Source organism: Amblyomma mixtum, chromosome 5 (assembly GCF_055824585.1).
Source record: "Amblyomma mixtum isolate Tamu chromosome 5, ASM5582458v1, whole genome shotgun sequence".
Taxonomy (NCBI): domain Eukaryota; kingdom Metazoa; phylum Arthropoda; class Arachnida; order Ixodida; family Ixodidae; genus Amblyomma; species Amblyomma mixtum.
This window is the reverse complement of record NC_143016.1, coordinates 127,995,665-128,067,753: the sequence shown is the minus strand read 5'-3', so window position 1 is coordinate 128,067,753 and position 72,089 is coordinate 127,995,665. Positions and strand designations below refer to the sequence as shown.

Here is a 72,089-nt window from a genome sequence, read left to right as displayed (position 1 = left end):
ACCTGAGGGCGGACCTGCCAAAAATGAAACGTGGCACCGCTCCGGGTCGGGGCAAAATTAGAGTCAAATTGTTGCCAACATCCCCGACCCGGCATACCTGTCTTTATTGAATTACATTAACTCAATCTGGCTTGGGGAGTGCCACTCCCCATCGACTGGAAGACCGCCCTGGTCACCTTCATTCCTTAAGCTGGCAAGGCCATCAACACGGGCAACCTCCGCCCCATCTCTCTGACTTCCTGTGTGGGCAAACTCATGGACACGATGGTACGCGAAAGGTTGTCCGAGTTCATGGAATCCAAACACCTGTTCGCAGACACCATGTTCAGGTTTCGCCCACAGAGAACAGCACAGGATGTCCTGCCACAACTCAATCGGGCTGTCCTCGACCCCGTCTACCCCGGCTGCCCTCACAATGACAAGGTCGTATTCGCCTTGGATTTGAAGGGAGCATTCGACAACGTTACCCACAAGATCATTCTCACCCACCTCTCTCAAACTAACTCCGGCAGAAACAATTTTCAATACATTCGGCAATTTGTGACCTACAGACAATCTTCCATTGGAATCCAGGATAAGGAACATGGTCTTTTCCATTTAGGAACCATGGGTACACCACAGGGCGCGGTGCTCTCTACCCTGTTATTCAATCTTGCTATGATGCACCTACGGCCCAGCTGGGCGCTGTCGCCGGTTTGCAGCATGCGCTGTACGCCGATGACATCACCCTGTGGGCGACACAGGGTTGCCTTGGACGAGGCGGCGACCATAGTGCACCTTTATGCTCGCCGCTGCGGCCTCCAATGCTCCACCCAAAAGTCTGAATTTGTGCATATACGCCCCTCACCAAAGTGCACAGCCGAAATTTCGTTGTCTCTTATGACAGGTCCACTCCCTGAAAATATCAAAGTCCGGGTACTGGGGTTCTTTATACATCAAGACAGACGGTCAGAAACAACATTGTCCAAACTCCGTCAGTTGGGGTACCATGTGGTCCGCTTGGTCCGGCGGGTTTCTAACAAACAGGGGGGGGGGGGGGGGTACGATGTAAGGACGCCTTGCGGCTGGCGCATGCATTTGTAACCAGTCGAATTCTTTATTCGACTCCATACCTCCACCTGCGGAAGCAATACGAAGATTCACTCGAAGTCATCCTCCGCAAAATTATTAAGCGGCTCTGGACCTCCCCACGAACACCTCCAACAAGCGCCAACTGGGGCTAGCATGGTGAACATATTTCGGGAGCTCCGGGAAGCCCCTTATGGCCAACCAATGCACATGTCTCTGTTTGTTTATTCGTTGGGGTTTGACGCCCCAAAGCGACTCAAGCTTTGAGGGACGCCGTAATGAATTAGGGCTCCGGAAATTTCGATCACTTGGGTTTCTTTAACGTGCACTGACATCGCACAGTACACATGCCTCTAGAATTTGGCCTGCATCGAAATTCGGCCGCCGCGGCCGGGATCGAACCCGCGTCTTCCGGGCCAGCGGCCGAGCGCCATAAGCACTGAGCCACCGCCTCTCGAAGACATCGTCGGGTCGCCGCCTCCTTGCCCGACTAGACATCCAACGCACCACTCTCATGGAAGAGCGCGTACGTATTCCATTCCAGTGGAGTGGCGCCCTCTACATGCGCCCTCTTCCCGCGAACATGAACCGCGAGGATCATAACGGCCGGCGCCTGGCGCGGGCAGAAGCTCTGGCCCACCACTATGGATCGAAACCTGGCGTATTCTACGTGAATGCCTCCCCCCCCCCCTGGGGATAGTACACGGCAGCAGTAGTCCACCAATCAAAAACAGTGAACGCTCTTTCTGATGCCGTGGCATAACACACGCAGAGGAGTTCACCACTGCGTTGGCTGCATCCGATCCCACTTCAAGAACAATTATATCCGACTCGCGAGGGGCCTGTCGGAACGTCGAGCAGTTCTGGGTACCGTATCTAGCCTACCGCATTCTCCAAGAGAGCGTCTATTCGGGGACCCCGCACACCGGCGTATCTTTTCGGCTCCTGTTCACATGGGCCTTGAGGAAAATGAGCCAGATGACGCCGCCGCCCGCGCGCTCTTTCACCACACATTCTCCTCCGACTCCGAAGATCAGGAACTCAAATTCACTCCAGCTTACTCCTTCAAAAACATTGTTTTACTTTATCAATCTGGCCACGGTCTTTATTCCCGCCCATGTAAAGGTCTCTCGAAGGCGGAGGAGCGGCTTCCTCTTCGCCGGTATACTAATACTTTGCTGTGCACGGGAGCTCTCAAATATTTCGACCCTTATTTCTCGGGCAGCTGTCCGCACTGTGCGGAGAAGTCTTCGGACATCTACCTCATGGTGTGGGCCTGCCCCTCCAACCCTGTTATCCCCCTTCACCCCAACCCGGGAGGACTAGCAGAAGACCCTGCTCGGCTGCTCTGACCTGCAGGCCCAACGGGCCTTGGTCGTGCGAGCCCGGGCGGCGGCCGAGCCACTGGGGTCCCGAAGTAGTGACTTCCACCTAGTACTTGTGAGGGCTGGCACCTTCTGGGTCAGCTCATGCATAACCTCCTGGTCCTGGGTTCGAACCCAGGACCAGCCATACGCAGCCATACGACTACAAAGGAAAGCTATACAGCTTTCTCAGAAACTTCGCAGTTAAAGAAAAATTCGTCCTGGTCCTGGGTTCGAACCCAGGACCAGGACGAATTTTTCTTTAACTGCGAAGTTTCTGAGAAAGCTGTATAGATTTCCTTTGTAGCCGTATGGCTGCGCTCGGGTGGATGCAAATGAGTAATTACTCCCTTATTAGAAATATGATATTGTGCTCCAACTAGCTGGCTGTATTTATCAAATCTTTCTTCTAAACTGTCCGTCTGGATCTTTCCCAGAAGAACGTAAGATAGATTAAGCTCTTGAAATCAGTACCAGGCTACTTCGATGAGTGCGTGAGTTGTCTGGTGTAAAGCAGTATGCGTCTCTTTGGTCAAACAACCGCTGTCGAGGCGTTTGCTGTTCCACTCGTCGAGCCAGTCCAACAGCTTGTACAGGAACTCCAGTTTACGATCGTCCACAGAGGGGAACACCGGATCTTGAAAATGGCCGCGGAAACTCTTCCTCTTGTACGGAGTCTTTACATTCGCGATTTTCCCCCATTTAGCTATGATCTCAATGAAGCTAGCAGTGTGCTCTGGGAAGCTCAGGTTGTGTGTTTTTCCAAGCGCACAAAGTGCGTGAGGTAAGCCATCGATGAAAATCTGTAAAGGAAGCTTGACATTTTGCCTTTCAAGATTGAATGGAAACAGCGCCTTCCATGATAAACTATGACCGTATCTAAGAAGTTGGTCGCACTCAAGGTTGTATACGTTTCTGATGGTGGCGAATGACGCAATCAACATGCGCCGTGGTTGTGCTGTATCATCCTCGACTTCGGGGAAGTAGAAACACAGCTGGTCATTTTTCTGGTTTAGCCAATTGTTCCGAATGAATTTTAGTATGTGGACTGGGTCGATCACAAAAAACAACGGTCTGGAGGAGTCACATGGATGGGGATAAACGACTCCGTTTGTTGGCGGAGATGCAAAGTAAGACATTCACTTTCTCTTTATTAGAGTTGTTGTCACTGACTATGCAGGTATCTCTGTGACCTATTTTCTCCAGCCCAGTCACGACATCCATTATTGACTAGTGCAGAAACACGGCATCAGCTTTGCGAGCAGGGATAATGTGTGCAACTTCCTTAAATTGACAAGTAAGGCTTTGCACCATGAAAACGAATGCACTATTGGCAACCTCTTCATAATTGTGCGCAAGTCCAGCAATATTGCCACCCTTATAATCAAAATAAGGCTTTATATGAATTTCGTCAACCATAAGCGTCACTTGCCGCTGTCTGTCACCGAGCTCGCAGATCCTTTTCGCCATGTAACTGAGAAAGGCTGCACCGCGATGCTCCCGTTGAGGATTGATTCCATATGATGAGCAAACTTATCTGATGGTCATTGGATGCGGCATGGTGGTTGCTCCATAGCTTCGCATGTATTTGTAGGCATGGGGTGATATCATAAAGAGAATGCAACAATACACCATGAAATCTATAGAATAGCGCCTTCGCTCCTTCTTTGCAGACAGAAGCTTCAACTTTTCATTAAGGAATTGGATTGCATGATCATTATCCTCTGACTGCGTTGTAGATATCCGGCCAAGCAGGAAATTGATGGAATCAAAAACCTCTTTCGAGTCCCTACAGCTAGAAGTAACGCTGCTGTCCCAAACCTTGATGCTTTCAAGAAAGTCAGCGAGAGCCCTCTTACGTTTCGCCTGAGGAGGAACGAAAAGGTTGGACCCTAGCCTTGTAACTGGCGTCTTTAGGAAATGAAACGTGATACAGAAATCAGCCTTCACGCAAACTGAGTACTTCACCCAAGGAGCATCGTCTTCAACAATGTGCAATATGAGGCGGTCACTGCTTAATATTGTATGCCAGAACTCAGACTGGCTGGTTCGCATGTGTTCGGCTAAGTCGTTTAGGCTCCGAATTGCATCTTTTTCCTCTTCGGATCTAAACGTCTCAAGGGAGTCTGCAAGAGCTTTTTCAGTCGCCGCTGCCGCAAACCTTCGATAAATAGCTCGGGCAGTTCGAGAATTTTGACGGAACAGCATACGGTCGGAGACGCAAACGGAGCATGGGTGCAGTTATCGTACGGCCCGTAGTATCATCCACACGACAATCCTCCCGAATGATGTCACCTTCAGGGAAGTGCAATTCGCAAACCTGCTTGTGAATAGATAAAAAAAAATTGCCTAACATATTCCAGTGAAGCCACCCTCAAAACTGGATATATAGCCGCTTAAATTCCACTAACAACGCACGTGCACGTGTTTGCTTTGGATTTTTAAGGAACAAAAATAACGACAGCAATCTTACCCTGAAATGTGCCGAAGGAAGGAAGCCCTCTCGGGGAATAGCGCGCAGCCATGCTGTCTTCACGTGGACATGGACACATGGACTTTTGGTCCGGATTTGTAGTTGCCGCTACACCCAGGCACACAGCCCTTGTTTGGCATATTCGCCACTGTCTAAGCATAGCAGCGCACGTTTTCACCACTTGTAGGACACTAGCGTGAACACGAGTAGCACAGGGCCGAATAAGTATTTCCCAAAGCGCCTCACAAGCGAGAAAATCACCACAGGATGGAAGCAGCGCGCGGTACTGCTCCGCCGGCCGGCAAGCCTCAGCATGCTCCGACAGTGACAAATCGCGGCGGCGGCGGCGATCAGCGCGTGGAAGGCAAGGCCACTAGTAGTGACGTGGCACTGACGTCAGCCTGGAGAGCAGAGCCGTGGTGCGCCAGCTGTGCGCCGTGTGACGTCATCTGCTCCTCTCGCATCCGCAGATTGGCATTTCCAGACGTCTGCAAAATGGCTCAACGACTAGCGTAGTGTTGCTTTCGCAACCAAATTGCCGACGATTACGTTACTTCCTAATGCGAAATTTGAGCGCAGCTCACCAACTGTTTCAGCTTTTTGATAGATTGAGGAAAAGAATTCGAGCAAGACATGTGTGTGCAATCACAGACTACTTGTTATTTTTGACACATTTTCATTATTCAAGAAACATTAGAATAAGAGTTCTTCATTGTCATGAAGGAAGTTTTGTGGTCGGAGAAAGAGATGGGTATATCCTAGAGTTGCTGCACCAATGCTTGGTTCTTACAGAGGAGGTCTAGGCAAGCATTTCGCGAAGATGTCACAGCCGTGAGAGGCGTTACAACCCAGAGGAACGGGATGATCTCCCGCATAAGTGGTAACAAATTCCTGTTTGTCTTTATATGTACAGGTGCCGTCAGAAGTGAATGGAAGGCAATATTCACAAAAAAATTTCATCATCGCCCACCAAATTCATGCATCCTTTAACACATATGTGAGGCCTAATTGTGATTGTGCAATTTACACTGTACACCAACATGGACCATTATGCGTTAAATTTCAAGAAATTTTTGTTGACTAAGTCGCCTTCAATTTAATTTTGACGGCGAGTGTACATTAAAGTCGCCACCCACCGTGCCACTCTGGCAGGTTGCAGTTAAAGGTGATCGCGAGAGTTCGCTTACCATTGTCAGGAAGTACAAAGTGCGCAACCTTTTGTAAGCACTAAATACACGGGGTCCCTCCTACGCGCTCTCTTAGATCCAACAACCACTTAATCTCCGACACATGTAAACACACAACGTCTAATACAACTAGAGCTCCAAAAGGGCACCGACGTAATTCGCCAACTACGGGACACTTATATACCTACATCCCAATCTACCTCCACCTAACCTTTAACTTGATGCCGACATCACCTTAAGCGAAGTCCGCCGAGCATTTGTTAGTATTCGCCGCTCTACGGTGCCGGGACTGGATGGCATAACGTACAAGGCCCTACTAAATCTGGATGAAGCCTCCCTCCAGGGACTAACGGAGCTCTTTAATAGCCACTGGCAAGCTGGGACGCTCCCACCAGCCTGGAACGATGCCAGCATGCGATTTATACCCAAACTGGGAAAACTCCTCACCCTCCAAAATTTCCGCCCCATCTCCTTAACGAGCGGTGTCGGTAAGCTCTTCGACCATGTCATTCTCAATCGCCTGCAACCGCTCCTAGAAACAACAGGCTTTCTCTCCAACATTCAATTCGGCTTCCGCCAAACATCTACGTGCAAGACGTACTTATAGTGCTTACCGCCTCTTTTACTCTCAGCGCTGTACAGCCGCTCCGCGAGCCGTACAGGCCCTGGATATTCATAAGGCTTTCGACACTATAAGCATTGACCATATCCTCACGACATTGGCCACAACGGGCTGCCTAACCTGCATATTGGAATATATTCGGGTCTTCCTTCAGGGACGCACGGCAGCACTCCACCTTGGGGATATCGCCTCCGGGCCTTTCCTTCTGCCTAACCGGTGTTGTGACTTTGGGGCATCCCACCGCTATCACCAATGTTGTGCCATAGAGGTGGTCCCGTTGCGCTCGCCACCCGTTTCGTGACTGAGCGTTGCCACCTCTCTTAGCGGTAGCGAAGACTCCGAGTCAGGCGTCGGTGAGACTAAGAAAACGCTTTATACATTATGTACAGGGCATAACATAGTTCAACATCGGCACGGGCGCCGAGAGCTACACAACGCGACAGTTCTCGCACAGCGACGATTAGCGAGACACCAGCACGTCACACCATCCGACTCCACTTGTGAGCAGCACTCGACTCACGGTGGGTCGGTCACTCGGTCACTCCGGTAGTTGTAGCTGCTGCCCAAGCGGCAGCGGTGGGGCTTATATAGCCTGAGGAACGGCGGCCCCTCAGAACTGGCCAATCCAAAGGCAGCACTCGACGGCAGTCCGAAAGGACCAACCAGCGACCGCGCCGGCCATCCGCTTGAAATTTTGCCGCGCGCGGTGACGCCCTGGGGAAAGGGAAACGGGCGCCTCGTAGTCTGGCACCCAGCGACGTGTCCAGGCACGCCGCTCGCCGATGCTTCTCCTTAAGACCCAGCTGACTTACGGCGCAGCATCGTGGCTTGTCAAGGGAGCGTTAGGGCGCGTTGCCTTGCGGCGCAGCACCAGCGCTTGTCAAAGGGACGTTCGCAGCAGAAAGTTTGCGGCCTGCAGATTTGGAATCCGGGCGGGTTTCCCGGCATAACACCGGGGTACCCCACAAGGGGCGGTTCTGTTGCCTTTACTTTTTAACATTGCCGTAGTGCCACTGGCAAAGGCCCTTGCTGCTATCACAGGGCTCCACATAGCCATATACGGAGATGACATAGCCGTCTGGACAACGGGAGGATCCCTTGGAACCGCCCAGGATATCCTGCAATCTGCCATAGGCATCCCCACCGCCTGTTTAGCAAACATAGGCCTCCGTTGGTGTCCAAATAAATTGGACCTCCTGCAGCTGAAACCCCTCCCCAGTGACCCCCCACTGAACTGCACATATAAGGGAATTCAGTGCCCATTGTGCCTCAAATGAAGATTCTTGGCCTTCTCATTAACAATGCACTAGATGCAAACACCACCCTTCAGCTCTCGCAAAGACAGACCAAACAGGTCGCTGCACTAATCAGGCGGGTGGCAGCACGCAATCATGGGCTGTCTGAACGCGAGACCCTCAATATGAAAAATGCACTAATCATCAGCCGCATTACATACCACCTCCCATACCACATACTCGCTCAGCGCCAAACACAACTGGCAGACATACTAATACGCATGGCTGTCACCTCCGCCCTACGTCTTCTACAGACGGTTAGCACAAAACGTGTCCTGGCCACTGGTACCCACAATACATTTATCGAATTATTACAGGCTTAACGCAACAACCAATTAGTCCGTCTCAGTGGCACGGAAACAGGACAATGCCTACTGCGACAGCTACTTCTCACTTCACCTATTCCCACCCCAACAAGTCCTACGCTTTATATCATTTCTCTTCGCACGCAGGATCACATATATCAGAAGCCCCTACCACGCAATATCAAGGCTAGCCTCAATCAGGGTAGGCGGCAGGCACGAGCGAGCTATTACCACAAAACATACAGCAACCCCTCCGATATCCTTTATCCCGACACGGCAGAAAATTCTAGAGCAGGATATTCACGGCATTCGCAGCCTATGAAGACGACACAGTGAGGGCCGCCGCCACTATCCGAACTAATTCGCCTGCAGAGGCGGAAGGAACCGCCGTTGCAATGGCGCTAGCCCACTCCACCATTGACAAAAACATAACCGGAATTTGCACAGATACCCAGGCCACGTACCGCCACTACCTAAAGGGCGTGGCGACGCACACCGTATTCTTGCCTCAGCCACCTCTCTCGAGCGAACGGTTACTCTGTCGTGGATCCCCGGGCATGCCTCGATCCCCGAATGAGCGCGTTCATGCGATTGCCCGAGAACTGTCTTCCCGGACCCCGGATGATCAGGCACCCAACCCTGCGCAAGAGGCCCCATCGGTCAACTCTACATATCATCAAATCACCCCATTCTACAAACTTAGCCGCATGAAACTGCCACTACCCCACAGTACCTTGTCGTGCTTATCCAGCGTCACATGGCGACAATCCAAACAGGCTGCTTTATTTCACCCTACCGTCTCTTATACTTTCACCACATTATTCCTCCTGACTGCAGCGCCTGCGGCGTCCACAGGTCCATACTTTTCCACTACATTTGGAAATGTCCTTCGCCAAAGGCATTACCCCCCTTCCCCAATCCCAGTCATTCTTCCTGGCAGGCTGATTTACGGACCGCTGACCCGCCTGCCAGAAATGGCTGGTGGATCGGGCCTTACGTGAAGCACAAGCCCGTGGACTCCTGACCAGGGGGGAACCACCCTGGAAGACTTTGTCTAATAAAGTTGTTTCCATCATCCAACCCACCGTTGTCAGCGCTAACGCATGCAGCCCACGTTCTCTCCCATCACTCCACGCACCTATATGCGCGATTCAGGCGTTCGCTGACTCAGAGAGCCAGTTATGTTCACTTCATTTCCTTAAAATGGTCGGAGTGTGAAACGTTGTCAACGCCAACGCCAACGAACACAAGGAACACCGACGGCATATTAATAAATAAATTGGTAAATTTGTTTTTGAGGAAAGGAAACGGCAGTATCTCTCTCACATCTCTCGGCGGACACCTGAACCGCTCCACAAGGGAAGGGGGGAAGGTTGGAGCGAGAGAAGAAAGAGAAAAAGAGGGGCCGTAGTGGAGGTCTCCGGAATAATTTCGTCCACCTGGGGATCTTTAACGTGCACTGACATCGCACAGCACGCGGGCGCCTCTTGCGTTTTGCCTCCATCGAAACGCAGCCGCCGCGGTTGGGTTTGAAACCGGGTACTCCGGCTCGGTAGACGAGCGCTTTACCACGGAGCCGCCCCGGCGGGTCGCCATATTGCTTCAGCGTCGCGTTTCTGGCACAGCATTGTCAATGCCTGCCACCCACATCTCTCTCTCTCTCATCACCCCACGTACCTATAAGTTCGATTCAATCGTCCATTGACCCAGGGAGCCAGTTATGCGCACTTCCGTTCCTTAAAATGGCACTACATTGTGAATGCCAACGCATGCAGCACAAACCTGCCACTACCGCCACTAAGCTTAAAGCACAATTGAGGTGTCCACTGTTCCAAGAGGGCAGTTATGCGCCTTTCCTTTGCTTTCGAAGCTACCGCTCCATTGGTTTCATAGCTTAAAGCGTGACTAAGGTGTCCACTGCTGGTTACAACGGACAACGGCGACGGCGACGCCGCGAAACGCAGAAACGGGCGCCAAAGAGCTGCGCTAAAAAAATTACCGAAGACACTGCAAATTCTGTGTTCTCAGCGAAAGTCTTGGGGTAAACCCACTGCCTCTTCCCCGAAGCGCTTGGCGCGGAATCATTGGGCCGCTTCGAAGCAATGCTCACTCATGCGACTGCAACGAGACGTCTGGGGAAGGAGCGGCGGTGCAGCTGCCACCGCCGACGCGCGCGCGCTCGTTCTACCGCTACTGTGCGACGTCATTGTTGCTATGCACAGCTGCGCTCCCCACCGGCGCGCCGGTTGCTAAGGTGGGGAGGAGGTTTCGCCACTGCGCGGAGGAGAGGCCACAGTTGGCACGCTTCAGGTGCACGGACGGACACCGCGAGCATGGAGGGACACACGAGCATGAGGCATTAAAGGCTTTTGTCTTAATATAATGGAAAAGGAAAGCTAGCATGGGCTCGTACCTGGACCTGAGGGCATGGGCTGGTTGAAAATGTAGGAGTAACTGGGTGGTAGTCTAAGTCTAATGTAAGGAAGTGTTAAGGTATCGTTTAAATGTGTGTCACAAGTCGGGATGGCGATCATGGTGTCAGTGTAGTTATGCTCGGAACTGAATATTGGGCGTTCGAAGCGTTGAGGAGAAAGATTTCGACTTTATTGCAAGGCATGAGGCACAAAGACGAGCATACACCCTGGAACACCTTGGAAAAGGGTCTTTAAGGAAAATAAAGTGATGTGATGTGATGTGATACGATTTTCGGTTTTCAATCAACCTCGAAGGCGGTTTTCCATTTTTGTTCCTGATCTTTGTAGTGGCTGTTTTGACGGCATCGGTCTACGTTATTGTATTTCCTTCTTCGCTGCCACCTATTCCTACTCCAGGAGTTGCCGCGGAACCTCCAAAAAAAGCTGCTTTCCCGACCCGCCAGGTGCCAGCCAATCTCTTCTTCCTCCTTTGCACTAAAATTAATGCCATCTCGTCGAAAACCTTTTCCAACGTATACTCTTCGTATTTTCCTGTTCATTTCTCCTGATCTCCAGATTAATTGTTACCACGTCCCTCTCGATCTTTTTTTCCACCGTAGCCCCTCCGCTACTGTGCACACCAGGATCTACAAAGGAGGGGCACAGACCGCACATACACAATTCCCTGCAGTGCACGTTTCACTATACTTGGACTGCGTCAGCACTGAGAACAGAAATCAGTCCTGTCGCTGATATTATAGATTACGCCTTTATTTCTGAGAATACAGGCCAGCACCTCCCGTTCGTCTTTTTGTCGGTTGTATTGTCCTCTGGCTGGTATCCATCATACGCGATGCACCTGCAGCCAACGTCACAGCGAACAGTGAAAGGTAGCTTGAGCGAGTGGCTGCCTCTTTTGCAGCTCCATTGTTGTACCACCCTCAGATGCTGCCACCGAAGTTTGACCTTAGTTGCAGGCGGAGCTACGGGCAAAGGTCATCTTTTGCTAGCGCGGCGTCGCAATCGACGGATCGCAGTGCTGTGTTCTCAGTCTCTTAGCTACATTAAGTATGCCGCAGTTCCCTGCGTTCTCTGTTGGCACGAAATAAACTGGCGTATTAATCTTAACTTTTTGTGTTACGCGTGGTGGAGGCCATGAAAGACGAACCTAACTGGCTAAAGCGTGGCCTTTAAATCCAATCGAGCAACGTCTTGCGCAAGACGTTCCTATCCAGGCTTCTTGCGAGGGGGAAAAAAAGAGCACCTATAGAGGCCGAACCTAACATAATCTGCTCAATGTGGAAACATGTATGCGTAGATGTCCTCGTTGAAACCATTGTTAATGTTAAAAAAATATAAAATATTCAACTATCCTTTTGTCAGAAGAAATTTTCTTCCCTCGTGTTCTTGTTACTTCCTATATATTTCGCAAATTTTTACCTACCGTTCGCGGGAAACGAGACACTCGGTAGACTATATAACACATGTTCTAATTATAGTGCACGTGCACAGAGGTTGCTTTTTCTTTAATATGGCGAGCCTTAGAATATATGTGCGCCTCTCTTAGCCAGCTGCCAGCTGGAAAATATGCCTCCTGAAAACGCTTCAGAATTATAACCAAGCTAAGTTCAAGCCGTGTGTGGGAAGCATGGGCATACTTTATCACACGTAGCACACAACCGTTCATTCCGCCGGACAATAACAGGCGGAAGCCTCAGTTAAACAGCTGTGCCGTATGGGAAAGAGAGAGAAAATAAATTTAAAAATGATCCTCAGCGCTACGTTAGCGGGCACATGACATTTGTATAGCGCGCGCGCGAAACACTTGTTGGTAGTCTCACGAGTTGATGAATTGGCGGCAGCGGCGGCGGTAACTTCTGGCAGGGCGCACAGAATTGTGTTTTAGTTGAAATAGCACTTAATCTGGGCTGCTGATCATGCAAGTCGCGCAAGATAACGTATGTTGCGAGTGGCGCTTTTCTACTTCAAAGTGAGTCATTTTAATTTCCTTATTTACCAGCGTATACTGCGCGGAATATACATGTTTAATGCTGAAATTTCACGTGATGCGAATTGTCTATGCGTGCGGACTATACATGATTTAGTTTTTTAAAATCTGCTGCCAAAGCCGGAGAAGCCATGCGTAAGAGTGAAAACAGCGCGAAAGAAGCCCGAAGGCGAAACGAAGAAGGTACAGGAAAGAGCGCTGAACTGGCAACTGAATTTTATTGAGCGAAACTCGGACAGTATATAGGAAGGCAGTGGCAAAGACAATCAGGTGCAGTCAACATCACATGGTGTAAATAGCCATAAAAGAAACTTAACAGGGTGAACAAGCTAAAAGTCAACTGAATCAAACAAGGGATGATAACAAAAAGAGATAAACTTGATAACTATGAACACTGAAAGTAACAAGGTGTAAAGAGCCATAAAAACGGATAAAACATCAATAGCGGGTAACAAGGATAAAACCGATAAAAACTGACGAAATGAAATTGTGAAATGAATAAAAACTGGCTGAATATGACATCGTAGAGCTAAAAAAAAATTGCACAGACCTTAACAATAAAACGATGAAACCGAAAATACTGAAAGATTGAAACACACATAGTCAGCAATAAAAACTTAGCAATGTAGTTCTAAAAAGGCAAGTTCACTCCCGTACAATGATTCTGACGCGTCACTGACACATTCCAAGCCCTTTCTTTTTATAAAGAAGGCTTCCTTTAACTCCCGGGCTGCGCTGTCTCTACTTCTATCTAGAACGACCGTTTCGCGTAAACGAGGCATGCATTTGCATTCTTTGCAATGAAGCGCGAGATTAGAGCCAGTGCCTTTTTCAAGTGAACGCTCGTGTTCCCTTAAACGTTCGTTCAAGCACCTTCCGGTTTGTCCAATATAAACTTTGTCGCAAGTAAGTGGAGTCTGGTAGATCACCCCTTCCCTACACCTGACGAACATGTTGGCGTGCTTTACGCCACAGGTTTGCTCACTTGGTTTTTCGTTATTAATCCTATTACACAACGTAGCTAGCTTGCAAGGGGCAGAAAAGACTATTGGAATCTTATATTTATTGGCGACGTTTTTCAAATTATGTGCTACACGGTGGGAATACGGGACTACGGCTGGTCTCACCCTCCTATTGCTTTCCTGAGTAACATTTTTCTTCGTGCCTTTAACTTTCTGAAGCAAAGCTTCAGTCACTGCCGATATCACTGAATGCGGAAAACCTGCCTGTAGTAACCGTGCAGCCATGCATGCCTGCCAAAAAAAAAAAAAAAAAACCTAACAGCAACTGCGAAACTTTCCAATGCAAAATAACATTACAAAATTAGCTCCGCTATGCCATGCGTTTCATTATGCAGGCAAGCGCTGTTGGCAGTACATAGAGTAGATGTTAGTGGATCTGTTATCCCAAGCTCAAAACCTCGTTGAATGACACCTCAGTCGTCGTAGACCTTTTTGAAGAACGGCTGCGATCAAGGTGAGTGGTCGAGCGTGCGCAACGACTAAAGTCGAGCCGAGCAGCGGTGAAAGAATTTCACGTAGACGAAAAAACTGAGCGGGTGTGAGCTGCTTCCCTGAAAACCCAAAGAAAATCTGAATTTATTCCTTGAAACAACTCTGAAAACCTCAAATCTGATTTTCCGCCGCAATTCATCCCTGTTGTGTATACACGGAATGCGTACTGTCTAAACAAACGCTTTTTATTTCTGCCGAAATTTGCCACTGCAGGCTGTACACCAGGTGCAGACTATATTGATACGTGGCGGCTAGAAGCAGCAATAGAAACAGCAGAGGTAATCTGCTATGCAAGGGACCGACGGCTTGGAGTAGTCTCACAGCACACAAGCTCGCACTTCAGCGTCGTCTTCGTAACAAAACCACTTCGTCGTCCTCCCAGCGTCCGTAGCATGACCCCCCCTCGCGGCAAAAGCACCGTCCCGGTGCGCACTACACAGGCCAGCTAGACGGCGAGTTGTAAGGTTTGAGGCGGGACACATGGACGATGTCGGTGCGGGGTGCAGCGGCCGGGGATGGCGGATGTAGCGGGGTGATCTCGTAAGTCACCGCGGTCACCGGACGTACGACCCGATAAGGGCCTGTATATCGGGGAAGCAGTTTTTCACAAAGGCCCACACGGCGGGAAGGGACCCAGAGTAAAACAAGAGAGCCAGAAGAGTACGTGACTTCACGACGGCGACAGTCATGACGTCGTTTCTGATTGACTTGGGAGGCTGACAGCCGCTGGCGGGCGACAAGACGGGCAGCGTCGGCGCGAGCGATGGCGTCCCGAGCGTAAGGACTCGTGGAGGCGGTGGCGGGCAGCACACTGTCGAAGGGCAGCAAAGGATCGCGGCCAAAGAGAAGATAAAAAGGGGAGAAACCGGCTGTATCGTGACGCGTAGAATTGTAGGCGAATGTAACAAATGGGAGGCTAATATCCCAGTCGCGGTGATGGTTGGAGACGTACATGGAAATCATGTTGGTGAGGGTACGGTTCAGACGTTCAGTGAGCCCGTTCGTCTGCGGATGGTAGGCCGTGGCGAAATGATGACGGACGGAGCAGAAGCGGAGCAGTTCGGCGACCACTTTGGAAAGAAAGCAGCGGCCGCGATCGGTGAGCAGGTGACGGGGAGCACCGTGGTGGAGTATGACGTCGTGCAGGAGAAAGTCAGCGACATCAGTTGCGCAGCTGGTTGGGATCGCTCGCGTAATAGCGTAGCGCGTGGAGTAGTCCGTCGCGACCGCGATCCATTTGTTTCCCATAGCAGACACCGGAAAAGGGCCGAGCAGGTCGAGGCCGACACGGGAAAACGGGTCTTCGGGGATGGGAATCGGCTGAAGGTGTCCGGGAGGGAGAACCGAGGGCGTCTTCCGTCGTTGGCACAGCTCGCAAGCGGCCACATAACGGCGGACAGAACGGTATAGACCAGGCCAAAAGAAGCGGCGGCGCACGCTGTCGTAGGTGCGGGAGACTCCAAGATGACCGGCCGTGGGAACGTCATGAAGCTGCTCAAGGACGCTGCGGCGCAGGTGTTGCGGGACCACGAGCAAGAGGTCAGCGCCGTCAGGCCGCATATTGCGCCGGTAGAGGACGTTCTCATGGAGCACAAACGGGGCGAGGGACGCATCACAGCGGTTGGCAGTGAGGCGGTCGATGAGGGAACGTAGCGAAGAATCCAAGCGCTGTTCTTGCGCAATGTTGCGGAAGGCCGAGATGAATAAGACGCAGGCGTCAGCCTCGCATTCGTTGGAGGAAGGCGCATCGACAGGGTAACGGGACAAGCAATCCGCGTCCTGGTGCAAGCGGCCGGACTTGTGGACGACACAAAATGTGTACTCTTGAAGGCGAAGAGCCCAGCGCCCCAGCCGGCCTGTAGGGTCTTTGAGCGAAGAAAGCCAGCATAAGGCGTGGTGATCCGTGATAACAGAGAAAGGGTGCCCAAACAAGTAAGGGCGGAATTTTGCAATAGCCCAAACCAGGGCGAGGCATTCCCGCTCAGTGATAGAAGAGTTGCGCTCTGACACAGAAAGGAGACGGCTGGCGTACGCAATAACGCGAAGCTTGTTGCGTTGCCGCTGAGCAAGTAGGGCACCAATGCCATGGCCGCTCGCATCGGTCCGAAGTTCCGTAGGGGCTGAAGGATCAAAGTGAGCCAACATAGGTGGAGCAGTGAGGGCATTGATAAGGGCTCTGAAGGCGTCAGCTTGGGGGGGTCCGCAAGTGAACGGGATGTCCTTCTTGAGGAGCGTGGTAAGAGGTCGGGCGATTTGCGCAAAGTTCTGGATGAACCGGCGGAAATAGGAACATAGGCCAAGAAAGCTGCGCACATCACCGGAGGAGCGCGGAGTAGGAAATGAACGCACGGCGCGGACCTTGTCGGGGTCGGGTTGGATCCCAGCAGAATCGACCAAGTGGCCAAGACCTTGAGCTGTCGGCGGCCGAAGGTACATTTCTTCGAGTTCAGCTGAAGACCAGCGCGGCGGAAGACGGCAAGGATGGCTGAAAGGCGATGAAGATGGCTTTGGAATGTGGACGAAAAAACAATCACGTCATCTAAGTAGCAGAGGCATGTCGTCCACTTAAAACCGCGCAGGAGGGAGTCCATCATGCGCTCGAAGGTGGCAGGGGCATTGCACAGGCCAAAAGGCATGACTTTAAACTGGTACAGGCCATCCGGAGTGACATAGGCGGTTTTCTCCCGATCCCGTTCATCGACAGCGATCTGCCAGTACCCTGAGCGAAGATCGATGGAGGAAAAGTAACTGGCACCGTGCAAGCAGTCGACAGCGTCGTCAATTCGGGGCAAAGGGTAGACGTCTTTCTTTGTGACGGCATTCAGATGGCGGTAATCGACGCAGAATCGCCAAGTTTGATCTTTCTTTTTAACAAGCACGACAGGGGACGCCCAAGGACTACTCGAAGGCTCGATGATGTTGCGGGCCAGCATCTTGTCCACTTCTGCCTGAATAACACGGCACTCTGCGAGGGAGACCCTATAGGGCCGTCTGTGAATAGGGCGGTCCTCGCCGGCGTCAATGTGGTGGGCGACAACAGAGGTTTGACCCAAGGGACGGTCCCCAAAGTCAAAAATATCACTGTAGGAGGACAAGAGGCTGTGAAGAGCTGTAGAATCAGCAGAGGGTAGATCGGCCGCTATCATCCGGGAAATAGAATCCTCACTGGACGGCTGCGATGTAGGGACATTGGATACGGCAGTCGTTGGGTCAGGAGCCAGGACAGAGACTGTGCAATCGGTCAATGGGGACAGATCAGCAAGTGAAATGCCGGTCGGAAGTACTTGAGGGGACAGGCTGAAGTTGAGGACAGAGAGGCAGGTGCAGTTGTTGGTGATGTGGACAATGGTGTGGGGAAAGAGGACGTTACGATTCAGAATCACAGCGGTGATAGGGCAGGCGACGTAGTCTCCATCAGGGACGGGAGCAGAAGGCGACATAGGGATGTAGACAGCAGCTTGTGGCGGGAGACGAGCAAACTCGGTTGATTGAAGGCGAGGTGAGCTGGTGGAGTCGTCATTGCACAGGGGCAGATCCAATCGGAGAAGGCCTGAGGAACAGTCAATAAGAGCTGAATGGGCGGTTAAAAAGTCAAGGCCAAGGATTATGTCCTGAGGGCACCTGGTCAGGACGGTGAACAGAACGGGTATATGACGTCCGGCAATGCTGACTCTCGCAGTGCACATTCCAATGACGGCAGCGGGGCTGCCATCGGCGACGCGAACCGTGGACATGGCGGCAGGCGTTAAAACTTTCTTCAGACGGCGGCGCAAAGAAGAGCTCAGGACAGACACTTGGGCACCAGTATCAATGAGGGCAAGGACCGGGACACCATCCACGAGAACATTCAAGAGATTACGTTGGGCAGCGGGGGTCAAGAGAGGATTTTCAGGCCGGGTCAATGATGCAGCGTCACCTCCGGGGGCTGCATCGGCTAGTTTTCCGAGAAGTGGCGGGAGGTCGAAGGAGAAGGGCTGCGGCGTGTGGTAGGAGAACGGGAGCGGCGGCCTAATGGGGAAGGTGAGCGGCTGGACCCACGAGCGTGCGGTGCGGGCTCGTCACGGAGCGGATCGGGACGTGGGGTGAAGCGGCGCGGGCCGTAGTCGTTGCGGCGGTCGACGAAGGAGTAGGGGCGAGGTGGCGGAGACCAACGGCTGCGGCAGTGACGGGAGATGTGTCCGACGCGAGAGCAGGTAAAACAGATCGGCCTGTCATCAGAGGTACGCCATTCGGCAGGATTGCGATATCGGTACCGAGGCGAGAAGCTGCGACTGTAAGTGGCAGCTGCGATCACTGGAGGGTCCGGGCTGGCATGAGCGTTGTCCACGACGCGAGAAGGGACGGCCATGTTCGCAACCTCCTGTCGAACGACGGCTTGGATGAGGGCCAAGGTGTTGTCCGGCAGTGGCAAGGAAGAAACAGCGGGCGTCATCGCCTCCAGTTCGCGGCGCACGATACGGGTTAAGTTAGCCGGGTCGGAAGGCTGCCGCAATGATGGCAGATCTTCACAGGAGGAGCTAGCAGCAGTGTTGGGCAGCCGGTCAAAACGGGGAGAAATGCGCCGGTGTTTGGCTTGCTCGAAACGCCGGCACACCTCAAGAACAGAGGCGACCGTGGAAGTCTTTGCATAGAAGCAGGTTAAAGGCATCGTCGGCAATGCCTTTCAGTATGTGGCCAACTCGATCTGCCTCGGACATGTCTTTATCCACTTTACGGCACAAGGCGAGGACGTCTTGTATGTACGCTATGTATGGCTCGGACGAAGTTTGGCCGCGTGACGCGAGGGCCTTCTTGGCGGCGAGTTGGCGACCGATGGGTTTTCCGAAGAGGTCGCGGAGCTTCTGTTTACAGATGTCCCATGAGGTCAAGTCCTCTTCGTTGGTTTCGAACCACACTCTCGCGGTGCCGGTCAGATAAAATATGACATTAGCGAGCATCAGCGTTGGATCCCACCTGTTGTGCGTGCTGACGCGTTCGTAAAGGGCCAGCCAGTCGTCCACATCAACGTCGTCGGTACCGCAGAACGTGCCCGGTTCGCGGTGGTGGGCGACGACGACCGCTGGCGGTGTTGACGGAGAGGGAGATGGCTCGGACTCATTAGACATGGTGGCGAGACGGCGGCCACGGCGGAGAGCCAGCTTGAGGTCGGGGATCGAATTTAGCAACCTCCACCAAATGATACGTGGCGGCTAGAAGCAGCAATAGAAACAGCAGAGGTAATCTGCTATGCAAGGGACCGACGGCTTGGAGTAGTCTCACAACAGCACACAAGCTCGCACTTCAGCGTCGTCTTCGTAACAAAACCACTTCGTCGTCCTCCCAGCGTCCGTAGCAATATTGTTCAAAATACGGTATTTTCTTCTTATGTCTTGTACTATTTAGGTGCATGGAATTTTCCTTCTGAGGCATAAGCCTCCTGCTGTTGAAACAGTGTTGATTTATTAAGGGCAACAGAAGTGTCCTGACTTGCCGCGTTGGTTATGGTGTTCGGCTGCTTAGTACGGCGTCGCTGTTTGTATACCGGGCCGCGTATTCGCCAACTGCAGCCTGTACAGCCACAAGGGTTGAAACCACGGTGAATTGACCACGGTGACTGAACATTGTCACAACGGCTTACCTAAACGGGATAATAAATCCTCTTAAACGGCGTTATACGCCACTAAGCATCACGATTTGCGACCTAAAAGGGAAAAAATGGGAAAAAAATGAAATTAAAAAAACAATAAAATTAGAGTACAGAGAGCGGAGTCGAACGGCCGACCTTCCATACGCAACACGTGCCTCTAATCCACTGCGCCATAGCGGCGATGTCAAGCCGTCGTTCTGAATGAATATTTATAACCAGCCTTAATGTGGCTGCTACCTGCCGGTGGGCGGCGCTGTCATCGCTGGCTGTACCGGCTGCATTTGGCGAACACGCTACCGGGCCCTCGGCGGGCTCATTTTGATGAGGGTGGAACGGAGAGAACTGCCGAATACTGCAATTTCGGGGGCTGTTGAAGAGGTTGATGTGGTTGAAAGTAAAGCTGAGGCCTCCTATACGACATGGCTCATTAGTCATAGTTTTGTTCTGTCACGAACAACCTCATAAACCGAGTTTCGCAATCATCTTGAGTACTGCCAGAGTCGCTCCTAAGCCATCAAGATCGCGAGGAGTGCGTGCGATAAAAACAAGAAAATGTGAGAAAAACTTGTGAAGGCCGTAACCGCTTGCTTCTCTACTCCCGAATACATGGAACGTGAAATATTGAAAAAAAGAAGATTAGTGAAAAAGGTTACTTGTGGCAGTTTACCTTGTCTATCGAGTAATGATTCTTTGAAAATAAATTTTGCAGCTTGCGGTGATTTTACGCGAGAAGGGTGTGGTTTCGGACGAGTCGATGTGCGGTCAAAACAGCGACGAGAACGCAGAGCACAGAGCGCTGTAGCAATACGCGCGCTAGCGTATATGGCCTGCTCGTAGTTAACCGTAGAAATTGCGACTCTGAACCGTTAGTCGTGAACTGCGTGGTAGTTAGCGAGGATACTGACAGTAGGGATATTACAGAGACAGCAAAAATTGCCAGACTGGGCGACGCGCGCATGTGTAATGGTAAATAAGTGGAGCACGTTGTTCAGTGCTAAGCGCAGTGATGCCTGCCTTACCAGAAATCTAGAAACGTCGTGTGTCTACAAGATATAGCAATGGACACCGCCAGCCTGCAAATGTCATACCTCCTTTTTCCGTTTATGCGACGTGTGAATAAGATTACGATAGTGTGGTCAATTTGTTTCTGTATTTGCTCTCGTGCAGTAGCCAGTGAAGCTGATCTGCTGGCGTCGCCAAGGGTTCGAAGCTCAGTCGAGGCAACATTTATTTTATTTCTGCATGGGCTGTTGCGGTTAGACCTCGTGAAATAGAGCATTCGCACTGAAACTGGAGTGCTTACATCGGGCTTTGTTGAGTTCGTATCGTGGATGCACATTCATATGATCGTGTGTAGCTCGTTATTTCTTTAAATGATGTATTTTGGCCCGCCAGGCTGCGCTGACTGCCATTAATGCACAACAGGTGGTGCCGCTCAAACGCTCTAGACAGGTATGTGGAAATCTGTACGTCTTCAGTTGAGCCTAAGCTCGCTGAAATTGGAAGGCGTCACTATTTCTCGACAGATGTGTCGACTGACTCCGGCTGGTGCGCTGGCGCTCTGTCGAAATGAAGTCATGTCGCGAATTCGTTCTTTGCGTCTGGTTTTAACTTAATGTTGTTCGCAAGCAGGGGTGAACAGTGGCGAAGAGGCAACTGCCTCTGAGAAAGCAATTGTTGGATAGAGAGGTTTCCGACTTAAGCGTGCCAGGGCACAAGGACAATAACTACACGCATGGGGGAAGTCTAAGCTTAGGGAGCTCCATTTTGCGTACAGATATTGCGTTTGTGCATAGCAGACGACTCACCAAAAGCGGCAGTGATCTTCCATTCAACCTTAAAAGTAGGCGGGATGCCATGCTAGCTAAACTACTTAGGAAAACAAATGGCTTAACGAGGACAGTACGAATCTACGTATATGGTAGCAAATATACTGAGAAACGTTTATTAAACGGCTAGTATTTCGTAGCGTACTAAGTACGCGACTGAGTTTTGTTCAAGTAAGATTGTGGCAGCAATTGGTTGGCGGAATTTTAAAATGGTCTTTGAGCTGAGTAGAGTAGGCTATTGAGAACTGCGAACCGCTCGAGCAAAATCTGCGATAGATAATCAGAAGTACAGGCGCGGACAGAAGTAAACGGAGCACGGAAATGTCTTGGAATATTTTTCACGCGTCACCTAATTGAAATTTCCAGCAGTGGTGTGCGCATGCTGGTAGCGGAGGTTGGTGGGCTTTCTTGTAGACAGACAACGCTTCTTCATTGCCGATGGAGAAAGCGTGATTGCACTTCGAACGCAATAGCGTGCTCCGCTTACTTATGGCCGCGCCTGTACGCTTGTCGGTCGTTCTATGTCTCTTGCAATGGTGAAGGCAATTGTTCGCACCCTTTATTTTTCCTTCTCGGTAAGAATTTCATTTTCCCCTTTGACATTTGATCAGTTATTGTACTGCTGACGTAAAAAAATCAAGAAATAAATGCGAGCTTTAATTTTACTCCTGTTATGCATTCTTTGTTTTTCGCATTAGCTTGGTGTCGATCGATGCGCTGTGCGACTGCTCAGTAAAGCAGCTTTACAGCTTTTTGCCTTACAGCACTCATTACGCGCCAGGCGATCAAAATGACAAAAATAAAATTGCGCTGAAGTTAGCGAACGCTGTTGCTGTGGTGCTACCTTTCTTTTGCAATTGCCTAAGACCCATAGAGCAAAGCTTAAAGGTGCACTGAAGAGGAATCTGAACTCGCCTTTTTGCCGCGGGGATTCGTTCTACACGTTCCGAGCATTCTTAGAAACGTCGACTTATTGCCCTGTGTGGCCGATTTCTCTAATTAAATCGAATTAACGTCCGGCTCTCGCCTTTATTTTTGAATTCTCCCTCGTATGGTGGGCGGAGTCCACCAACGCATGGAGTGCCTTTCAGCCAGCTCCGTGGAGGCTCTGCTTTCGCTTTATGTTGTTTTTTAGGTTTCCGTGAATAAATAGTTTCATTCGCAGATAATATAGCCGCAAAATAAGGCCGCAGAAATAAAAATACGCGCGGACTATTTGCTTCTGTGGGTTTTCATTTCATTTCATTTATTTTTCCCTTAAAGGCCCGAGGGCATTATATTACTCCGCCGATGGCAGAGCGGCAAGCCGCCACGGGACTGGGTGAAAGGCACTCCGCGTTGGTCGACTCCGCCCACCGTACGAGGGAGAATTAAAAAAAAAAGCGGGAATCGGACATTAATTCGATTTAATTAGGGAAATCGGACACACAGAGCAATAAATCTAAGTTTCTAAGAATGCTCAGAACGTGTAGATTGAGTTCCCGCGGCAAAAAGACGAGTTCAGATTCCTCTTCAGTGCACCTTTAAGATTTACAGACTTTGTTGCAACGTCACCGACCACAGCAATCGCAACGGGCGGCAGCAGGCCACGTGCCTGGCGCCGGTCAGGTGACCGGTTAATGACGGCCTGTGTTATGAATCCACCAGGCAGGGCTCTGTATATCAGCTTCTTCTGGGAAAAAGTTTCCCCACTGCGAGCTGACGAGCTGCACATGAAAGCTTATAATAGGCAAGGGCGGCCACATCCTCAGAATGCACGGATCTCTCCTTTGCCTCTTCGCAAACGATGCGCGCTGCATTGAAAGGCTCCTCTTGGAAAGCTGCATCATGCTTATTTAAAATATCATAATTTCATACCATCGTTAGAAGACGCCACAAAGCAAGTGCGGCAAACAAACAGTACAAAGATTCGCGGTATTATTGCCTTCTCAAAGAAGCATCGACTCGAAACTTTAAAACAAATGAGTAGAAAGAAATAAAACGTACGGTGCTCAATAAACACCGATAGTTGAGACACGGTGCCCTTTAGCGTTCATAATAGGGCTTTAGACGGACGACATGGAGAACTTCTGGTCGTACGCGGCGTCTCTGGAATGCAGTCATTTTTTCAGTTACGACTTCATTGTATAGATTGCCTAGCCGCCGAAGAACCTTGTGCGGGACGAAATAGCGGGGCCAAAGCTCTTCACTGAAACCGCGGCAGTGAATGGGCATACAAACACAGACGCGGCGCCCTGGCTTGAATTTTGCGTTGCGTCTTCGTAGGTTCTAGCGTCTGGCGTCGGTCCGTTGCTGGTCTTAGATCCGTAATCGGACAAGTATTCGGGCTTCTTCTGCGCGTTGAAGGTAGGCAGCAACATCGACGTTATGTTCTTCGGTAACGTTGGAGAGCATGGAATCAAGAGTGGTCGTGGCCTCCCTGCTATGGACGAGCCTAAAAGGCGTCATCTCCGGCATCGCGGTGTTGTAGGCGAAGCGACGTAAAGAAAGACGATTCCCCAGGTCTTGTGTTCGCCATCGAAATACATGGCAAGCATATCGGCGGTGGTTTTGTTCAGGCGCTCGGTCAGTCCATTGGTCTGCGGGTGGTATGCAGTTGTCCTCCGTTGGCTGGTTTGGCTGCAACGCAAGAAGGCTTGCGTCAGTTCCGCCGTTAATGCTGTTCCTCTGTTTGCCATGAGCAAAGCGGGGGCGTCTTGCCGCAGAAGAATGCACTCCACGAAAAATTTAGCGACTTCTGCTGTTGTTTCATTCGGTAGGACTTTTGTCTCGGCGTAGCGGGCGAGGTAGTCATTCGTTATGATGACACACTTATTTGCAGACGTTGACATCGGGAAAGGGCCAAGCAGGTCCATGCCGATATGCTCAAAGGGCATAGAGGGTGTTTAATGTTGTTCAGAAAGCCTGCTGGCCGGGTGGGAGGACTCTTTCCTTGCTGACAATCTCGCTAAGTTTTCACATAGTGTGCGACGCCTGCAGACGGTCGGGGCAGGTAATACTTGTCTTGAATACGACGGCGGGTGCGAGAAAACCAGAGATGTCCAGCTGTCGGCTCGTCGTGTGGAACCTGTACGACTTCTTAGTGGAGACTTGCAGGTACAAGATTGAAGTAGGCTGCTTTATTCGAGGTAGGCTGTTTTGTTGTTCTTCATGAGAATATCATTCTGTACACAGAGCGAAGAGTATCCTCGCTTGAACGAGGCAGGGATCGAAAAGCTTGCCTTCCAAGTGCTCCATGAGGCGGTTTAGGTCGGCGTCCGAGCGTTGCTGCTGTGCAAAAGAGCTGGAGCTGATGGGTCTTAGGAAGGCGTCTTCGTCTACGTCCAGCAGCGTACACCCGCAGGGGCTTGGTGACAGGCACTCGGCCTCAGAGTGTTTGCGTCCTGACTTGTAAATGACGGTGCCGTCAAGTGAAGGCGCAGGTTGTATTGAGTGAGGAGAGTTCCTTAAAACTTGCAAGCCAGCACAGTGCGTGGTGACTGCTGACCACATTGAACGGCTGTCCGTACAGGTAGGGGCGGAACTTCGACCTACCCCGGAAGATGGCAGGACACTCCTCAATTTTCGAGTAGTTAGCCTCGGCCTTAGATAGGGAACGGCTAGTGTATACGATTACTTTCTCCAGTCCATAGGTTAACGAGGACGGCGGCTAGGTGCACACTGCTTGAGCCAGTATAAATTTCAGTCTCGGCGTTTTAATCAAAGTGCGCGAGGACTGTAAATGACGCTGATCTGCTTTGAAGGCTTCCGCTTGCGGCGCTTCCCATTTAAACGGCACGTACGTCTGCCTTTGTCAGTTGGGTGAAAGGCTCGGTGATACGCGAAAAGTTCGTGACAAATCGTCGGTAATGTGCGCACAGTCCCAGGAATATGCGCACAGTACGAAGAATCTGCCCACAGCTTTCTTATCGGCCGACGGTGGAAACAGTGCGACAGCAGCTGTTGTATCCTGTGGGTGTGGGAGCGCACACTCCTTGCTAACGATGAGGCCTAGAAACAGCAGCTCTTCATAGGCGAAGTGGCACTTCCCTGCTTTCAAAATTGGGCCGGACGACTTGATTACGTGAAGTTCTGTTTGAAGCCTTTTTAGCTGCTCTTCAAAGTTCGAGGCGAAGACAACTATGTCATCTAAATATATCAGACAATTCTGCCACTTCACGCCTGCCAGCACTGTATCCCTTTCTCGCTTGAACGTTGCTCGAGCGGAACAGAGACCAAATGGAATCACCTCGAACTCGAAGATGCCATCTGGAGCGATGAATGCGGTCTTCTCGCGATCTGTTTCATCGAACTCAATTTGCCAGTAGAGGTCCATCGATGAGAACTACTTGGCGTTGCAGAGCCGGTCCAGTGTTTCGTCGATGTGGTAGAGGCGTAGACGACCTTGTTTGTCATGCTATTCAAGCGGCTGTAATGGACACAGAATCGAAGCGCGTGTCTTTCCTTTCACTAGAAGAGCCGGTGCCGCCCTGAGGCTCTTCGATGGCTGGATGACGTCCTTGCGAAGCATTTATTCCACTTGGTCCCGGATGGCTCGTCGTTCTTATGGCGACATAAGGTAGGGGCTTTGGCGGAGAGGTCTGGCGTTTGATGCCACGTGTGTGCTCGGTAGGGAAGACACAAGGTTAGGCCGTGAGATTTTTTAGGTCTAACACATTAACAGGGAAGGTGATAACTGTGTTAGCGAGACGTCACTTGCCTTGTCCAAAAAAGAAGATATGTACATCAAATCCGTTTGCCACATTTTTGACTAGTTTGTGCTTGTTCTAACCCGGTGTGCGCATGCGCCACTGAAGTGCATTTATGTACCTTTCACAGTATATCCTCAGCTGATGTTTAGCGCTTGTCCTGTCTGCTTCTATGTCCGCGACCTAGCTGCATGCGCCATTCTCTTAATTAATGATGACGTACCAACTAGCCGAGCTTTCCGCCTTGATGGCATAGGTCTGGCGTGCTTATCGGTTACAATGCGATGCTTGGCAATCAGCGTTTATCGGACGTTCGGCGATGACGAGAAGCACTCGTTGTAGTTTCGAAGCAGAATGAGGATCTGGTGTTGTCTGTTTCCGGGCAGGGCTGGGTTTATGTCGAATACGTTCTTGTGATCTTCATTAGGTGGGTGTTCGGGGGCTAGATCGGAGAGAGGTGTCGGAATGTCGGATAGTTTGTAGAAGAAAGCAATCGTCGTTCTTCGCTGAAGTTCTTCAGCAGCACTTCACCTAGGCCTTTGCGGAAATATGCAATGCATCTTTCGAGGCTGATTCCTCGCTCTAGAAGCAGCTCCGTGTTCTCCTCTATGAGATTCCATGTTCTTGGCTGCCGTGACACCTACGGTGGACCATGATGCTTGATCCGGGTGGGACGCTCACTTGTTCACCCAGGACACTCAAGGCAGCATGCGACTCCATTGTAGTTGTCGAAGGAGTGGCTTCGCCCCGTTGAAAGCGTGATGAGCTTGGATTGTAGTTTGATTATCGCTGATGTTCATTTTGAAACTCCATGCTCAATATGACATTGCGGGGAAATTGCTGTAAAAGTACGAAGGTCGTATGATAGGTATCTCCGTTGACAGTCAAAAGCGGTGTACATCATTCTGCGGTGGGAATTTGTGGGCCGTCCCAGGCGGTCGTGATTTTCCTCAGCTGCGCAAAACCGAAAAACCGAATCATTCAAAACCGAATCATCAGCTCCTCTTTCGACTAGAGCGGTAACTCTTCGGCATGTCGAACAGCACTTCCAAGTCGGATGCCCCTAGCTCTTGGTTGCCCGTCTTCCTTAGCGTCGGGTAACAGCTTCGTCGGGTATGAGAATCGTGGGTAGGGCATGCCGTCGAATCTTTTCTGGGTGGTGGCGTCGTTTTATAGGCGGTTCGCGCGTGATCGAGGATGTCATTATAGGCGGCGTCGGCGTTTCGGACGCGGTGTCTTCATGCGGCGTAGTCGTTGGAGGATGTTCGCGTTTCTCCTGTGAGGAACCTCACCTCCAGAGGTTGCTGACTTTATTTTCCCCTACGTGGGCTACGAGGCCTTCCTCTTACCGCGGCTGCGCAGCTGCGGCGCGGCGACACAAAATGCGAGACTGACGGTGATGATGAGCGCAAAAGGCGGTTCGGATCAATTTCCTGTCGACGCAGTTAATTGTCGATTTCTTGCGGACGTCGGCCGAAGCTTGGTCGTGGCGCATCACCGGGAAAGCCACGAAGTACGATACGAGCACTGAGGAAGAATATGGATGGCTTTACCGCAATGGAAGCACAGCGGGCGATTGTCGGTAGTCCTACAGGTGTCGCATTTCCTGGGGTTTGAGCGTAATTCATAGGTTTGGCGGGCGGGGGCAGGTTAGCGAACTTAGGTTGTGTCTTTGGGGCTGAGGATTGCGTACTGCAGCGGCGTAGGTCAAGCTTGGAGCTTCAGCTGGAGGTGTCGATGAGAGGGAGCTAAGCGCATGCTGCACTTCTTCGCGGACGATTTCTTCAAGGGTCGCTACTTGAGGCTGTTTGGAAGATGGTAACAGGCGACGCAGCTCTTCCGTACAATTTCGCGGATGACAACCCGCACGTTGGCTCTGAATGCAGCGCCGTCCCAGAGGGTTGTTTAGGTCACTTGGAGCTGTCGAGGGTAATGGCGGGCTCGTGCTTCCGAGGTTTTCTCAATGGTGGCTGCATCGCTGGTAAATTACGTGACGGTCTTCGGTGGATAGCTGGTCAGACCACAGAAAAGTGCCTTTTTAGCACCACGCATTAAAAGCTCGGCCTTCTTCTTTTGTGTGATGTCAGGATTGACACGTTGAAAAAGGCGCTCTTCTATGTACACGGTCGCTGTCTCATTCGGGTGCTCGATGCGTGATTGTAGAAGCAGGTGAGCTCTTTCTTTCCTGACGATGCTTCTGAATGCCCTCGGGAACTCTCGCTTGAATGATGCCCACGTCGCCAGACAGGCTTTGTGGTTTTTTTACCAAATTCTGGCTAATCCTTCCAGGGCGAAGGAAACGTGGCTAACTTAGAGTTGGGGATAAGAGTTAATGGAGAATACCTGAGTAATTTGCGATGCGCTGATGACATTGCCTTGCTAAGCCACTCAGGACAAGAACTACAAAGCATGATCAATGAAGTTAGACAGGCAGAGCAGAACGATGGGGCTAAAAATTAACATGCAGAAAACCAAAGTAATGTTCAACAACCTAGCAAGGGAAGAGCAGTTCGCAGTTGGTAGCGAGGTGCTGGAAGTAGTAAGAGAATATGTCTACTTAGGGCAGGTAGTGACCGCAGATCCGGATCATGAGAGAGAAATAACTAGAAGAATAAGAATGAGGTGGAACGCATATGGCAGGCTCTCTCAGATCATGAATGGCAGTTTGCCAATATCCCTCAAGAGAAAGGTATACAACAGCTGTATCATACCGGTACTCACCTATGGGGCAGAAACGTGGAGGCTAACAAAGAGGGTTCAGCTTAAGTTAAGAACAACGCAGCGAACTATGGAAAGAAAAATGATAGGTGTAACGTTAAGAGATCGGAAGTGGGTGGAGTGGGTGAGAGAAGAAACGCGGGTTAATGATATCCTTGTTGAAATAAAGAGGAAGAAATGGGCTTGGGCAGGGCATGTAATGCGAAGGCAAGATAACCACTGGTCCTTAAGGGTAACGGAGTGGATTCCAAAAGAAGGCAAACGTAGTAGGGGGCGGCAGAAAGTTAGGTGAGTGGATGAGATTAAGAAGTTTGTGGGGATACAGTGGCCGCAAATGGCAAAGGACAGGGTTAATTGGAGAGATATGGGAGAGGCCTTTGCCCTGCAGTGGGTGTAGTCAGGCTGATGATGATGATGATAATGTTGCGCAGTTATTTTACGGCAAACGTCTGCTCCAGTGAGAAATTCGTACGTCATGAGCATTGTCCTCGTCAAAGCGCATACTTTATTTGAAAGCTAAATGCTAGAGCACATTGTAATGTGAGCTATTAAGACAGTAGCGGAAAATTCTGAATGGTTAGATGCAAATACTGCTCGAAAAATAACGGTGGCCGGAGTCCTGCGGCTGCTCGATGCACGTTTGCAAACTGTCGCGCCACTGGCGGCCAGCGCTGACCATATATGAAATTGCGGGAGGCGTTTCGGGACTACAGAGAGGCGCAGTAAGAGCCCAACTACATTTCTCAAAGCCAGACTCTGTAGCCTGGAGATTTTTTAACCCGATAGTGCTAAGGCCCCGTTACCCAGAAAATCTGGCATCAGCGTTGTGAGCGAAAATGCATGAGCATGATGATTCTGGCAGGTGGGCCCAGAGAGTAACCTAGGAAGCAGTTGAGCCACCTAGGTCAGGAGACCTTGCGATGTCGTCACAACCAGCCCACCAGACAGTGACCAAACTGCCCACCATGGCAGATGGTAGTTAAATTAATTATTGGTCGCTCGGAGGGAGCAATCTGGGCCGCACAAGGCCCAACGCTGGGAGCACCTGCCACTCGCAGGTATCTATGAATATAAAGTAGGGCATGACAATCTGCATATGTGGGAATTAAACCATTACGCTATCGCGTCGTACCCTTGATTGTCCCCTCAAGTTTCTGCACTGACGTACCCTGTACATACCAGACGCGATAAAAACTGCACTTGAATGGGTTTGACCAATCGTCGTCCGATACCGTGTATCAAGTAGCCATGCGCCTTCACACCACTTCGAGCCCTATTTTTAGGGGAAAAAGGCGCTGCATTTTTCTCTGGTATTACCTGCTCCTGCTTATATACGCGTGCTCAAAATCTGCACTCTGACGCCAAGAAAAAAATAAAAACTTCCCCTCCTATTGCCATCACACTCAAATGCCGGAAGTATGACCGCAGTATCGGACAGAGATGTTTGTTGTCCGAATAAGTTTATATGAAGACTATCGTTGCGGCGCTCTATCCCAGACCACATTCCATCATCGATGTCCTCGGGCCTCCTTTGCACTGTCGAAAATTTTCTCTTCTTATCCAGCTATGGTCTTGCCAATGCAACACTTCTTGAAACTTGTGAGCGCCGTATCCACAAGAAATAACTTCCACGCTTCTATGATCCATCAGTGAAAAAGTGCGTCAGTGAAGACTCAGTGGTTATGGCGCTCGGCTGCTGACCCGAAAGACGCCGGTACGTTCCTGGCCGCGGCGGTCGAATTTCGATGCAGGCGAATTTCTAGAGGCCTGTGTGCTTTGCGATGTCGGTGCAGGTTAAAGGACCCCAGGTGGTCGAAATTTCCGAAGCTCTTCACTAAGGCGAACCTCATAACCTGAGTCGCTTTAGGACGTTAAACCCCCTTAAACCGAACCGAATACTGGGATTTAGAACACGCGGCAGAATGATGTGCATTTTCTAGTAGCGTGTAATGCTTGCTTTGCATTTAAGTAGCGGGCCGCATCTAGGCGAGGTGACATTCGGTAGTCGCAGGCCACCTCCATCATCGTAAGAAAAAAAGGCTCGGACAGAGACATAGAACGGCCGAGACGTGCAAGCACACAACCTACTCCACTCACATACACGCTCCTATTACAACATCACAGGCTATACCGTAGAACACCATCTCACGCGAAACTAACGCGTGAAGAAGTCCCTTAATGGCGCGTGCTCCGAGATACCCTTTCAATTCTAGCAAGTACCTAGACCGATATGCCCCTCCTGCAGACGACGCATTTGTTACTCCCCATGGTAATACTCTTAACACCCCAGCCAAGCACCCGTATACCCAACACCTCCCCTGCCAGTGGGAAGCCGCTCTTTCCAGCACAGACCTGTACGAAAGCGAAGGTTTATCAACCGGAAAAGCAGCATTGCAGCAGCAAATGGCACCCCGGCCTAGGGACTACATCCAATGGAGGCCAAATAATAAAAACTAAATACCGTTTTTCTACTACTACTAGCTCACCTCACATAACTGAAAAGGGAGCAGCTCTAGCGGATTCCACGCTGCAAGGACAGAGAGACAGACACGAGAACCGCTGCTGCAACCCAGCCGCCAGCTGCAGGATTTCATAGGGGGATGGTCCCTGACCTGGGGATATTCTGTTTGCTTTCTGGTGTTCATGCTAGCGGCTTAACTGGAAAAACATTACGCAGCTGCTGACATCCAGCGAAGGTCTGTGGTCTCAGCCAAACCTGCCTATATATAAGATAGAGTAACTTAAAATTTTTCATAAAGGCTCAAGAAGTGCATCTGTAGCGCTGCGTCTTATTTTGAGCGTTAAACTGCAGGAGAATATTATGTGAAAAAAGTTTTTGCACTGCGCGGATATTCCAACTAATTGCACCGAAGCGCCTAGAAGAGACGTTTCAGTAAATTTGTTGTGGATCCCTGCTGTGTTTACTCTACATATTTCTTTTTTCAGCGTCCTTAGAGCAGGTATGCGATGCATTGCATTTGTGCTTCTGTTTCTACCACGAGCGCACTTCGTCAAACCGCCGCCTCACATTGTGTTCATCCTAGCAGATGATCTGGTGAGTAGAAAGCTGACAGCCAACGCTGCAGGTTTCAGATTTTTATCGGTCCAGTAGAATTTCTGGCACGCGTTTTAATGCATTGCTGTACATTTTTCCTTTCGATATAAACCTACTACCCGACCATCATGACAGACTGCTTTATGTAGTCAGAGAATTTATTGACGAGACTGGTAGATTCGAATTTCATACCACATATGTAATTCACACTGAGGGTTATTTGAAGATCTTGGCTATGTACCTATCATCGACTCTCCTTTCATTTCATTTTATTACCTTAAAGGCCCCTTAAAAGGGGTGTTACATAAGGGGTGGCAAGAGTAAAAGCACAAATTCACAATGACAGGAAAGTTTCTACGTTATCAGTGAAAAGACTTGGGCAAGTGATTATGGCAACGTTGTTTGGAAGGCCGTTCCAGTCTGCGGCTGCACGAGGAAAGAAGGAATTAGAAAAAGTGACGGTGCGTGATCGTGGACGGGCAACTTGTAGGCGATGGCTGGTGCGGTGAGATATGCGTGCGGGTGGAAGAATATAAGGTGCGGTGTGCATAGGGCTGTGGAAGAATTTGTGAAATAAAGACATGCTGGCAATGCGACGGCGGAGCGATAAGGTTGATAATCCGGATGCTGTTTTTAAGGACGAAACACTGATGTCGTAAGAGTAGGATGAATGAATGAAACGAGCAGCGCGATTCTGAACAGATTCGAGGGCATTGATGAGATATGCTTGATGAGGATTCCAGATGGGCGACACAAATTCTAGTTTGGACCTGACTAATGACTTGTAAGCTAATAACTTGACATGATGGGGAGCATGATGAAGATGGCGCTTTAGGAAACCTAATGTCTTGTTTGCTGACGATATTATATTAGTAACATGCAGGCTCCAAGAAAGATCGCTAGAAATAGTTACGCCTAGATACTTGTATGATTGAACTAGTTGTACGGGAACTTCAGATATTACGTAAGAGAAGGTTAAAGGATTCTCTGTCGTGTACGTGTGCCTCTTTTTTGGCTGGTTGTACCCTTTTGAGCATGCATTACCTGCAGGCCCACTAGTCAGCCTAGCGAACAAGACTAATATCGATAACGCCCTTTTTTCCCCCTAGATAATCTCTCGTGCTGATAGAATATTGTTGCCTGCAATTATTTTGATTCCATGGAAGTCACATTGCAACCGCATAGGATAGAGTCTTAAGTAGCCTCGTATTGCTCAGCGTACGTTGAAGTCCGGAGAAACGTGACACGTAAGGGCTATGCTTGGAAGTGCCAAGAGAATTAAGAGTGAATTGTCGCGCTTTAACGTTGCAGTTTCAGCACGTTTATTGGGATAATGAGGATAACTTCATGCAATTTTGTTGGTTTTGTAAAAAAAAAATCGATCCTTGACCCTTTTTGGCTGCTTTGATGCTTGTCCGGCCCCAAAAGACGCATTCATTGCCGAGAAAATTGAATTTTCAAATCGAAAACCTTTCCCTAAACCTTATTGGTTTAGACTCCTGACGTGAATTCGGAGAAATCCGACCATTTCTAAGTTAATGCCGCCATGACGCCTGGCCTCAGATATTCGCTCCTCAAGCTGTGTTGACGTCATCGCAGGTCGGTTGCGAAAAGTGCTGGTGGTGTCTGCATCAGCGATTGCTTTTCTGAGCTCTTCTATATAGAAAAGGCTCCGTTTTCAGTAGAAGCAGTCTCTTTCTCATTGAACACTTGTAATCTCGATACAGGGCAACTTAATCTTCCGCAGCCTCAATTTAAACCCTGCTGCTCCAGCCCGTTTCAGTAACCCCCGAAGACGACAGCAAATCGGCGTTGAAACTGCTCGACTCCCTTTCCCTAACAGGTTGGCTATAGCGTCGCTGTCGCCTGTTTTGTGTTTTACCTAGCCATATGCATTTCTATAGAAATCATCTACCAATAAACGCTGCTCTGAATGAATACGAATGAAATAAAATTAGATGAATTGTTTTCTGGATTTACACTCTAGGCAAACACATTTAGCCTAACTGTACATTTAGAAATGAAGTAGTAGCTTGCGATGTGATTTGCCAGCTTCTTCCCTGCTTGTTATTCCACAGTGGCAGGTACGGCTCTATGATGCAACATTTTGGAAAACCTAAGCGGGCCACTGCCGAGACTCCAGCAACAAGCTCACGATACCTCACTGTCCATTGCAGGGATGGGATGACGTGAGCTTTCACGGGTCCCCTCAGATACCGACGCCAAACATGGACGCCTTAGCGGCAGATGGCATTATACTCAACAACTATTACGCCCAGCCATCCTGCACTCCTTCCAGGGCAGCCTTGATGACCGGGCTTTATCCTATACGGACAGGTGACGTTTCTGTAGAGAAAGGCCACACTACGGAATGCACCGAAAAACTTTTACAAGCAAGCACCCAACTCGGTGTAATTGGCATCCACTGCTAAGCAACACAGAGTTTTGCAGAGCAGAGATGTATAAACGTACACGTATGCCATATTAACGTACGTGCAATGCGTAGGCACAGGGGTCGAAGCCTGTCCAGGTGGGGGGCATAACTGCCATTACGTGTGCGAAGAAGCGTCCAGTAATCTGGTATACATCAACGCTAGTACGCTTCCACTATGCTTAAAGCCTGATATAGAAAACTTTAAAATACGGTGCAGCGGTTCACGTACGCTGAACGACAGCATTTTGTGCGACGGTGCGCTCAAAAACAGACGAAAAGATAAATGGTGCAAAGTGGCGCCACCTGGTTTTCGAAACGCAAACCCTTTTGTTCAACATGCTAGGCGCTTCTCGTTAGGCCTAGGAGTAGTTGGATCGTCAATGGAAATAAAAAATAGAGCAAAGTTATGTAGGAAACAGCAGCGCATATATGCACGCGAACGACAGTACAGAATGGAACACAACCACAAAGGCTGACTAACAACTGTTTAGTGGCACCAAGTGTGCTTTTTGTGCACCATGACAGCGACCGGAAACGGAAGAAGACAAAAATTCTTATCATTTTGTTGCCCCATTTGGTAGCCCGCAATCCTATGCGTGCTCTGCAGCGCACCAGAATATCACTTCTTTTTGCTCAGGCACACTTAATACAGCTGTTCTAGTTTGCTGGAGATGTTTGAGATCAGCGTGAATGTGCTTTTCATCATATAAGCAAAAAATAGTGTTGCTAGTGCACACCTGACCCGGTCTGTGACTGTGTGGTAGAGAACCGTTCCAGCGATCGCTAAGACTGTTTTCGCTCATTGTTTTTTTTGTCTCTATCATGGGAGACGAAACGCACAGTTCGTGGCAGTATAAAACTGAGTTGGTAGTCAGCACTTGAGAGTGCGTACAGCCAAGCAATTTGGTCAGATGTTTAGGGGAATCCCCCAAGGTGGAGTAGATTTGTAATAAGGGAGTAATTACTCATTGGCATCCACCAATGAGTAATCTACTCCACCTTGGGGGATTCCCCTAAACATTTGACCAACACAGTTCCCACTTCGAATTATTGATCAATTCGCTCTCGCCCTAGCATAAGCTTGCCGTCCTGGTTAGCTCAATTGGTAGAGCGACTGCTCCGGTGAAGCGGTGGTCCTGGGTTCGAACCCCGGACCAGGACGAATTTTGCTTTAACTGCGAAGTTTCTGAGAAAGCTGTATAGCTTTCCTTTGTAGCCGTATGGCTGCGCTCGTGTGGATGCCAATGAGTAATTACTCCCTTATCAGCCAAGCAATTTATGAGCGTGAACATGGGAGCGCGTGGCAGATAGCCTCGAGCCCTACTTGTAGCGATACGCGGCAGATCCTTTTAGCAACGTGGCGGAAAGGGCTATGTCGCCTTGCCTGCTACCAGCAAGCCGAAGGACAAACCTCCCTTTCTACTTCGTTTATGAAGGGGGCCGCCGCGTATCGCCACGAGTAGGGTTCGAGGCTATCTGCCACGCGCTGCTGTGTTCACGCTCATAAATTTCATGACTGTACCTTTCAGTATGCTTCGCCCGTTTTCATATGCGCACAGCTGTTGCCAAGTGCGTTCAACCAGCTATCGTTTCTTGTGTAGGCGAGAAGAGAGGAAGTGAAAGCCTGCAATGCTTTATTTACAGTCATGGTACCAAAAAACGCGGGTAGTAAAAAAGACGTATTCACACCAAAGCAAGCAGTTGGCTTTAAAGCACATTTTCATGATGGCAACCCTATCAATTGGCTACAAACTAAACACGCGAAATAACGTAAGCAAAGCAAGCGCACACCATAGCTCGATACAGAATATCATTTAGAGGATGCACGCTGGGAGGCATTCTATTCTCTCGCGTACGCTTTTCCTTCGCGTGTTTCTGCGCACGCTATGCTAGAGCTGTCTAATGGTGAGCTCATACTGTAAATAATCACGAACAAATAGAATTAGAGAACGAACAAAGAAAAAAATGCAAACACGAGTATAACACCAAAACGAATTATAGAAACAACCTTCTTACTGCTCCGCATTAATGGTGGACCGTCGAGCCATTGCTGAATTCCCATAGCACGGAAGTTTGTATTAAAGACACTTAGTGTGACATCAATTGTTCAGTGAGTAGACAAGGGAAGGGAAATGAGGGGCATGTTATGACATACATACGAAGGGAGCCAGCAGTCACTGAACCAAGGAGCGACAAGGGAACGGTTCTGCCTTTTTTTTCCCCACCAATTTGAAGTCCACTAATTAAAAAGTGGTTCAGCAGGCACGAAAAATGAGTCACACATGTGTAGACAGTTGGAATTCAGAGGACGCAAATACGAAACACCATAAGAGTTACCTATCTACTAGGAGACCTTTCTGAATATGTTTTACGAAGCAGGAAAATTGATACGCCAGTTAATATTGGAGTATTTCCCTTATATGCTGGCAATGCAGCTTTGGGAGCGAACTACTCGGAAACGGTAGTCATTGGAATGTACAGATGAATAGGTTAGCTCCGTCGTGGTGTGTCGAACAGCACTATTATGATGTAAGGTAACGTACTGACTGTTCTGTGATCAGCTGCACTGAAATAATTATGGACATAGTTGAAGTGCGCAGCTTACGCTTCCAGCCCATTGAAACACTTAGACTATTCGTACTTCTCTGACGTACACAGCTTGACTCGAAATTAGACTAAGCTTTTGACATAATATCCCCATTGTCGCATCATAAATTAGTCTGCTTTATTAACTCCTCATCCCGTAGCAAATTCTTTCTAGAGACGTAAGGAGAGCATTAGTTAGAAACATTGGAGAACAATTCCTTCATGAAAGCATGAAGCCTACTGTCACCTGGTGCCAGCTTTCAGCTGATATCTAAGACTCTGGACACTCCTTTTTACACGAAAAACCAGTTTAAACAATTATCTCTTCATCTTTTCAAGAAAAAAAAAATCACGGGAGATCAATGTGGTTTATGTGAAGGGCAATGGGTTGGCAAGTCGGCTCCGATTTCGTGAGCGCATTTACTAGTGGCGCTCTCTTTGGGCAGTCACGCAAAAAAGCGCTTGCGCCAAGAAGATGTGGCGCCCCCTGTGCGCAGCTGCGCCAACTTATGCCATAGCCCGCAAGGCTAGAAGTTTAACACGCGGGGAAGAAAATTTTACTCCATGTGTTGTAGTTTCTTTTTAATAGTTTGGATTACTGTGGAATGCGTTGAAATGAGATCTCAAATTGGATCAAGCGTTTGATCAAGCCATCGAGCGTAAGCTTCAATCCGGACACGCGTTCTAACTAAGACCGGCAGGTGCAAGTTGCCGAGCGTTCTTGCGCTTGCACTGTATCGCACATGGATGAAAGTTAAAGAAGACGACGGCTTTCAAAGCAAAGCCTCGAGAGGCTGCCGGTGTTACGCCCGAAGAGAAAGGTTGCGGCAGTGATCAAGAAAATTTGGCTTGTGCTATATCGTAACGACTATACCGTGCAAACAGTAGAATCTGGCAAAGCCTAAGAAAACCTCACTTCAATAAAATCTCCGAGGAAAGCGCCGCGCTGATTCCAAATAAGCATAAACTTTGACACCACGTGCCTAACATACAAATGAGTCAAGGCAAGACCCCGCTTTCCCGTACGTACAAAAAGGTTATCTCATTTAGACCCCGCCTTTGAGGACGTTCCAAACAAAAGCTTCGAAGAAACGAAGAAGCTTTTGAATGTTAGGTCGAGAGCATAAAAGAACCGCCAGCAAATATCACGCTTTTGAAACTCAAAATATATTGCATGTGCTTACTCGCGCGAAACAGGTACCTTCCCAACTATTTGTACGTACGCGTTCACACGATTTTTCCCGTTCCAAAAAGCCATCGTTATCTCCATACTTGCCGAGGGGAACATCGTGGTGTTGGCAAGGGACATTTGAACATTTTACAGATGCATGAGTCCTAGGCAATGATGACCAGTTCCCATGTCGGAGGTGCGCACATTGGTCCATAGTAGCACACTACTGTAGTACATCACAAAACCTGTGAACAACCGACATCGCATGTTGTATGCTGTTATGGTCACTACAAAAAAATGAACACATCATCCGCTAAGCAAAGCCTTCAATTTCACGACCTTGTAGTTTAACATCGCAAAAATTGGCGTTATTTATTATACTCCGGCAAAGTTACAACGTGGGCTTATATAAACATTTTTAGAGGACTCATATAGTGAGTGCTTGGAACAGGCATATCTTTTTAGAAGTGATATGCCTTAATATATATCTGTAATCATTTCTGCACGTCTGTTAACAATGGTGCGCGCAAATGCGGTGGCATTTTCTGTTTCTGTGTGCGGTGCCTTGAAAACTACCAATACCTTATGTGCTTTAGGCATAGGGTTTTTTTTTGTTGCATAGCGGTTTTCGCACCCTAAAGAATAAAGTACATCTATTTAGGGACGCCAACGTATATTTTTATGCATGTATTAAAGTGCTTGCTGCTTTTCACTGAGTAGAGTTTCTATCGGTTTCTCCATATACATTTTAGGCTTGCATGGAATGGCTGTTGATGTAGCCGATCCGTGGGGTCTTTCCACGGACATCCGGATTCTACCCGAGTACCTTAAAGAGCTAGGATACGAAACTCACCTTGTTGGAAAGGTGTGCCTCCTTCATTTAATGCCTATATTTGCAACGCCTTCGAGAACCGTAGCAGGTTCTTGAAGCTGTATGAGAAAACTGTTGTATTAAGAAAATGTTTATCTTTTAACGAGTGATATTTTTGTGCAGGGAACTTTTGTTCACTGGGCTTAGGAAGTGTATGACGAAACAACATTAAGAGTGAAACATTGATGCATATGGGGCTTACATGTCAGCTGCTCAGATGCCCCTGAACATGAGGAAAAACATGTGCAGACATGGAGAGAATTTTGCGGGATGCTGGTTCGCGGGAAACAAATTATTTCCGTGGGGTCAGACAAAACCAGGTCAGTGAAAAGTAATGAATCACGAGGGAACTTACATGTTCCATTCACCGGAAAAATATCAGTTGACTGAATAGCGCGGCAAATGTTAAATAATAAAAAAAAAAGATACGCATCCCGCAAACTTATGTCAATGACTGTACATGTACTCTTCACGCCAGAACAACGCAAACTAAATTATAAATATTCGTTGTGTGGAGAGGTTCTAAAGAGAGAATCTATGAATAAATATTAAGGCGGAAGCCTTTAATGCCTCATCGTTGTAAGCAGAAGTTGTCGACAGAAAATGTCACGCTTTTCAATTCGTCGAATTGGTCGTGACGTCACAGTGCGCGAATTTCAAACGGGGTCAATTGTACTTTGGCTACTAACCATGCAACCAATTAAAGGGATTGTATAGTGATTCTTCAAGTTAGTGGGACTTACTTAACCAATCAACGTAATTAACCTTTCTAGTCAGACCAGATAAATAAATAAAACCGAGTAGGAAATTGGCCGAGCTCGGGAATCGAACCCCGGTCTCCGGAGTGCGAGACGAGCACGCTACCGCTCCGCCATGCTAGCTTTTTTTTTTTTTCTTTATTGCCTGGCTTTGACACAAAAAACTGGACAACACAAACAATCAACAAAAGACAATAACTATGTACACACGACTTGTGGTCAGCCAGCATAAATCTGGCTTCGTCCAATTAAAACTCACGCAACGTACAGAGCGGCTCTATACTTGAGAGCCACTCCGGAGGCACCGCAGCGGCTTTCTGAATGGCCAGAAACATCTCCATACTTTCGCGAAAGTAAATTCTGGCAGGTCTTGCGTCACTGTCACAATGCCAGCCTGCCATTCTGGAGCGCCATATACAGTGGAGGCCTGTCAGCATTATTAAATCGAAAGGCACCCCATCCTCATTTTCAACACATAAGAACCGGATGCCATACGGGTCTAGTGGAAATTCTTTCTTTAATGTTCGCTGCAATACATCCCAAAAATAAACCCCTTCCCAACAGTGTAAAAATACATGGTCTATTGTTTCCGGCTTTCTGCAAATTAAACAGTGAGATCCCCAGGGTAAAAACAATTCCTTTCCCTCTAAAAATTTTTTAACGGGTAAGGTTTTTACCGGGAAGTCGTAGCCAGTGTAAGGTTTCTTTCCGCGCGATTTTCCAATGACTTTCTGTCCAGTGTGAAACGAAAGAAACTGTACCGTGCTTTGTGCGATGTAGTTTTCCCCGAGCCCTTGTACAGGGCCTTGTACAGTGGAGGCCCAGGCAAGGATGTTTTAAAGAGAGTTTAAAAAATGCAGGTGCCGCCTGGAACAAAAACCTTCTTTTTTAAGTTGCACACCGGGCTCCGCCATGCTAGCTCGATGGCTTGGAATGAACAAAGGCGCGTCTAGTGAATACAGTGTCCGTTCACTCCCATCTTCCTCCCTTCCCGTTAAGGTGAGGTTTAGGTGACCACCGAGATATGAGCGGCAGATGCATTTGCTTTCCTCAAAAACCAATTTAACGACGAGCAAGGCGTAGAACCTTTCCTCAAAAAGCGTTGCATTCAAAGGGCAACGCATTGCGCCTAACGGGTGGTGGCGTTCCGTGGACCGCCTGGCAGCGCTACAACAAGCTGTCGCGTTCTACTTCTAAAGGCAAAACTAAAGCGTCTTTAATTTGCAGTTAATTAATGCGCCAACAGAATGTGAAGTGAACAATCGCGTAGCAGAATGCAGCACTCAGGCTTTCGCCTTTCACCACTTTAGCCGCTAAACTTCCTCGTAATTTTTTTGACTGTTCTTGTTTTCAGAAGGTTGTCCATGGACGGCTCACGTTACTAATATATTATAAGGCCGGTGATCGCTCTGCTTTTTATGGCGTAATGTAAAGAGCATATGCAAAACGAAGAAAGAGGCCGGATATCATACTCATCTCAGGACTATTCGCTTGCCTTGTGTGCAATCACGTTCACCGTGTTCATGCTGATGCACTCCAGAAAAGCTAGTCTCCTGTTGCAAGGTTCGCCTTGGGAAGGCTCGATCGCTGAGTTCCACTGAAAGAACTTGGTTGGGTTCGCTTTCTGGTGGTAGGAAAAGTGTACGGCTGAAATTTTTATTTTATTTACCGGAACCAAATAGAAACCTTTCCGTGTTTCTCTCTTCATTCGCTGTATTGTGTGTCTTTCGAAAATATCACAGCCGCAAAATTTGACCTTATGCCCGCAGGACTAATCGTTTAAAAAATCCGTTATTTGTTTAGGTAGTTAAAGATCTGAATAGTTTACCAGCGAAATTGTTGCTCCGCAACACTGTGCATGGTTTCACAAAGTCATTTGCCCCGCTCAATATTGCGCTTGTAGTTGTGGCTACTTTCTGAATAAATGATATAGAATGATACTGGGCCTAGGGTGAAATCTGGAACTTCAAATATGCGATATTATGTGAGGGTGCGTATGATACAGCAAAAAATGAGTTCATTCGTATGCTTATTTTAGCACTCTAGAACATTAAAAACACAGCAATTGGCAACAATGGATCATCGTACGCGCCGTCCTTTGTTACTCCGCTCTCTAAACACAACAACATACGAAATGGTCATTTTGATGTCTGGTAACGCTGGTCCTTAAGGGTAACGGAGTGGATTCCAAGAGAAGGCAAGCGTATCAGGGGGCGGCAGAAAGTTAGGTGGGCGGATGAGATTAAGAAGTTTGCTGGGATACGGTGGCCGCAACTGGCAAAGGACAGGGTTAATTGGAGAGACATGGGAGAGGCCTTTGCCCTGCAGTGGGCGTAGTCAGGCTGATGATGATGATGATGATGAACATTAAACAAGCCAGAAGGATCAAAATCCTAGAGCTTATGTTTTCTTGTCACTAGCTTCTTGATTAGCTAAGAAGAAAAGTTTTAACAAGGGAGTACTTTTTTGTCGTGGAAGAATTCTGTACAGCAGTCCTGAAAGTGTATAACCATAGAAGCCATCTTGGAGCCGCCCGCATTGTAATACGAATGTGTAAGTCTTTAGCAAAACGTGTGACCGCCAAGTGGGACCGTAAGCGGAATTGATATGAAAAAAACAATGAATAGTATATTTTCACTCTCCAAATATAAACCTGCTGCCTGGTTCCTTCACTTGTACACCAAGAGCTACGACACACTCCTAACGATTGCACTTTAATGTCCTCCTGTAGGCGTTCGTCAGCGCATTGACTAGTGGCGTCCTCTTTGGTTCTTTGTGAAGTCACTCAAACTTGCTTGCTTCTCCACGGCTAACTGAATGCTTGTAAATCTCTTTATTCACTTTATGCGAACGCGTACAGTGGGGCCTTGGCTACTGCACGAAGCGGCACACACCGACATTTCGCGGTTTCGACAGTTTTTACGGCTACTACAACTCGGAAGAGGACTACTACACCCACAGCATCACATACGTACGTAAGCATAGATATGTATTCAATACGGTGCCCATTTAAAGGCAGACCTCTTAGCTTCATATCTTATGTAATGTCACCACGCCAACGCTCTTCAGGGTATTAGTTATGGAAAGTATTTAAAAGGACACTGAGGCCGATGTGAAGTTTTACTGCATCAATATGTTGCAGCGTTCTAAATACAAAGAAACTGCATTCACTTATAATCTAGCCTAGGGGACCTCTATAGCCGGCACTAAGGGTATGCTTAATGTGTGATGTTCATGTACAGTGTAGTATTATTCACGTCATTATTATTCACCATACTCCAAGTAATATGTTCGCTTTCTATTAGTATCCTTAAAGACGCTATCTTGTACTGCATGCCAATTCCAGGAAAATAGCACCGGCCTCGACTTCTGGTTCAATATGGAGCCTTTGTGGTCACAGAATGGAACATATTCTACCACCCTGTACACAGAGAGAGCCAAGGACATCATACGAAACCGGCAGAAGTCGAAGGTAACACGAGGGAGAAGGTTTGGTTGCGAGGCTACTTATACTTGAAAGTAATTAAGCTGTCTGAAAGATCGCTCGCCTGGTGCCTTCACACGGATTTCAGTTGGACGAGACTGTACAGTGGTGCATCGTAGAACAATTTCGTTGTACTTTCGCAGCCGCTATTTCTTCTGATGAGCCACCAAGCCCCTCACGGTGCAGGCGACCCAGATCCGTTCCAGGCGCCAAAAGAAAATGTTGATAAATTTCCTTATATAGAAGAGCGGAACAGAACAGTCTATGCAGGTGAGTAAAAAACATGACTGAGAAACATTTTGTTTTCGGAGCAGGAAAATTCTGCTGATATTAGCGAAGATTTTAGGACCACGTTTAGAGCTCGCGATTGAAATGTGAGAAGTTTGATGCAGCTCTTTAGGAATTACTTCCGAACAAGGAAATAAAAGAATTGAATTGAATGCCTTTGTAGCGGCTGTGGGTGGAGAGTATAGCGTGTAAGGCACTGCGAGGCGCTGGCTTTAGGTGAAAGAACATGCGTAACGTAATCTTGGTGGTTAACTGGGCCTTCATCGCAGGTGGCCCGAGAATGAGCGCCCTCTACAATTTTGCAACCAAACACCCTCGTTCGCAGAAGGCAATCACGCATTCTTCTTCAAAACGTGAGGGGAGAGAGGTCTCTTTATCTGTATGAGAGGGAAATTGTTGAAAGGACACAATAGAGCCGGGGCGCGACCGCGAGGAGCGGGTCGAGACAGGTATTTGTCAAGGAAATGCATCATTGTAACCTTCGCGCAACTTTCCTCTACATTCTATCTCGAAAGCTGGTGATGTACGGAGGGGCTTCAGGTTCACGCAGATTTGGGGGGCAGCCCCGCACACCTTTTCAAAGAAGGATACAGTGGAGGGCTGCTGACTCATCTCCCCTCGTGCTAACCCCTTCAGGCAGCATGGCAGGAAGCGAAAACGTGTCTGTGAAAGAGGGTTTTTGGATGGAAAACATCATCCTGCAAGTCAGCTTTCCTGCAATATTGCAAGTTTTCAATTGTTTGGTTCTTATTTTCGGTTCCTCGAAAACTCTACATATTCTGTTAGTTCAATGTACTTGGGGGAACCACGGAAAGTGAAATAAGGTTTGCAAGAAATAATTATACACTAACATCCACCCAAGCGCTGCCTCGGAAGAGCATCGGTCACGGCTTCAATCCCAAAACCAGGAAGATTTTTTTCCTTCGTAGCAGTATGGTTACGCTCGGTCAGATGCTAGTAACTTCTCCTTTATTTGAAATATGTGTAGTGTACTGAATGGTGGGGTAAATAATAGTTTTATGCACAGAATGGCGGGGTGGATAATAGTTTTATGTACTGAATGGCGGGGTAGATAATAGTTTTATAGTATTTTGCCAGAATGATGAAAACAGGTCCTTTTAGGTAACATGAGAAAATCTTGAATATCTGCACATTCAAAATTATAACAATGAGAATTTTTGCTAATACTTTAAGTAACAGTGACATTTATCCTCACATTCAAGAATCGTAGGGTCAAGAAACGGATGCCAATGGTTGCGCTTGCGGAGACTGCCATTGCCGTCTTGTTAAGACTCGAAGTTGTGCCATCCCGAAGAACTTGGAATTTTTTAACCCAATTAAACTAATGTAGCCGCCAATATCGGTTATAGCCCCACACTCAAAACTGTATTCTGTTACGTTTCTGTGCCATCACAGTTACGCCCTGATATCTTGACTGCCTCTCATGACGCACCCTCGGCCGGTGACCTGGGAGTAAACCGTACACTCGCGCGACACAACATAATGAGCGATCACTACGTGGGAGAATACAGAGAGGAGATTACTAAAAAGAAGCGGGAAGAAACGCAGCTGTCAGAAAGCATTCGACCATTTGAAGACATCTAGTTTAGTAAAGCACGTTGCGAGGCTAGTTGGCGATGAATTTTCTTTTCTTCAAATTTAAACAACGCTATCTTTTCAGATGAACTCACAGATAGACATGACAGGACGGTCGCTGCCCTGTCATGTCTATCTGTGTATTCGTCTGAAAAGAAAACGCTGTTTAAATCTGAAGAAAAGACATCTCGTCCTTTTAATTCATGAGCTCCTTTGTTTCTTTACAAAACTGTTAGTGTCAGGCAGCGCTTCGCTTCATTAACGCCCCCATTTTTCTTTACTTTGGCTTGAGGCCACTGCGCGCCTCCCGTCTACGCGGAGATTTCTCAGTAAAGCCACGAGCTCCGCACTCGCGAGTCCCCTGGAAACATCCACAAAAGTGCGGAAGTGTATTGTCCGCGTAGCAGCATCGCCACGAGGCTGTGCCGATCCTTCTAGGGCTGTGGTTACTGTACATTAAAATTTCATTGGTCAGCGAAGTCTAGGGCGGACCTTGAAACATGATCGCCCTAACTTCTTTATTTGCTTGCACACAAATATGCAAGCAGCAGCACTGGATAGCGGTCTGGGGAAGGACTCCGTGCTTGGAACGTGCTTCTACAAGTCCCTCGGCTTTAACCGGAGGCCTCCGGTCGATAAGTAAGGTCAGGTAGAGAGCATGCTCTGTGTGAGAATTTCCCGTTAAGTTACAGTGCGATTGTGACGTTCCCTCTGTAACTCAGTTTGCCCTTGTACATACATGTAAGTATAATCCACCCTTTGACCTGCATCTGCCCATCTTGCTTAATGATCGCCGAATCATCGATGATTGGAACGGTCTGAGCCCTTCCGACGAACTCAACGGACCATCTAGTGATTACTGTTCGATAACTTGCTTTCAATGCCCCGGCCAGCTGTAGATGAAAATCTAATTAAAGGTGACCGATCACTACGCAATTATGTCGTGTTTATACTTTCTGTAAGCGGCGGACCGTGTCAAAGGCCGGCGAATCACTATAGTGGCCCCCTGACCACAGGCTCTTGTACGCGGGATTGAATCTAAAGCGTCCAAAATTGTAAGACAGCGCCGCCTTAGCTGGCGTCTAGAGTGGCGAGCACCTTTTCATGTTTTCTTTTTGTCACATGAAGGCATGGTGGATGGATTGGACCAATCTGTCGGCAGCGTGTTCCAGGCGCTCAGCGACGCTGACATGTTGGACAACACAGTGATCGTGTTTAGCAGCGACAATGGAGGTACGCCCTGGGGTCTTCACACCAGCCGTAGCTTCAACTGGCCGCTCCGCGGAGCCAAGGGTACGCTCTGGGAAGGTGGCACAAGAGTCCCTGCTTTCATCTGGAGTCCGCTGCTCAGACGAAAGAGGAGTGTGTCCCATGAGCTGATGCACATCACGGACTGGCTGCCCACATTATACTCGGTCGCAGGTTGGTACGCCTCAGGGAGCTATGCATCTTTACGTATAAAGTCGATAGCTTTCTAGGTCGGGACAAATAACTAAATTATAGATAATCTGTACGAGTTTCTACGGCTGGGAGCCACCTGGCAACGGTACAGCTGGTACCATCATAGGAATCAGGGCACGATCTGGGAGCTTCTGGCTGCTAATCGCATTTGCAGTTGGGTAAAAGAAAAAGCACATATCCCGATTTCAAGAGGCGTTGAGCTACCTGGCTTTGGCTTCACTATTGACGGTTTGTCAGTGAGAACGTTTCATGAGCACAGTTATCGGTGCGCAATCCTCACTTCTAATTTTACCCCAAAAAATACGTTGATTGTACCGATTCGAAAGCTACAGAAATGCTCGAATTTTTGTATCGCAATTTCCAATCGGTTCCCCATTATCTGAAAGAAAAAATTTACTTCTGAAATTTTCGCCCTCGTTTGTAAGGCCAATGCACTACTGCGTTGGATCGTGACAGTACGTTATTACGTGACTGCTAATTTTGTTTTAAGTAAATATAATCGGCACCTCTAATGTCAAAAGGAAAAACGTTGAAAGAATAGAGATGTTGTGGGAGACCGATTTCCAGGGCTTTATACCCGTATAGGCTATAGTTTTCTTGCAGCACTCCAGTTGCTTGTTTTATGTGCTTAACAAAATTAACTAGTGAGCAAAAGTCGCTACAATCAGCCACGCATGGCCGAGGGCAGGAAAACGTTTCCTACAGCTCATTTTTTCAGTGTGGTATTACAATTTGGTCTATTTTATTAAAATGGCTATACTGGGGGAATCAAAAACCAATCATTTCTTTTGTATCAAATGCCCTATTCCGGTTATTTATGCGGTTATCGGAAAGTAAGCAACGACTAATAGCGGGTTTCAGCTTACTGTGAACATGATAATTTTCTGGTGACTCGTCAGTGAACTAAAACTTATCAATGATAAGGAAAGGAGGGTAGCTCTGAATCTTGTTGGTTTTTTGTTGCGAAAGCAACACTACGCGAGTCGCCGAGCCATTTCGCGGAGCTGACGAAAGGCCGTACTGCGCATGCGCGAGGAGCAGTGAGGTCACACGGCGCACAGCTAGCGCGCCGCCGCCGTCGCTGCCTGGGTGACTCAGAGGTGCCGCCCCCGCGCTCGCCAGTTGAGCATGCGCAGTAGCGGCGCATAGCTAGCGTGCCAGGGCCGCCGTCGCTGCCGCGCGCTCTCCATCGCCTCTCTTTTTCTCCTCTTTGCTTTCGCAATCCTCCAGGTTTAATCGAAGCTAAACCAGTGCCAATTTTTAATGTCAGTTTAAAGCTTGCGCAGCGGACATCGTACCGATGAATACACGGAACGTAAGGCACTGATCAAGTGATCTTTGAGTATAAGTCCCCACCTGCCATTTGAACACAGCCATCATTAACTAATGTGAAACTGTGTAAATTTTCAGTTTGCCCTGTCACGATGTGTTAAATTCCATCTTAGCCACCCATTCCTTTGTTACCCTGCGCTTTCAGGTGGCAACGCAGCGAAGCTGGCCAGACTGGACGGACACAATATGTGGCACCATTTGTCCAATGGACTCCGCTCTCCTCGCATCGAGATGCTTTATAACTTGGACGACACGTTTATGAACGCCGCGGCGTTGCGCTTCTCCCGATTTAAACTGGTGCTAGACGGGACTGGATTTTTCAATGGGCGGTACCACACACCTGGTGGATCTCGCCCGTATAGAGATCTAGACAAGCTGCTCGTCCGGTCAGTGGCCGCCAATGTCCTGAAGAACATATACAAGAAGAACCGGCTAGTATTTCCAAGACGCTGGAGGGAAAGAGCCACGCTCACTTGTGGCTGGTGGAGGAGGAGCAATTTTCGCCCAACCGACTCTGTCTACCTGTTCGACATCGTCAACGATCCCTGCGAGCTGGATAATTTAGCCAGAATACTCCCGCAGGTCGGTATTCAGAGGACCGTTGGTTTGAGTGCCGAGAACAAAATGCATCTAATTTTTCTCTGCGATCAACCTTAATAGCCAATGACTGCAGTGGAACTAATTTCTGTTGTTTACTTGAGATGCGACATGGTACAATTCACTATTGCAGGATTCGTATAGTTTCTTTGGGCAATGAATAATAGCGTTGCCGACGCAAGTGTACATCAAGCTGTTACTAACGTGCAAAGAATAATTTAATAAGCACCCAGTTAAAGAGGTTAGTTTCATTGGTCTAAGCCTTTTAAGCCTACCGCTATATTGACAAAAACGTCTCGTTAAATGTTGGTCCTACTACCACGTTCAGTATAACCTACAACGCCCAGTATTCAGTTGCAGCTCTCTTCACGAAGCACTGTAGGCTCGGCAGTGCTTGAAATTAACATCATCAAGAATGTTGCTCAGGCTGTCTGCTGCATTTTTTTTCAGTGTCGAAACAGGGAAATTGCAAAGGAGCAGGAATACAGCAGGAGTAGCTAGCCTCCCGCTGTTGTACCGTCACTATGATGTTTCGCTTTCCTGACATGGGAAGTGATCGCTGCAGTGGTTCAGTAGCGAGGGCTCTTGACTGCAGAGTCCGGGCGCACGGGATCGGTCCCGGCCGCGCTGACCGCTTTTCGATGGAGGTGAAAGGGAATGCACCCGTCTACTGAAAGATGTCAGTGCATATTAAGAACCCCGCAGAGTCGAAATTAATCCGGAGATTTCCCCATTGGTATCCCTCAGAGACCACATCGGTTAGACGCGCTAAACAGCTTGTATCGTACCATACCATACACCATACCATACCATACCATACCATACCATACCATACCATACCATACCATACCATACCATACCGTACCGTACCATACCATACCATACCATACCATACCATACCATACCATACCATACCATACCATACCATACCATACCATACCATACCATGACTCACATCGGAAGTGCTTGAAAGACACCTACAAAGCTCTCAATATGAAAAGCTGCAGGGCTCCAATCCAAACTACTGCAAATGACTGCAGTGCCAATGTGAGTTGGTCCTTTGTATCCCAGCGTGTTCGTTTGCTTAAAATTTCCACCGCTTGAGTCTTGTCACTTCAGTGTCGCTATTCAATTAGTAGCCACGTTTTGAAGGCCAACGCTTCTTTGACTAGGGATGGGTGACATTTCTTTCATGTCAAAACTGTGGCGGTGATTTATTCTGAACACGACAGCGAATGCAGAATTCCTTAGCGACCATTTTTGCCATTACGCTAAAGAGTGTCTTACATTTTTGTGTCTTTGTAGGCCTATTATTCTGCCAAAATTAATCCCAGAGACGGTCATTCAACAGTCACTGGTACTCATGATTTATCTTTCCGACCGGCTAGGAACAAACTACCGCGCAATATTCGCGACTGCTACAGTCACCTCGGAATCCTTCACACTCGTGATTAAGCTTTCCGACGGATCAAAAACAAATTACTGCGCAGTATCGGTGAAAGCCATTTCTGCTAGCTTGAAAGCATCGCATGTCGACAATGCTGACGAGAAAACAATGCCCTACTGGTAGCCGACCTTAGATCATAGTTCTTTATAGGCTTTATGGAAGTGGCTGTCGATAAATGTGCGCTATGCCTGGGATATTAAAGAATCCCCTTCAGGAATATCCTTTAGCAAGAATTTTTTGATGTGCTATGGGCCAGCTGTTCAATTGGTAGTCAAAATTTTAATTCCAGCGCTTTCGCGCCTTGCCTTCTGCACTGGTCACCTTTTGTACGCTGAAAGGTCGGAGGTCCTCCGCTGACCGACCATCAACGCATGCGGGTCCGAGGGGCGGAGCTCTGTAAACCACCTGTGCGACGCGGCTGACTGGACGTGACTATGGCAGTGCGTCACGTCTGAAATAATATAACCAATAACCACCTCTTAACCGACATACGCAGGAGCGGGAGACTGATGAGGGCGCGGGCATGTAAAAGTCACCGGAAAGGGCTCGCCAACTTTCGTGCGCGACTGTGTGGTTTCTGCTGTTTGTAGAAGTGCATTATTTGGCTCAGTTGTTCGTGACTACCGAGCGTAGTGATTGAGCCAGTTTATGCGCGATTAACGGCACTACTGCTTGTACCCCAATATTCAGGGCTGTGCGTGCTTCTGCGTCGGCATCCTCGTTTCCGCGAACCCTTGCAGTGCCTTGTACATGGGTGCAGCTCAGCGATGTTCTGTGCCAAATACTGGTCGGGGCTTTCGTCGTAAAAAGCGATCCAGAATATGGAGCGCAGAGTTGCTTAGAAGGTAACACCACACTGAGGTGACTCTTCACAGATGTGACGAATCGCTCCCCGCGGTTCCGCAAGCTGAGCAGCTGTTGATGTCATTTTGTGACCTAGAAGAGATCAGCAAAGCACCTGCGCAGCGGGTTCTACAACAGCTGCTGTTTATGCATTTGGCGACACCGATCTTCAGGGGCAAATGTTGAAATATTTCCTGTATTCTGACAATATATACGCCAAAGTGATGCTGCCTTAGTGCAGGGACTCGTACCGTTAATTTTTTGTTTTAAATCCAGAGATAGATAAGTTTACCAAACGTTTAACCATTACCAACGGTTGTTTGGTGTGATGACATGGGAGAGCGAATGTGATGGCGCATAGGATTGATGGCATCGAAGAGCACTTGAAAACTGCTGTTTGGCAGATTGTTCAGAAGCGTCGACACTAAGTGTTGGCGGCTTCGGGTCAACAGACATCAAAACACACTAATTCGTAAGATAGAATGATACCGAGCAGGCACGGAACTCTTCCCTTGTGCTTTCGGTAAAGGTACACCACGTCAGCGCAAGGCAAATCCTCAGTCCTCCTCTTCAACACTTTGCAACATACGCAAACAAGAAATGCATGTCCAACATCTTCGGGCAAATTTTTTTTAAATTCAAAAATTTAAGATACTCGTATGGAAATATTGAAGGTAATGGTATATTACTCTGATATGCAGCAAAATATTTCTCTTAAAGAGTTTCCGTCGATCATACAGAACATTTAAGACTGTCATGTAAAACCAAGGACGAATGCCTTGGGCGACAGCAAAAAGGTTAATTGGAAAAAATTGCAAGACTGTCATCGGGTGATCTGCAAATATATTGGCTGTTGTAGTGAAATCTTACATTATATGAAAGACATTCCATTCAGAAAAGGTTTCCCGCTCAAAAATGCTTTTGTCCAAAATTGTTGGGTACGTCCATACTAGACAGTACTGGGAGGTAATAGGGAATGTAGCGTATGAAAATAACCTGGTAAAGCCGGAGTATAAGCGCTCGGATTAGCACTATTTGATGCATGCAACGTAATGAAGAACGTGGCCAAATTTATCTTTTCTACTCCTATTGATGTGTAAAACAAAATTCGTAAACGGCCATCCAGCAGTTTGTGTAGGTGTGCGCTGCCAAAGAGCTCGGCGGTTTATTTGTTCACCATAACCATCATTTGAGCGATGTCGACCAGGTCATCTGAATGTCACATGTAGGGTGGTGATTACCTATCCTACAAGCTTTGAAGCAAGGGGCAAGGATTTATTCAATCAATCCTACTTGAAGTTTCTCAACCCTCGTGGTCAGGAATTTGTGGATCGGGTGTACCAGATTCATAGTCTAGGAGAGTACACTGCGACAAGAACAAAAATATTAGACGCCTTAAAAAGACACTACAGTTACGCAGACTTTCAAATCATCATACACATGGCTGATAGGAATGATCCGCAGTTTCGACAAGACCCCTCTGCAATTGTAGCACTTTCTGTTGGACGCCGTTTCATCAAATACGAACAGGCTTTCTCAAACCCGACCATAATTCACGAGCAGCGCGAGAGGGCTGCTCCCCATACAAGTGGAAGTTTTAGTTTCTTCCCCAAAAAAGCTAATAGACGCGGATGTGACAAGTTTACGAACCCGCCGAATGTCACTCCACCAGAATGATGCGTACTCGCCAAAAAGCTGTTTTGGCAGCGCCAGCTACTGGGAAATTCTTTTTAACGGCTTACGCGTCTTTAATAGAAGACCACTGAACTTGCTCTCAGAGATCGCTTCTCTCATGTGCTGCTGAGAAGGCCCACACTTAAAGACGAGGAGGTATCCTTTCTTGGCAGCATGTTAGTGTGTTCCCATAATTGTAAAAGTTAACTATGCATTAGAATTGTAAGCAAGGGCTAGTTAAGGCTTTGAACTAGGGCTGTGGAGTCAATAAACATTGCCTATCAACAACGGGCTGTTCACTTATGGTGGTATAAATCTGCAACCATTTTTTTCTCTCTTCTTGCCTCGCCATTTCAACAGGTCGTGGCGTTCCTGAAAAGGCGCATCGATGCCTACCGAGCCGTAGCATTACCATTGCAGTGGGCACCGAAAGACCCTGCAGGCTTTCCAGGAAAACTCAATGGCACCTGGGCACCGTGGATGGAGTCACCACGAAAGATACCTTACCTATATAGTGAACGATTTCACGATCTATTGAATGACCCAGAATAGTGCAGAGGCTTCGCAGCTCATTGCATGCTGTCTGGGAAAAAGCGCCGATTCCGCCCTCGCACGTACCTGCAGTTTCCAGAGGAGGCTGAGTCGCTGTCTCCAGCTCTCCCTTACTGCGTTCCTGTTTTTTTTTCTTTTTTACAAGAAATAGTGAACGTGAAGAGTATACTGAATAAACAAACTCAGCACGCAGTGTTTTGTTGGTACCGTGCTTGTTTTTTTAGAAACTAGCATTCTTACCGGCAGCATGTTCTCCCAGCCTGCCTCAGGTTTGCCCGACTGCCTTCGTTAAGACGTCAAATGAGTATAGACCAACGGCGATCCGTGACGTAAGCAAGTTGCGGTGGCGCTGGTGTCTCCGGCTGGGATGACTGGGGTAAAACTGGCGTTGAAAAGTAGGCTGAGCAAACATGAGAAGCGGACCTGGCCCATTGCCTCTTCTATTTCCCGGCTGCTAAGCAGTCGGGTTCCTACCCCCCACATCTCTATCCATCACCACCTGGCTCGACTGGCTTGGCGCTGAACAGGAAGAAGAACAGCGACTTCTGGTAGCGCAGGCGGTCGACATGCTCGGCCTATATATTATGGCCGAATAAAGGTCTACTGCTACTACTACTACTACATGGAGGCAAAAGTTTCAAACCAGTTTTCTTATTTCACAGTGCACCTACGATGCCATCCCTTCGTGAAGGACAACCAAGTTCATCCTAGAACCGATTCTGAATGTATGAAGTGTCACTGAGAAGGTAATATATATTTAAAACACCCAGTAGTTTTGGGGGTAGGTCTGCCTTCACCACGGGCATTTATTGAAGAATTTTAAAAAGCTAGCTTCGCAATAACGAAACGTACTTGTCACACTCTTCTTCGAAGCCCTCGCAACTGTTAACGACCGGCCGCCACAATGCCCTGTAAAACAAGAAATATAGTTTGTTGAGTTTTGTTTACAGACGTTCATATGTGTCGCGCAATCGATTCGTTCCCCAGCGTCGGCGGACTCCCATGAGCACGTTTAGCGGTGTTTTAAAGATACATCGCCTTCGAAATAACGCTTCATACTTTCAGAATCTCTTATAGGATGAACATGGATGTTTTTTCAAGAAGGGACGACATTATAGATGCACGGTGAAATCAGAGAACTGCTTGGAAACTTTCGCTTCCAGGTATTTCTATGGGCGCTAATCCTACTTTTCAACTCCAGTCCGGCTGCCGTGAACTCCTCCTTTGTCTGTAAACACGGTGTTGGTTAATATGCACCTAATTTTTTATTGCAGGTTTTCTTCTCTATGATGGTACATGGTATTATTATACATAGGTCGCCACGTTATACCTCCTCCGGCCGCAAACTAATTCTCAACTGAGTTTTGTTCACGCGGTTTCTGGTTCATGCACGGAACGATGCCTGTTCCGTTCTGAAAAACTTCGATATATACATGCGGTGATAAGTCGTTTGTTGTCACTCTGGCTATTGAGGTATGCAACCTTAAGCATTGTAGTGAATTAAAACGAAGTACCAGAATTATATTAGATTTTTTCCATGCCTTAAACGAACAAAGGCCACCTTTCACGTGACAGCCCTCTTTCGGCTGCAGAAACTAAAACCAAAGCTGCGTGAGAGAAAAAAAAATCAGTTAAAAATCACTGATTGGCCGCAGTAGGAAACAACGGGGTGTCAGTGTATACTCACGTCTAACGCATCGTTAAAAAAAAGAAAACATCGAAGCCAAAATTTTGTTTCTGTACTAAGCAACGACGACAGAAGTCTACGAATAAGGCTGCGGCGCACTAAGGTCCGCGACTGAAGGATCGTCCTGTAGTCGGCGGGCCTGTCCTGGACTTCCTAAACGTAAAATGCCTGACCTCGGGCTGCCTACATTGAACAGTGCTTGATGCGATCGCAGCTTGCCCTGAGGCACCAAATTACAGGAATTTCGAGTATCGCGTCGAGGCAACAAGTGCCCGCTCATGCACTCTGCTTTCGACACTCCGTTGCTTGGCGAACGACCACAACTTTGAAAGTGCAGGATTCCTGTGCTACGGGGATCTCGAACTTTCTCACCGGCTTCCTGTGAACCCGCTAGTCACCTTAGGACACTGCAAAGACTACGCCAGGGTAAAGTTACCACCAATATCCAAGCGTGTCTCTAGATTCATTGGTATTATTGACAGACTATTGCTGGGAGTTAATATTTTGTTGCTTTTGGACATCGCGTAAAATGCAGGTGCACTTGTCTAGCAGAACCGAGTGTCACCCGAAAGTAATGGCGCACGGGACCTAACGGTCGAAAGGAGGTGGCAGAGGAAGAGAGAGGTAGAGAAAGAACTTAATTGCGAATAGAAATGGGAGAGGAATCGTGAAGGCAAACTCCGCTTCTAAAATTTATAATAAAAATGAATGCTGATTTAGCATTCATTATCATCATCAGCCTCATCGCAGCCAGTGCAGGACAAAGGCCTCTTCCATATCTCTTTAATTAACCCTGTGCTCTTTGTCATCTGCGGCCATCCTATCCCCGAAAACTCCTTAATCTCATCCACCCGCTAAACTTTCTGCCGACTCCTTCTGCGCTTGACTTCTCTTGGAATCCAGTCCGCTGTCCTTAAGGACCTTCGGTTTCCTAGCGTTCGCATTACATGTCCTGCCCAAGCTCTTTCTTCCTCTTGATCTAGACCAGGATGTCGTTAAACCGCGCTTGATCCGTGACACAATATTTATTTTTATTTATTTATGTTTGCCCAAGGGAACCATCAAGGTCAAGTTTCACACAAACCGGTAAGCCGGTTTGACCTCGTGAACGAGTGCTTTCGCATTGCAAAGCACGACAGGAAGCTGTGATTCCTTTCACTTAAACCTGTTACCTTGTAAAACTCTGCGAAGATATTACGGCAATGAAATCTCTCTTGCTGCAACCATGGGCCCTGTTATATCTCAAAAGATTGGCTTTGTCTCCGCTCAGTCATAACTTGGAGCAGAAGGGGCTTTTTCTAAAATGCCTCTGCTGAAATTCCAAGCCGAAGTGAACATGTGTTGCCCTGCTTACTTTGCGAGCATGGCTTTAGCCGAAGTTCAAATAAATAAAGAAGTATTAGCATATTAGGGTTTAACGTCCAAAAGCGACACAGGCTATGAGGCTCGCCGCAGTGAAGGGCTCCGGAAATTTCGACCACCTGGAGTTCTTTAACGTCCGCTGACATCGCACAGTACACGGGCCTCTAGAATTCTGCCTCCAAAGAAATTCGACCGCCGCGGCCGGGAAAATACACAAGTAGAAGTACACAAATACACAAGGACATGGCTGCTTTGTGAAGATGTAAAGAAAATGAAAGCCATTGAAACAAGCTTTAAAGTGTCATTATATACTTGCGCTTAGTATTGCTTACAGTATCGGCCTCGCTGAAGCTGTGCGCAGTGCAACAGGTCAGTATGGTGTGAGCGGGGCGGTTAAAACCCAATAAGCTGTTCGCATTGATGATTGATCGCTGACTGGCTAGCCCCTCGATATTGTTTGTTCCCGTATAGCGGGGCTTGTATCTCAAGCGAAAAGAAGGCCCGGAAGAACGCTGGCTTGAAGATCACCCACCTCGGGCTATTTTCCAAACGGTAAGCTGGGGCCCACGAGTCTTCCGACCAAAAACAGCTGAGCATCCAGCCTTTCATAGAAGAAGAAAAACATACTTGCAGTCCTCACAATGAATTCTCAACTCATTATGTTATACTTCTGTGTTCATTCGGCCAGGTGGTCTTTTGTACACAGGAAGCGGCGGGAGATTCAGCTCGCTAGATAGCAGATATAGCACGTGTAGTTACGTGTGAATAGTAAATATTAAGATAACGAACTGCCCAAAACCAATCCTACAAAATATGGCCACTCGAATCATATTTTACAATGGTTGTTGTCTTGATGTACATTTTTTTCTCTGTAGCGGGGCCGGATATGACCATTTTGGGTTTTTGGGTTTATGGGGCTTTAACGTTCCAAAGCTACTCAGGCTATGAGGGACGCCGCAGTGAAGGGCTCCGGAAATTTCGACCACCTGCGGTTCTTTAACGTGCACTGACATCGCACGGTACACGGTCCTCTAGAATTTCGCCTCCATCGAAATTCGACCGCCGCGGCCGGGATCGAACCAAGGCGAGTATTAGCGAGTAGTAGCGACGACTCGTTCTTCTTGCATTTATTTCTACGAGCAGACGAGCCGCATCTTCGAATCCAGCGCGCTACCCTTCCACCCACTGAGCCGGGACGTCGTTTGCCTCGCCTTCCGGCAGATGGCGCGCCCTGTCATGCCAGCTGCTTGGCTCGCGTCTGAGACAGCTTTACTCGTAGTTGACATCAGTTTTTTCTTAATTTCAGGCAATCCACGCCAGTACCGACGTTTAATTGCGTCTCAAATAACGTAGACCATAATATGCTGCCCCGTGAGCGAAGTTTTCTCTCTATTAGGCCAGTAGTTTGCTCACAGGAATGTTTTAAAATCGTCCACATAAAAAGGGAGTTCTCTGTATGTGGAGTACAAAATCCTCACTTTGGGTGTGTGCTAGAGGACCAGCCTTGTACACACATTTGACCGCGTTCTTTCGGTAGTAGTGCAGGGGACGTATTCTATAAGCTGTCCATTTCAAAATAGCCATTTCGCGTCCGTATGGTCCACTGTCATTGGTCACTTAGATGTACTCGCGGCTTTCAAGCGCCTGTGGAAAGCGACCCGGCCATTGGTAGTTGGCTACCGGACCTCACCATTGGCTGGCATTCACTGCGGTATCCGGTATGTAGCCACTGGTGAGTGAATATACTATTGAGGTTATTGCCTTCTAAACGTTGGCACAAGCTTCGAGAAACCTCTACACTGCAAAAAAATTCCGTGAATGTTACGTACAATCTCTTCATAACAGAACAAACGCTTGCTCTGTTGCATCTGAAATGGAGGGTCCATCCGTAACACATTCGTGAAGGTGGCTGGCCGTATTATGCATTTTCTGAAACGTATTACTCGCCGTAACTGTTGGCCCCCGGACTAGGCACCACATGACGTCCCATTTCCGATCTGTGTGGTTTACTCTTGTTCAACAATGTCCACAAACTAGCATGGCGAAAATGAGATTAACCCCATGTGCAAAGGTGAAGATCCGAGGGGGGGTGATAATCAAATTAGACCCAAGTGACGCATAATGTTGCTTCAACGTTGAGGGATTGCTACAAATTGTGAGCAACATTAAATAGCAAAGGACTTACTTTGCTATAACTTTAAAAGAAGAACGTTGACTTCATAAAAAAATATTTTCACGATGTTGCTAACCACAGGGTAACAATTAATAAATGCATTTAATAAATAATTTAGAAATGCAGCTTAATGAGGTCAAGAGATAAAAAAAAAATTAGACACAGACAATGGTTAGACAACTTCTCTAAATTGAAACTGAACACCAGCTGAAAATACATTACAAACATTACATACAAACATTACAAACAAGGTGAAAGCCGAATTTCCGTCTGCCGTTTGACAAGGAAACGAACCACTGAGAAAGCCAAAAGCATGGGCAAACAAATTTGTGAATGAAGTGCAATGTAGCAGTCACATCTTTGCTACACAACCATCAATCAAAAACGCTAACTCCTTCACGGATAACAAAAGCACAGGCACAACAAAATATTGCTAATTGCAATGTTCAACTTATTAGGTACCTATAGCCGGCCATTCATGCCTGGTCTTCCTGCGGATAAATGAAACGCTGCAAAAAAGCAGTGAGCAGCCATAATTGCTGTAGTGACAAGGAGGATGTGCACCGTCGGTGCTGCTCCCTCATCCTGACTAGGAAATAATAGCTGTTTTTTCTGGAATGTACTCTGGAAGCATGAATTTCCTATCCACCTTTATTTAGCTTGCACTGACATGACCCATCATGAACTCTGCAGCTTTGACAAACATGCGGGCCAGTCGACAGCCACAGAAGACTGTAGAACCCTGCTAACTTGCAAAAAACCAGTGCTCAGAAAGAAAAATTATAAAAAAAATGAGGAGTTCCTTATACGCACTATGTTTTATATGGTACTAAGAATGCTGCTAAGACATGGCATGAATATTGTTTTTTTCTGCTCAGTTACAAACTTTCTCGCCTGTGCTAACATATTACTGCAATGTAAATAATGAAACATGCCAGCATTGCCCAACATGCTGTAAGACTTACAAAATACACCCCCTGCAATGCTACCACATGCCTCTTAGATGTGATAATGTTTATATCTACCAAACTATCTAGACTAAAATGAGACACCAAGCCTCTGACATCTGGAGATGTGTACCTCCCATGCAATTAGAGTGATTGGAGATGCTCCTCATTGATGGCATTTCAGTTGCTAGGTGTGGAAGGACCGGATATGAAGGTGAACAACTAGACACCCACTTTTTAAGCAACGTCACAATGAGCAATGTGCCTTGGCTTTTCTTCCATCCAAAAAGTTTTATGTTCCATGTTTACGTAACTGCTTGCATGTGCTCATTTTGGCTTGCTGAGAGGTTCTTTTCTTTGTTAAACTAGCTTTAACTCTGACCTCAGTCTTCTGCACCTTCTTAATTTTTTGCTAGTGTTCACCTTAAGTCATGTGTAAGCTCACGCAGATCTCTACTTTTCTACGTTTCCAACTGTCACATCTTCTCTGCCTTCGTCATGTCCATCACTGCATCCGACGCCTTGAAGTATAGTATGCTGTGTATAATCACCTTAACTAATCTGCCTATTACACATGTATTTTTGTTAGCTACCCACTCCTCTATCTGGCGCTGATAGGCCCTGAGAGTAAATAAATGAATTGTAGTCTAAGCTAAGTCTCAGCAAGTATGCATTATGTTCAGTTTATTTTACCATGTTGACCAGTAAAGAGTGGACAGAAAAAAGCTGCAAAGTAGAGCTTGACATGCCTCTCGCCCCTACACTGGAAAGCAGCAGGCAAGGCATTTGCAACCACTAACGACAACGGAACATGCCAAGTGTGAAGTAAATCAGTAATGTTCCTCGCATTTATCACAAGGTATACTCTCTGCTCAGTAATTTATTACCCCCTTAGACATTCTGCAAGGAGTGCATACAATGATGTGTCACCACAATACAATGAGAATCATTAACCCTGTGCCAATACAACAGCAAAGAAATTTATGCCCAATAAATGCATTGCTTACATGCAACCAAGAGGCAAGAATGGGCCAACCTGGCACATATATGGAAAATAAGCTCAAAATTATAAAGAATGACATTTGAGCAGCCGCTCATTCCCCCACCCCCTCTCATCAAAAAAATATCAAAAAGGGTCCTCTTCACACGGCACGTTTGAAAGATGCGGCTGTAACATTTGCGAAAGTTCAACTACGTGTGAAATTCAGATATAAATAACGCCAACGCATGCGGTTGGAAGCGAGGCGCCAGGGTGCGGGCCGCTGCTCGACGAATACCACTCAAGGCCACGTTCACATCCAACAAGCTTGTAATAAACTTTAGACAGGTGTTTATCATGATGCAGCAGCAGCTCATCAGTGCTATTGGCCAGTGCTGAATTTTTTAGCTTGATAAACGCAATCATCCACCGAAACGTGTGTCGACTGTTCCTCGCCAGATTATTGCAGTCCCACGAGGGTGAGCAGCTTTTCCGCCGGCTTCAAGTCTCCTCTTTCGTGCAGGGCCACTGGAATTGTAACGCACATTCTGCACGGTCGTTTTACTATGCATCGATGCCGCATGGGACAGCAAGCGGTTGTACACTCCAATGCGGCGTACGGGCCGCACACACACCGTAACGACAATACAGCGCGCAGGACGCACGCAGCGAACACGGAAGAACAAAAACCGTTCTAAAGCACCTGTTCACTCAACACCACACACAATCCGCACATGGTTCCGACTGCGGGCTTGGCTAGCGCTTCGACTCGTCACGGCCAAGCTGCATGCACTGCGCTCTTGTGGTAACAACGCTCATGAAACGAAAAGAAAATTTTAATATGTAAAACCATTAAAATTGTCAGCTAAAAAGCTACGGTAAAATTAAATACATCTGATATGTTTTCAAGGTGGTGCGCTTTTGCGGCGTCAGCGATTTATTTATTTATTTACAGAAGACTGCTGGCTTCATTGCAAAGCCTTAAGCAGGAGTGGGTGTAAAATACACTTTGACAAAAAGAAAAACCTCCTTGAGGCACACGCAACTCAGCACACAATACCGAAAAAAATGAACGACGAAAAGAAACAACATTACACAATATTAGACGAATCTCGCGTCAAAATGAGCACTGGGGGAAAGAAAAAAAAGGAAATGTTGAATGCTGCAAAATTGTTACAAATTCCTAAGCGACGCCGTAAACGACTCCACAGTAGAAGCCTCTACAATATTCGCTTTGAGGACATTCCATTCCCGCACAGTACGGGGGAAGAAAGAATTCTTGTATGTTTCAGTGTGGCATGAGTATTCCTTCACTTTTAAAGAATGGTAGGATCGTGTGGAACGACCCGGGACGAGCTCAATGTACTTGCTGCTGTTAATTCCTAATTTGTTGTGAACAATCATGAACATATATTTAAGCCTCTCGCGGTATCTCCTGAGCTGCAAAGACTCCAAATTTGCTTTCTCAAGTAGCATGGTAGGGGACGTCTGCCAGCTGTATGACTTACAAATAAATCGCACTGACTTTCTTTGAATACTTTCGAGTGTTTTAATGTTTTCTTTTGTATAAGGGTCCCACACAACAGAGGCATATTCTAAAACAGGTCGGATAAAAGTTTTGTAAGCTAGTAACCTAATTTCCGGCGTGGAGTACCGGAGAGATCTTCTTAAAAAGCCAAGTTTTTTCATGGCTTTATTTTTAATATTAGAAATGTGTTTGTTCCACCGTAGGTCAGAGCTAATCGTTAATCCCAAGTACTTGTAGCTGCCCACGGTAGACAGGGGATGGTTATTAATAGTATAGGCAAAACTTAATGGCTGCTTCTTCCGCGTGATAGACATTGAAACTGTTTTTTTAGTATTAATACTCATCTGCCACGTTGAGCACCAATCATGAATTTTAGCCAAGGCGTCATTAAGAAAAAGCTGGTCAGCAGGAGTTCGTATTTCATGATATAATACACAATCGTCGGCAAACAGCTTGATTTTGACAGGAATTTCTTTAACAATGTCATTTATAAAAATTAAAAAGAACAATGGCCCAAGTACTGAGCCTTGTGGGATACCGGAGCTTACTAAAGCTGGGCTCGAACATGCATTGCCGATTGATATGGACTGAGATCGAGACGATAGATATGCCTGTACCCACGCCAACAGTAGATCGTTTTTCAAGATAGTCTTTAGCTTTAGCAAGAACTTTCTGTGTGAGACGCGGTCAAATGCTTTTTCAAAATCTAAAAAAATGACATAAATTTGACACCGGTTATCAATGGCTGCGGCAAAATCCTGAATCGTCTCCAGAAGTTGGGTCACTGTAGAGAAGCCTTTGCGAAAACCGTGTTGCCGATCGTCAATTACGTGATTGGTTTCCAGGAAGGCAGATATATGCCCAAAAAGTATATGTTCAAGTATTTTTGAAGAAGTACACAATAAAGATATTGGCCTATATGAGCTAAGTAGAGATGAATTTTCAGTTTTGGGAATGGGAATAATTTTGCCGTGCTTCCAGTCCTCCGGGAGCTCTGCACTTAACAGAGACCTCTTAAATATGAGCGTTAAGTACTTGGAACACCATTCGGCATATCTCACAAGAAACGTATTTGGTATGTCATCAATTCCCGGCGTCTTTTTTGCGTCACAACTGAGAAGCAGAGAGAAAACACCTTCTTCAGTTATAGAAACATCAGTAATAGGCGGACAATCTGAGTTAAAGTGGGGCTTTCTGCCATCATCGTGCGTAAACACAGTACAAAAGAAACGGTTGAAAGACGAAGCAATCTGTGTCGCATCAGTAATCAGTTCGCCGTCAACGACGACGCTGTACACAGGTTTCTTTTTCTTTGAAGCGAAGATGTAAGCATGGATGCGAATACGCGAATGACGCTATGAATTTCCCGTGCAACTCTGCTAGCCACCATAGCCTATGCCATAGCTCTGCAAATGGCATCGTGCTCGGCGTTTTGCGCGGCTGACTTGCCCGCGTAAATTTTGCTTCCTCCGTGCACACATGCTTGGTGAGGTGAACGGTGGTCGGTACGAACAGTTTGAAGTTTGATCGACTGAAAATTGCTCAAGGAAAGTCAGCGGAATTGCATTTTTATTGTTTCTGTGCATCGCGAGTGACTGGCGGCAGCCACACGGCATCGTCTCCGGTTTGGTGAACTTGTGAGAAGGTGAGCAATTTGTTATCAGATTTTGAAAGCGGTTTTTTGTTTCTATAGTAATCCTGTGTCTCGTCGCATGTTATGTTCACGGTAACATCAGCACAACGTGCATGCGCTTTCTGTCTCTATTTGAAGTAACTTTGGTCGATCAGCGTAAACTTTTGGATTCAATTAAGCACAGGCTGTCCATGTTGGTAGTGCGTGTCGAATGTGCTTTGAGATCATTCTGCGCTCGAGATGGTCTTCTGATAATTTATTACCAGGTATAGTCGAGATTTGGAACCGTTCATCCCACTGCAACAGTGCTGAAAAGCTGTTTTGTGTTCATGCATCTGTTGTCCTTAAACTTTTCGGTAATCATTCGCGTGGTTCCTTTGGATCTGGACAACCGGCTACTGTTGCTAGGGACGCCTCGCAGCAGAGCCCTTGGGGACGCCCAGTGGGTCAGCTGTTTTTCCAGGTGCAAAGTTACCTAAGGTACCATTCCAGACTTTTTTTTCCTGTCCATGAATCTCATATTCCTTGCAAAAATTACAGTATGTAATTAGGCACTAAAAAAATTGGTAACTTATACACATTTCAGGACAGTTGAGAGAAATGAAATTAAAATTGGTTTTTGAGGAAAGGAAATGGGGCAGTAACTGTGTCTCGGTGGGCTCCTGAACCTAAGGGAAGGAATAAACGAGGGAGTCTAGAGAAAAATGCACATGCAGCATCAGTATTCTCTCTGTAGACTTTTCGAGACCTGGAATCATTCCTTCCAGGACAGTGCCAAGCAGTAGGTGAACTGCACACAAATTTATTTTCCTCTGGTGCAAAGTAAAGAGTGAAAATGTTCTAAGACAAGTCTCTAGTCTGTTTCATTCTCACTGCATTTGCTCAAAGCATAATATGAAATGCTGTATTTCTTATACCCTGGTTTCCTTTACTTTGAGCAGTAGGTATTGACAATGAACATCAAGGCAACTCCACTCTCATTGCTTATTGCTGCTTTTAGGTTCCCTCCATGATTTTCTGTTTGCTCAGTCCTGGCCTTAACATATTTTCTTCTGCTGCTTAGCTTCGAACTATTGGCTAGGTTACATGGTTCTACTACTTCTATGTTCACTGTGAGGTTTGAGAGCTTGTTGCTTTGTTCTTTTTTTATAAGCATCTTTGTCTTCTCGAGGCTGATTGGCAGTCCGGAACAGAGACCACATGCATTGTTTATGTTAAGATGATGACATGATAGCCTAACACATCGTATCGTTGCCATTCGAGCCCCCTGTGTACTTGCTTTGTTGCACTGGGAGCAAAAAAGTTTTGTGGAAGTCGCAATGAGGCGCACTTTTGTTTAGACTAGTGCAAAGGTTTACTGTTGCTTCGCAGTATAGTGCTCCCACCTGTTGCGCACGAGCATTTAGATGGCTGTTAAATACTACTATCAAGGATTTAGCCATTGTAATGTCGCAGGTCTGTTGTGTAGGATTTCAGATCATTGTCTTGCACTGTCCCCGAAGCCTGTTGTGTGTCAGTTGCGCCACTATGCTGTTGTATTTCTGTCCAGTGTAAAAAATATTTTCTGTGATTATGCTACACGCACAGGTTCATTGGGAAGTAAATATTTTGTGTCGCTTCAACCGGGTAATGCTTCAGAATGAACACATGCAAAAACCCATGCTGTTAAAAGCCTTGGCTTGTGTAACCCAAGTATGAGGAGAATACTATTATGGCATGGATTCTTGCATTGCAACCTTTTAAATTCCTTTTTTGTAAAAAGAATGACGTGAGGTTTCATGAGTTACAGCTCTCTTTCATTGCTTGCTCAGAGAAAGCGTTTATTGTAAGTAAGCAGTAGTCGCTTTTTTCTATTGTTCAAGCAGCAGCATCAGCATGCCTCATCATTTTTGTCTTGAATGACTGAAGGTGCTTTCAGAGCATTGCCTTCTTTTTTTATTGTTGTTTATTCAGCATGCAATATTGTGTCTATAGATTGCTCTTTAGCATTATTTTGCGTTCTCCCAAGCAAATTTTAGGCGACCAAATTCAGAAGCACCTTGTATTGGCCTTACATGCTCGCTATTAATGCAGAAGTAATTATATGCCACACTAAACACCAAATCTACATCCTTCAGAGTGTGTCTAGAAGCTTGTCTCCAGACTCTTGCCTTCAAGGAGTTCTTACAGGTTTCACATATCTGCTTGGTGTTGGAATTGACAGCCTTTTCTACTTTGCAGCGAGGTATACATTTAGAAAGGGTTCATATATATGTATTAGGTAGATCTCTTAACCAGAAACAGGAATCAGGCTAGCTGCATACTCAAGCTGAAATCACACAGGTGAAATATTTTGTCTTGTTCATAGGCGCTGTTTGCATTTCATTCCAGCCTGATTGTGCACTACTGCCATAGCTGGTACCCTATCTAAACGAGACACTATCTTGTGGCAAATCATGCGCATATGTTTTAGACACGTGTATGAAGAAATGTGCAGCTACAAACATTGCATACTTGGTTATTCATAATGCTTTTTTTTTCTCATGTGCATAGAACAATGTTCAGCTACATTGCTTGCTTTGTTGTTACTACTTCTATTTTTCTGCTAATATTAAACTACATATTAATCTCAGAGACCCGATGTTCGACTGAATGATCCTTCTGTGTCCCACTAGGAAGGCAAAAGCATCACGCCCAGGGCTCATTCACCGCCCTTCATCCCTGTTTTGGTTTCAGTCGGTCAGTTATGCTATTAATGAATGTAATCACTTTATAGCACAAGTATATATGAAAATATATTTTGGGCTAAATGAGGTTAACAAGTTATCCACTGCGCACAATGGTCTGGTTGGTCTTGCACATCTTTACTTGGGTGTTAATGTTTGTTTTGTGGTTGTTGTCTAAATAACTTTGCCTGCCTATTGTATCCTATGTCCTTTTATGTTTTTTTTATGCTTGTCTTCCTTCCTACTGGCTCTCTCCCTTTTCAGTCATTCCTTCTTCCTTTAAACTGGCGATTGGTCACAAGCCTGCTGTGGGAATGGCAGCTAACACTAGGCCCCTTTTTTTTCATTGAACCTGCACTGCTAATATTAACACTAATAGTACTGTATCAGTATTTATGTGATACTGCATTTTTTGTTATGCATAAATAGTTGGCTAAGCCAATGGTAGCAGTGTTGAATATCACAATATATCATGTGTATATCTTGCATGCAATATCAGTATCAGTTTATTCACTTTGGATGAAGGTTATTCAAACAGGGTGATAAAAGCATCTGGGCCCTTAGCAAGCTGCTAGTTTGGGCCCATGCAATAAGTGCACAAAATAGTGTGCCCAGGCGTCAGCATAAGAAAAAAAAAAGTGTACATTTTATATGAATAGAAGATGTTACACAAAACTATATCAGTATATTCACTATTATGCTACCCTCTATTTCTTTCAGCTCGGCCGTTTGGCTGTAGATATTTTATGCTGCTTTCCTAGTCTAGTCCACTCAAACTAAAACTTTGCTTTCTGTGTTGCAGGTAGAATCTACAATGAATGCCGCACTGTGTCTTGTAAGCAGGAGGCGGTGTTAATGGAGCCATGAACTTTTCTTGCGGATGACTGGTGTTGGCTTTATTATGCACTGAACCTCAAGTGTGAAGAGGAAAATGTCGTGTTGAATTTCTGCAGAGGTGAGACATCATGGTGAATCTACCAGTGCGAAAGACGAGACAAGAGACAAGACAGTCGCTGAGTCGCGGCCATAGTTTATTGAAGTGAATAGGGAATACATGAAGAAGCCAAGCAACACCACAAACCACACAATTACAGATAAGCATACATGACAACATGAGTCAATGGCCCTGAACATTCCCCTGATCGAGATAGTCCAGCTCATTGCGTGTTAGTGCGATAGACAACACACTTGCACATTAGTCACCGAGTCGTAAGGTGTGTCTAGCCTCAATAATCTACCATTTAATCTTCTCTGAATTTACTGCCAAAATGTGTGCTGCCAAAAGGAAAGGGTAGCAGCCTTCAAATCCCTTGCAATATACAGAAAAGTTAGAACCCCTACCCTCTTGTGCTCCTGTAATCTTACATTGATACACCTTCCAGTTTGACCTATATAGACCCGACCACAAGATAGAGTGTCTGATACCATGTTCATTTTACAAGGTACATATACATTTCACACCACATGTGTACTTTTCTCTAGCCACATTCACAGAATTATTCTTAACAATTTTACATATTTTAAACAACTTATTAGGGGCCAAGAAAATCGCTTTTCCATCATACCTTCTGGCCGCATTTTTCAATTTGTACGACAATCTATGTGCGTACGGTAACACAACCGGTCTTTTGGCATCTCGCTGGCTGGCCCCGGCCTGATTGCGCCGGTCGCCGTGAAAAGCTTTCGGCTTCTTTAACAATTTATTGTATGCTCTTGCAATAACATGGTTAGGAAATCCTGCGTTCATTAACCTAAAATGTGCTCTTGGAAACTAGTCGTCATGCTAAGAAAGCATGACTTCATCAATTCTGAGCCCAGGCTTGACAGTCCAATGCTATCTTTCACTAGCTTGTAATAGCCAACCTGTGTCCAAGTAGCAGCTTAACACTCCTGGGTGAATATCACCAGCACACATGGTGTGTGCAGATCAAGGTAAGGTCCAGAAACCGCAGCTCTTTTTGTGGCGACATTTGCTCCAAGGTAAACCTAAGAATATGTTCACATCCCAAATTATCAGAACCTTTGTAAAAGACCAGAAAATCATCAACATAGCAAAAGATTTTTTCCCCCAGTCCATGCAAGTCCTTGACAATCATTCTATACACCCTACTTAAAATATCTCTTAGCACAAGGCCCATCTTCGAACCACTACATATACCAGATTTTTGAACACATACCACACCGCAGTACTCTACAGCCATGCTCTTAAAATAAATGCTATTCACTAGCATGCTCTTCAGATAAATTTCAGAAAAGGGTTCTTGCAAAATTTTGTCTGGTTATTTGCAAAAGCATTTGTCTACTTCGCATCTTGAAGATCCGTTTCTTGTACTCAATTCGCAGCGTGGTTGAGTATCTGAAGAATGGCAATCCAGCAGATTGTCTGGTGGTTAGTGTCGATGTAGAACTATTTTATTCCATCCCGTATGAGGACCTTATGAAAAGCTTGTGAATGTGTATATCGGAGCACAATGATGAGCTTGTGTTTAGGAACAGGTGCGTAATAGTCTTTTTTTTGGACTTACCTCCTTTTATTTGAAGAGCATGTTTCTGGAGTATGGCTGTGCGGCATATGTTCAAATGTCTAGTATATGTATCGATTGAATGCCTCTGTGCTAAGTAATATTCTCTTAAGCAGGGTGGATGGAGTGATTGCCAAGAACTTGGATGGGCTGGGGGAAAATCTTTCACTGCGTCTGATTTTCTGGTCTTTTACAAAAGGTTGCGATAGTGTGGGACCTGTGCATATTGCCAAGTTGTTTAAGGAGCAAGGCCTTTCTTTAACTTAGCATTTCCTTAGAGGAAATGTCCCATCAAAAAGAGCTGCGGTTTCTGGGCTTCACCTTGATGTTCTTCACATGCCATGTATGCTGCCGATATTCACCCAGGAGGGTCAAGCAGCTACTTGACTATTGGCCGAATCATTCTAAGCTAGTGAAAGATAGCATTGCGTCATCTTTGCTAGGCTCGGTATTGATGAAGTGATGCTTTCACAGCATGACAAGTGGTCTCCATGAGCAGATTTTAAGGCTTATGAAAGCATTATTCCCCAACCATGCAGGAGTGTGTGATAAATTGTTAAAGCTGAGCATATAAGATTGATCAAGTTGGTCAGACATGCTAAAGGTAAGAATGGCATAGCATCATGTAACGAGGACAGCAGGAGAGCACACACGCATTAGTGCCAACCTTGGAGCAGATACAGAATCCAAGAGCGTGTGCTTGACATTCAGCGTTGGCAGTCAAGGGTCGGGCTCATTCAATCTTGAATGTTCAAATCAGTGTTTTCTCATTTCCTTGACTGTCAGTGCTGATTGTCAAGCTCGTGCTCTTGGATTCTGTACACACTCCAAGGTTGGCACTTGTGCGTGTGCTTGTTGTCCTGCTGTCCTTATTACTTGATGCTGCGCCATTCTTCCCTTTAGCATGTTAAAGCTAAAACCCCTTCACAGGGATTGGCAGGATACGGCCGGGGCCAGCCATCGAGATACCAAAAGATCGACTGTGTTACTGTACATACGTAGATTGTCGCACAATTTGAAAAATGTGGTCAGAAGGTATGACGCAGAAATGGTGCTCTTGGCCCCTAATAAGTTCTCTACAAACTTTAAAATTGTTAAGAATAATTTTGTGAATTTGGTCCTGGAAAAGCATATGTGCCTTGTAAAATGTATGTGGTGCATCGGATACTGTTATCTTGGGGTTGGGTTTATGTTGGTCAAACTCGAAAGTGTGTGAATGTAAGACTACGGGAGCACAAGAGATATTTGGATATTGGTAGGGGTTCTAACTTATCTGTACATCGCAAGGAATGTGAAGGCTGCTAGCCATTCCTTTTGGCAACACTCATTTTGGCGATACATTCGGAGCAGATTAACCGGAAAATTATCGAGGCTAGACACATCTTATGACTCGGTGACAAATCTGTGAGTGTGCTGTCCATCGTGTTAATATGCAACGAGTTGGACTATCTAGATGAGAGGAAAGTTAAGAGCGATCTTTTACTCATGTTGTGGTATAGCATATCTGTAACTGTGTGGTTTGTGGTGTTATTTGGCTTTTCTATGTACTCCCTGTTTACTTCAATAAACTTCAGTTGCGAGTCAGCGCCTGCTTTGTCTCCTTTCTTGTCATTGTCTCGTGCTGGTATGTTCACGTACTTGCAGATTCACTGAATTGTATACTTGCAGAGGCTTGTGAAGAAAAACCAGAGGAATTTTCTTTCCTTTGTCTGGAATGGAAGTTAAAATTTTTTTTTGCGTAGCTAGATGGTTGCAGCATGAAATTCCATTCTGGAAGGGTAAACCCACTAAATTGTACATTTTGTGTGCAAGGGTACTGATGCTTGCATGAAACTGAAAACATTCGCCCAGACTATCTGGCTAGCTTCCTTCTTCCTTGTGCCCAGATTTTTTTAAACAATACTTTGTCAGATTTATTTTGACCAGAATTTCTAATATGTTAATTACACCACATTTTGTGATCATATACAACAAAATTAAAACATGATGATCACTGGTGTATGGTTTAGTCTGGGGTAGAATGATGAGAAGTACCTAGTATATAGTAAAATTTAATATTACTAGTCTAACATAAACAAAATTGCTCTTTTTTTTAGTGGAAAATTTTGCTACCAGGGAGTCGGAGCGGCATGGCATGATGAAGACTTGGACAGTGTGCATTGCAAAGTATCTGTATTCATGTCGGCACGAGAACTTGCGCACAGTGCTTCAAACAGTTGGTGAGTACCTTGGTGCTGTGCTTCTGCTTAGATAGGTAAATATTTGATTTTAAATGTGCCTGAACAGCCAATTGGCCTAAACGAGTGCACACTAAGTCAATACAAACACCATGACGTGAACAGACATAATACAGAAAAATGGTCACAAATACGATGATAATAATAGTAAAGAAAAACAAGCATAATGAGTAAACAATGAAAACAGCAAATTAGGCAAATATTTCTGTGTCATAAAAAGTTGAATTGTGTTATTTGCAAATGAGTCATTGGTGAAATGGCATGCATGTCAGGATAAAATCTATCATAGCATTTGGTGGTTTTTGCCGCCGCGGTGGCTCAGCGGTTATGGTGCTCGGCTGCTGACCCAAAAGACGCGGGTTCGATCCCAGCCGCGGCGGCTAGAATTTCTTTGGAGGAGAAATTCTAGAGGCCCGTGTACTGTGCGATGTCAGTGCACGTTAAAGAACCCCAGGTGGTCGAAATTTCCGGAGCTCTCCACTACGGCGTCTCTCATAGCCTTAGTCGCTTTGGGACGTTAAACCCAATGAACCAAACCAAACCATTTGGTGGTTTTTCCCTGAGGCACACGAAATCGCAGTGACATCAATAACGGCTCACAGTCAATAGAGCCGAGCACAACTTTATGTAGAAAATCCATGTCATAAAGGGTAGACATACCAAGGTCTGCTGCGGGTTCGATCCCGGCCCCGGCGGCTGGAATTTCTTTGGAGGAGAAATTCTTGAGGCCCGTGTACAGTGCGATGTCAGTGCACGTTAAAGAACCCCAGGTGGTCGAAATTTCCGGAGCCCTTCACTACGGCGTCTCTCATAGCCTCAGTCGCTTTGGGACGTTAAACCCCATAAACAAAACAAAACAAAAACAAACCAAGGTCTGCTAGAAGAAAGTCGTAGTCTTAGAAACGACAGCGCTCAATATATCTATCACAAAGGATGCATACAATCTTCTGCTGAACATTTTCGGTTTCATCGCCAGAGGTAACAGAGGCACTATTCTAAGCTACTGATGCAAACTCAAGACGTGGCATCACGAGAGCACAGTAGCCAAATTGTTTT

General features: G+C 47.1%; 1 protein-coding gene across 4 annotated transcripts; it reads left to right on the top strand.

Moving 5' to 3' along the window:
- Positions 1-12,579: 12,579 nt before the first annotated feature.
- LOC149343674 (arylsulfatase B-like) lies at positions 12,580-53,453 on the top strand. Of its 4 annotated transcripts, none has more exons than XM_089545993.1 (10): positions 12,580-12,718; positions 32,058-32,166; positions 34,344-34,503; positions 39,110-39,222; positions 42,847-42,957; positions 43,333-43,458; positions 43,614-43,740; positions 46,483-46,647; positions 48,293-48,729; positions 53,069-53,453. In XM_089545993.1, the coding sequence occupies exons 1-10, from the start codon at positions 12,666-12,668 to the stop codon at positions 53,258-53,260; spliced, it is 1,593 nt and encodes a 530-aa protein (XP_089402119.1). In that variant the 5' UTR covers positions 12,580-12,665; the 3' UTR covers positions 53,261-53,453. The 4 variants fall into 4 exon arrangements, with proteins under 4 accessions (XP_089402119.1, XP_089402118.1, XP_089402121.1 ...); XM_089545992.1 differs by having other exon boundaries at positions 46,483-46,776; XM_089545994.1 differs by lacking the exon at positions 34,344-34,503 and having other exon boundaries at positions 12,691-12,718; positions 46,483-46,776.
- Positions 53,454-72,089: the final 18,636 nt, after the last annotated feature.

What these genes read in the sequence shown, in the direction of transcription:
- LOC149343674 (XM_089545992.1), top strand. Translation starts at nt 12,666, where the DNA reads ATGCAAGTCGCGCAAGATAACGTATGTTGCGAGTGGCGCTTTTCTACT. An exon ending in TCATCCTAGCAGATGATCTG is followed by an intron (nt 32,167 to 34,343) that starts GTGAGTAGAAAG and finishes TGTCCATTGCAG; the next exon opens with GGATGGGATGACGTGAGCTT. An exon ending in GCTTTATCCTATACGGACAG is followed by an intron (nt 34,504 to 39,109) that starts GTGACGTTTCTG and finishes TATACATTTTAG; the next exon opens with GCTTGCATGGAATGGCTGTT.